The sequence below is a fragment of the Lithobates pipiens genome, unplaced genomic scaffold (genome assembly GCF_037356315.1).
Source record: "Lithobates pipiens isolate NorthernLeopardFrog02 unplaced genomic scaffold, aLitPip1_a1.2 Scaffold_19, whole genome shotgun sequence".
In the NCBI taxonomy this organism is placed as follows: Eukaryota; Metazoa; Chordata; class Amphibia; order Anura; family Ranidae; genus Lithobates; species Lithobates pipiens.
The window spans coordinates 65890633-65962721 of record NW_027507764.1 but is presented as its reverse complement, the minus strand read 5'-3'; the positions used below and the strand labels follow the sequence as shown (position 1 = coordinate 65962721).

The following is a 72089-nucleotide window of genomic DNA, read 5'->3' as shown; positions in this document are numbered from 1 at the left end:
CTTGCGATGTCCATGTTGCTGCTGCTGCTTGGGGCTCGATGTGTACAGTGAGTGGAGGTGGAGAGGTGATCAAGCTGTTTTATTATCTCTAATAGAGAAAAGTGGGGTCACCAAGCTGTGCAGTGTGAATGATAAGACCTTCTAAACACAGCTACTAATCCATTGGCAGGTAAGGCTGTTCACATATAAGCCTTCCACTTCAACTGTGTATTTAGCATTTTGCCGCCAGCTCAGCTTTAAAAATAGCGTATTTTTACCAATTACACTTCGGGACTAAAGTAAGGTTTCTGAAAGTGCCTGGAGTTCTTCCTTAAACATATATGCCAATATATTCCCGGTGTAAGATTCCTCGAGGCTTGACAGAAATTTTTAATTTGATGCAAAACCCCTGTCTGCAGAGAAGGTATTTTTGTTCTATCAAACTAATTCTTCATGACAGCAATCAGCAAGAACATTCAGATTTAAAGGAAATGCTCCCAAGGGAACCAGCCAATCCTCCTTCTCTTGATTTAGTAATGTAGCCAGTGTTTAATACACAGCACGGCAGATGCAAACTGCCCTATTTCCTACTGGCGGCAGAACGTAATCCACTAACTGTAAGACTGCAAGTTTTTTTTTTCCCGTGGATTAAAACGCAGTAGCGTACATCTACAAGAATGGCATTTGTTGAATCCTTTCCCTGTAAAAACATGGAAAAAGTTTAATACTATGACTTCTCTACAACAGAGAAAATATTACGAGATTAAATAGGGTTAAGTAAGCTTTTGTTACTTGGCATCTACCATGAAATTCAAATATAGTAGCAGGTGATAGATTTCTCATAACAAATATATACTATATACCAGTATATGTATTATAAGTACATATACAGTATATATTTATATACGCCACAGCTTGAGTTTTAATTCTGGAATATAGATAATAAATTTTGCCTGCGTTAATATTTTCTGTGGAATAATGGGGGGAGTATATTAAAGCTGGATACACACTATACATGTTTTTGTTCGATTTCCTTTAGAGTTACCTTCAACTTTGTAGTACAAGTGCCTGCGTGATTGCATACAAATTGAAAGTGTTTATGTTTGATCTCATATTAGATGGTCTTGGTAGATCTAAAGAAAGAAAATCAAAAAAAAAATTGTATAGTGTATATCCAGCTTTACTGTGCCCAGGTGTCCATAAGCGGTCCTTGCAGGGTTCGCGGCTGTCGGTCAGCTTGACATGGTACTACTCCCAGTTTTTAACATTGGCGTCTAGGGAAAATCTTGGCCAGCTTGACATGGCACTGCTCCTAGTTTTTAACATTGGCGTCTATGGAAAATCTTGGTCAGCTTGACATGGCACCGCTCCCGGTTTTTAACATTGGTGTCTATGGAAAATCTTGGTCAGCTTGACATGGCACTGCTCCCAAATCATACATGTCAGGCACATCAAACTTGGGGAGCACCAAGAGGGGACCCAGCACTACAACATACCTGATTTTGGGGTCAGCCAGCATGCTTAGGTAATCTACCATGTTGTAGTCCTTGGTCCCCTTAACGTGCTCCCCAAGTTTGGTGTCCCTTATGGTTCGGGAGCAGAGCCATGTCAAGCTGACCAAGATTTTCCATATACGTCAATGTTAAATGTTAAAAAAAAAAAAAAACGGGAGCAACGCCATGTCACTCTGACCAAGATTTCCCATAAAAGTCAATGTTAAATGTTAAGCGGGAGCAGTGCCATGTCAAGTTGACCACGATTTCCCACAGAGCTAGATTATTTACATACATTGAGAAGTGAAAAAAGGTATTGCTTCACTTTAAGTACATTTTCTTTTTACATACATGCTCTGGTCTCATTCTGTACTTAAAAGTGGGGTATGCCTGTATATATTCTTTACAAGGGGGGGAAAGCCTGGAGTGTGTTGTAGGGAAATCCGGGGAATATACAGGTGAAAAGGTCAGAGTAAAAACACTAAAGGGGATCTATTCTTTGGGAGAGCTGCTGCCCTGTCCTGCTCTTAAGGGGGGATCAATGGGGGACCCTGGCTTGCTTTAAAGGGGGTCATTTTTTTTTCTCGTATGCCTACCCCTGGCTGCATCGGAGAGTGGTGAGATAAGCTGGGAGATCTGCCCCCTGAACACATTAGGTGTATCCTAACGGATCCAGGAGCGAGATACCCTTGGATTATCTATAAAGCCCCATACACACTATCAGATTATCTGCTGAGTTTTTCCTTCAGATTTACCAAAACCATGTAGTAGAAGGGCCTGCCTGATTGCATACACATTGAAAGGTTTGTCCTCATATTATATGGTTTTGGTAAATCTGAAGGAAAAACTCAGCAGATAATCTGATAGTGTGTATGGGGCTTAACAGCTGAATATCAGATGCTTAGGATTATAACATCAGGGGAACCAACCCTCCTTACATGCGTTATACCCCTGCAGGGGTTACTGCAGCCGGTGAGTGGGGAATCACAAGGGGGAGCACTGAAAGTCACCTGGATATTTTCCTGTGTTCACTGCAATAGGAAGTCACTGAGCACTTTATAATCATCCAAGAGGTTTTGGTTTTGCTAGCATTGCATGGTTTTGGACATTATAATCTGGACTTGGTTCATTTATTTATCTCACATTTGCATATATTTTATAATTTATCTACTCATTTTTTATGAAATTTTTTTTATGCGGTTTGTTGGTGTTACTTCTGGCACTGTATGAATATCACGACTTACCGTATATACTCAAGTATAAGCCGAGATTTTCAGCCTCTTTTTTTAGGCTGAAAGTGCCCCCCTTCGGCTTATACTCGAGTCACCGCCGTCTGTCTACCCGATCAGCGTGTCGAGCAGACAGACGGCGGCCATTCCACTATTCAAAAGCCGCGCCTCCCTGTCTGTGATAGGTGGAACACTCAATTTCCCAGCAGTCAGTGGTCCGCCTATCACGGACATCCGCTCATCCTCATACTACGGACGAGGATGAGAGGAAGTCTGTGATAAGCGGAACACAGACTGCTGGGAAATTGAGTGTTCCGCCTATCACAGACGGAGGCGCGGCTTTTGAACAGTGGAATGGCCGCCGTCTGTCACAGACGAGAAGAGGTGCGGCGATCCTGGCATGGCCGCCGTATGTGCAGAAGGACACAGGCTCAGGACACAGGCTCAGGACACAGGTAGGCTGGACACACAGGGCTGGACACACAGGGCTGGACACACAGGGATGGACACACAGGGCTGGACACACAGGGCTGGACACACAGGGCTGGACACACAGGGATGGACACACAGGGATGGACACACAGGGATGGACACACAGGGATGGACACACAGGGATGGACACACAGGGATGGACACAGTGATGGACACAGGGATGGACAGGCATGTCTCACCCTCGGCTTATACACGAGTCAATAAGTTTTCCCATTTTTTTTGTGGTAAATTAGGGGCCTCGGCTTATATTCGGATCGACCTATACTCGAGTATATACGGTATTATCACATTAATATTTGGTATGTCACATGGTACACTTGTGACACATGTAGCCACTAAGGAGTTTAGCACTCTGTAAGGCGACTTCGTATTTTCTTTGTCGCTTTTCAGACTTTTTGTCTATCACATTTATTTGGTTTAGCCACATCACTATTTACTATATTTAATTGATAGGACTGTAATTTCTCACTATATAGGGAGCGCTGGATTACTCTTTTTTATACATATATTTTTTTACGCTCTAGTCTCTTTGGGGGGACCTAGCAGGGTAGGCTGCGTACCTATTGCCCTTTTTTGCCTAAGCGCGGTTGTTTTTATATATTCTTAAAGGGGGTCATGTTGGCTATATATATATATATATATATATATATATATATATATATATATATATATATAATTTTTTTTTTTTTTTTTTTTGCAGGGAGAGCCTGGAGTACCTTGTGGTGCAGGAAAACCCGGTAGCACAGGGAATATATGTAAAAATGTATGGCTAAAATGCGTGTCTGACATTTGGAAAATGTCAGCCACAGCCTTGGTTTCGTGCCTATCCCTGACTGTAACATGATGGAAAGTATAGTGAGTGAAGCTTTCTAGGTGTGTGTGTATGTATTAGTTAATGCAATTAAGCAGTCAAAGGATACAAATGGTGGGGGAGAACAATAGTGTGGCTAGTTTGTTTTAAAATCTATTAGCTGGCTTATTTGCTTAGTGTGATGGGTAATCAATTGCTTTCACAAGCAATGTGAAGTCTATTTAGACCCCCCGCCCCCTTCTGTCTTCATAATGGCTATTCCCATAAGGGCCAGTGTCGATGGGCCCTTCACAACTGCAAATCAGCTGCACTTACAATGAATTCTGAATGATCTCAGAAGCATCTCAAACAGTATTTGCCCATTACCTGGGCCAATAACTAGCTAAATAACACATCAATTCAATTCAATTCAATAAGAAAAAAAACAGTTCAAACCTAGTGCATACCCTCAGGGCAGCACTTAGGGTGGTGGGGGCCCCTGGGCTTGAGTCACTTTCGGGCTCTACCTTCTATACATTACTGTATTTATTGGCATATAACACGTTCCGGCATATAACACGCACCCCAAGTTTAGGAGGGAATTTTAAGGAAAAAAACTTACATTTAAATGCCCATCAATGCAGCCTTATCAGTGTCCATATGCAGCCTTGGCCATCCATCTGCAGCCTTGTCCAGTGTCATTTGCAGCCTTGTCAGTGGAGCCAAGTACTCGGCTATGTATCTCGGCGGGGCCCGTGGGGCCCCCTATTTGGTGGGGCCCATGGGCTTGAGCCCAGTCAAGCCCAATGGTAAGTTCGGCCCTGCATATCCTGTTCTCTAGGATTCTCTAAACAGACAAAGCCATTTGATGGTTACTATAAAGCCATGTGCAGTTTGAAACATACATACTTACACAGGCAGCAAGGCTCGGGATCGAGCCAGCAGTTGTGCCACGATAGGAAGCAAATTCCTGTGGAGAAGAGTACAGGCCAGGAGTGCCAGTAGGGAACCCTAGAAGAGAGCAGGTAAGTATAACATGTTTATTGTTTAAAAAAATACCCTTTACAAAAGGTTTAACTAATCCTAGGTGAAATAAAATCCTGATTGGTTGATATGTTTTGTACACTCTGCACATGTTTATTATTATCTTTCATAAAGATGCTATAGATTACATGCATTCTTTCTATTTCAGTTGATGAAGAATTGTTCCTCTGTATGAACTTCATGTTGCTCCATCTATTTGTTCTCTGGGGCAATACTTCCCAAACTTCATTGTAATGTCCTGGCTTCAAGATTTCCCTTGTTCGCCATGGAACCTGGCAGCACACATAAAGCCTGTTCAGTATTGATTTAAGCTTCTTATGGAGAGCATCCACACCCATGGGTGTACTAGCCAACTTCAAATTATTCCATTTATTACAAGTCATTGGTTTTAAAACACATACAGTATCTCACAAAAGTGAGTAAACCTCTCACATTTTTGTAAATATTTTATTCTATCTTTTCATGTGACAACACTGAAGAAATGACACTTTGCTACAATGTAAAGTAGTGAGTGTACAGCTTGTATAACAGTGTAAATTTGCTGTCCCCTCAAAATAACTCAACACACAGCCATTAATGTCTAAACCGCTGGCAAAAAAAGTGAGTACACCCCTAAGTGAAAATGCCCAAATTGGGACCTATTAGCCATTTTCCATCCCTGGTGTCATGTGACTCATTAGTGTTACCCGGTCTCAGATGTGAATGAAGAGCAGGTGTGTTAAATTTTGTGTTATCGCTCTCACTCTCTCATACTGGGCACTGGCAGTTCAACATGGCACCTCATAGCAAAGAACTCTCTGAGAATCTGAAAAAAAATTGTTGCTCTACATAAAGATGCCCTAGGCTATAAGAACATTGCCAAGACCCTGAAACTGAGCTGCAGCGGTTTAACAGGACAAGTCCCACTCAGTACAGGCCTCACCATGGTCGACCAAAGAAGCATGCACATGTTCAGCGTCATATCCAGAGGTTGTCTTTGGGAAATAGATGTATCAGTGCTGCCAGCATTGCTGCAGAGGTTGAAGGGGTGGGGGGGGGGGGGGGGTCTGCCTGTCAGTGCTCAGACCATATGCCACACACTGCATCAAATCCCCTCCTTTTCCTCCCCCTGCTTGCATGTTGGGGGCTGCAGTGCACTCTCAGGGAATTGTCCTGGGGCCTGCTGGTATCCGGGACTACATGTCCCATAATCCTTTAGTTGTTATTTTCCCAGCCATTGGCTGAATGTAGCCAATAGGAGCCGGCATTGCCAGGTGAATGAGAGCTGCTCAGTTCAAGGAGGAGAAGTCGGGGTGGAAATGCCCCGCAGCTGCGGCTCTGCCTGTGTCACTCCCTTCACAGTGCCTGTCAGTTTCTGCACCGCTGCCCTGTCCTGTGGCACTTTAATTGGGGGGGGGCACAGTAGAATGTCACCACTGGTGAGAGATGTCATCTCTCTGCTCACTCACCCGCTGAGTCACCTGCCAGCCTGCTCACTCACCCGCAGTCCGCTCAGCAGCCTGCCCGCTAAGTCACCGACAGCCTGCTCGCTATTTTCTAGGGGAGGAGCAATTGCCCTGTTGCCCCTCACCTGGATCCGCCCCTGTAATGAACAAGTGGCGGCACGGAACCTGTAACCTCAGCTGGTTTATATCTCACAGAACAAGGTGAGATATAGAACCTGCAAAATAACGCTCTCATTATATAAATCACATTTTATCATATTTATTAAAAGCAAACAAAAAAATTATCTTTATTGAACTTTTTTACAGGCGCGGCTGCCAACAAAAACTTGTATGAAAATTTATAAACACAAATCTGCAAGGCACATCGCTACTCAGAGAGGCTGATCAGTATGTATTAATCCTAATTTCATACAGCAGAGCACACAACAAATTTGTTTATTTGAAGACATTACCCTGAAAATGTCAGCCGCTATTAGTACTGCATGTTCTTTGTCTCGGAAAATCATAGTTTTAGAAAAAAAAATGTGAATTTCCGAAATTAGGCAATATGTCGGGAACACATGTTTTTCCTAAGGCCTCTAACAAAAAATCTACTGTAAAATGAGACTGGACGAGCAGCAGAGGCTAAAAGTTGGCACAGGAATGGGGCCGTGTGTTTAACCAGTAAGAGAGACCAGCCAGAGTCCAAGTTAAACTAACATTTCTAGTGGAAGGAAAAACTGAACAAATACCGGACTGAACAAATACTGATGAGATGAGGATTATGAAATGTTTTGCAAGAGCTGTCTTCTGCTCAGGGTCATCAGCTGTTCTCTTTTATGATACTGGGCCAAATTAACCAATGTCAAGCTTGTTTCGGAAGGTCAACACCAACAAAACCAATGTTCAAAGTGGAGATACACACTGTGGCAATGAAATGAATTTCTTGGAATTTCCAATATCAAAACATCTCTTCCTCTCTGCCTAAGTGGATGTGCTCCTAAGGACATGGGGTGGGCATGACACCATTTGTCTTTATTAAAGCGGTTGTATACCCGCTGATGTTTTTTTGTTTTTTTACTCACCTGCAAAGGAAAAGGCATAATGAGCTAGTATGCACCGCATACTAGCTCATTATGAAATACTTACCTTAGAACAAGGCCCCGACATCTGGCCCGATACACGCCAAGGGAGCTGACATGTTCCCTCTGCGTTTCTTCCGGGTATCGCGGTTTCGGTGCTGTGAGTGGCCGGAGCCATGATATCGTCACTCCCACGCATGCGAGCGGGAGAATTCTTCCTGGCAGGGTCCGGCGTCTGCCGGACTTTCAGCCGAGAATCCCCTGTGCGCATGCGCCGCTGCAGTCAGTGGCGCATTGCGAGGGGAATATCTCCTAAACCGTACAGGTTTAGGTGATTTTTTTTTTACCTACAGGTAAGCCTTATTATAGGCTTTCCTGTAGGTAAAAGTTCCAAAAATGACTATACAACCACTTTAAGGCTGTTTAGACAGGAATTTTGGGGGGACATCTTGTTAGTTTTCATTTCAATTTTATTTCAGTTCACAAAAGCACAATACCATATGGTATGAGTGTACAACCTGTGGCCCTCCAGCTGTTGTGGAACTATATGACCCATGATGTATTGCAAGGAAAGTCCCATGATTCATTGCAAGGCAGAGAGTTGCAAGCATGACTCCCAAAGGCAGAGGCATGATGGGACTTGTAGTTCTGCAACAGCTGGAGGGCCGCAGGTTGGACACCCATGCATGGTATATTTATTTACATGCATTTTTATCTATCTCTCTCTATCTATCTATCTATCTATCTATCTATCTATATATATATATATATATATATATATATATATATATATATATATATATATATATATATATATATATATATATATAGTGCCTTGCGAAAGTATTCGGCCCCCTTGAACTTTTCAACCTTTTGCCACATTTCAGGCTTCAAACATAAAGATATAAAATTTGTATTTTTTGTGAAGAATCACCAACAAGTGGGACACAATTGTGAAGTGGAATGAAATCTATTGGATATTTGAAACTTTTTTAACGAATAAAAAAATGAAAAGTGGGGTGTGCAAAATTATTCGGCCCCCTTGCGTTAATACTTTGTAGAGCCAACTTTTGCTGCGATTACAGCTGCAAGTCGCTTGGGGTATGTCTCTATCAGTTTTGCACATCGAGAGACAAAACAGCTTGAGCTCAGTGAGGTTGGATGGAGAGCGTTTGTGAACAGCAGTTTTCAGTTCTTTCCACAGATTCTCGATTGGATTTAGGTCTGGACTTTGACTTGGCCATTCTAACACCTGGATACATTTATTTGTGAACCATTCCTTTGTAGATTTTGCTGTATGTTTGGGATCATTGTCTTGTTGGAAGATAAATCTCCGTCCCAGTTTCAGGTCTTTTGCAGACTCCAACAGGTTTTCATCCAGAATGGTCCTGTATTTGGCTGCATCCATCTTCCCCTCAATTTTAACCATCTTCCCTGTCCCTGCTGAAGAAAAGCAGGCCCAAACCATGATGCTGCCACCACCATGTTTGACAGTGGGGATGGTGTGTTGAGGGTGATGAGCTGTGTTGCTTTTACGCCAAACATATCGTTTTACATTGTGGGTAAAAAGTTCGATTTTGGTTTCATCTGACCAGAGCACCTTCTTCCACATGTTTGGTGTGTCTCCCAAGTGGCTTGAGGCAAACTTTAGACGAGACTTTTTATGGATATCTTTGAGAAATGGCTTTCTTCTTGCCACTCTTCCATAAAGGCCAGATTTGTGCAGTGTACGACTGATTGTTGTCCTATGGACAGACTCTCCCACCTCAGCTGTAGTTCTCTGCAGTTCATCCAGAGTGATCATGGGCCTCTTGGCTGCATCTCTGATCAGTCTTCTCCTTGTCTGAGCTGAAAGTTTAGAGGGACGGCCAGGTCTTGGTAGATTTGCAGTGGTCTGATACTCCTTGCATTTCAAAATGATCGCTTGCACAGTGCTCCTTGGGATGTTTAAAGCTTGGGAAATCTTTTTGTATCCAAATCCGGCTTTAAACTTCTCCACAACAGTATTACGGACCTGCCTGGTGTGTTCCTTGGTCTTCATGATGCTCTCTGCACTTTCAACAGAACCCTGAGACTATCACAGAGCAGGTGCATTTATACAGAGACTTGATTACACACAGGTGGATTCTATTTATCACCATCAGTCATTTAGGACAACATTGGATCATTCAGAGATCCTCGCTGAACTTCTGGAGTGAGTTTGCTGCACTGAAAGTAAAGGGGCCGAATAATTTTGCACGCACCACTTTTCAGGTTTTTATTTGCTAAAAAAGTTTAAAATATCCAATAGATTTCGTTCCACTTCACAATTATATCTTTATGTTGGAAGCCTGAAATGTGGCAAAAGGTTGAAAAGTTCAAGGGAGCCGAATACTTTCGCAAGGCACTGTATATATATATATATATATATATATATATATATATATATATAGTTCCTAAATGTCCCCCTGTCCATTTTTTGGAACCAGATCCTTTTGTCCCTCTTTCCTCTTCAGTTGTCCTTACTTTGCATAACTTGACACAATTTTAAAGTGTGCCAGTGTACCCATAGCTCCCAACTGTCCCTGATTTCGAGGGACTGTCCCTGATTTGGAGCAATGTCCCTCTGTCCCTTGTTCGCCCTCATTTGTCCCTCATTTTGGTCTGATCCATATAGTTGTGTATATAAAATGCACTTTTTATCTTTCAAAAAGTGTTTCCCAGAGCTAAACCTTTCATCCAAATTCTAAATTGGTGCATATGTAAATTTTAAAAGCCAATATAAAGGAATAGTAGTGGTAAAAAAAAAAAAGCTCTTGTGGATTTAACCACTTGAGATCCGCGCTATAGTCAAATGACGGCTACAGCGCGGATCTCCTTTTTCTATTGACGTCGTCCCGTGCACGAGCGGCCTGCGCGCCCCCTGATCACCGATCCGTGCAAGGGGTCGATCCCGACCCCTTATCACGTGATCAGCTGTCAGCCAATGACAGCTGATCATGTGATATAACGGAGCCGCTGACAGCACGAGGAGAAAAAAGAAAAGCCGATCACGGCCAGCCCTGCTAGTGCCCACCTGCCCCCTGCCAGTGCCCACCTGCCCCCTGCAAGTGCCACATTAAAAAAAGTAAGTCCCCCCCATCAGTGCCACCCAGCAGTGCCCACAGTGCCACCCAGCAGTGCCCACAGTGCCACCCAGCAGTGCCACCCAGCAGTGCCCACAGTGCCACCCAGCAGTGCCCACAATCTGCCTTAACAAAGGTGCTGCACCCCAGTGCCACATATCCGTGCCCATCAGTGTCATCTACCAGTGCCCAGCAGTGCCGCCCATCAGTGCCCAGCAGTGCCACCTATCAGAGCCACCTATCAGTGCCACCTATCAGTGCCCATCAGTCCCATCTATCAGTGGTACCTATCAGTGCCCATCCGTGCCACCCATCCATGCCACCCATCTGTGCCACCCATCCATGCCATCTTATGTGCCCATCTTTGCCCATCAGTGCCGCCTTATCTGTGCCCATCGGTGCTGCCTTATCTTTGCCTATTTGTGCCGCCTTAACTATGCCTATCAGTGCCCACCAGTGCAGCCTATCAGTGCCCACCAGTGCAGCCCATCAGTGCCCACCAATGCAGCCCATCAGTGCCCACCAGTGCAGCCTATCAGTGCCGCCTCATCAGCGCACTTCAATGAAGGAAAAAAATGACCCGTCTGCAAAATTTTATAACAAACTATTAAACATGATTTTTTTTTTTTTTTGCATCTTTTTTTGTTTGTTTAGCAAAAAATAAAACTCCGAGCTGTAATTAAATACCACTAAAAGAAAGCTCTATTTGTGGGAAAAAAATGATAAAAATGTCATTTGGGTACAGTGTTGTATGCCCGCGCAATTGTCATTCAAAGTGCATCAGCGTTAAAAGCTGAAAATTGGTCTGGGACTGAGGGGGGTTTAAGTGCCCAGTAAGCAAGTGGTTAATTAACCTTTTGTTTTGGTTAATTCTCCTTTAAGAGGGTGTGGCAGGGGGTGTGTCCTATGCCTACATACATTTGCTAGTAGGTGTCCCTCATCCCCATCTCAAAAGGTCAGGAGGTATGGTGTACCCAACACCTGCAACCTTCCTGGACATGTCACACCTCCCAGGAGGCTGTGGGGCTAGTCACATGCAAGATGGTGGCATTGGAGAACTGAAGCTCAGTGAAGAATGGGCTCAGAGAAAGACACGGCTCCACAGGCATTGTAGCTGCTGACTTGTAACTTTTTAAAAAAAGTTCCTCTTTAACCACTTGTCGACCACCGCCTGTATATATACGCCAGCAGAATGGCACGGCTGGGCAAAGTAACGTACCTGTACACAGTGGGAGCAGGTGTGCGCAGGTGCGTGTGCCTTAGACCCGGAAGAAGCAAACAATGTACAGGTACGCTGTTTTGCGCAGCCGGGCTGCCCTGCCGCAGTATATGTGCGGTGGGTGGTCCGGAAGTAGTTAATCGTGTATTTATATCGTATCACAAGCAAACAAAAGATTTCCCAGCACACTTGCCAGCCAACCTGCAAAATATCTAAATTGGCCCTTCTAACAGTTTATGTTAAAAACAAGGGTTTTGTTTGCACACATTTGCAAATATATGTGTAAGCTGCAGGGCCCACGTCAAGGCTCCTCTGTATACTGCTGTCCTAATTTTACATTTTCAGAGCCTCCATAGCTAGATACATAGATACATAGTGTATACAGTGGGGTACACGCTATAAGAAAACCTGGCAAACGATCATCTGATTTTCCTCGTGGTTTCACAGCAAATCGGAGCTGAAGAACAAAAATTCATCCGAAAATTCTAGTAAGTCTTTTTTTTTTTTTGTTGTTTGTTGTTTCTGATCATGCGCAGTCTTTCTTTTCTGATTTTTCGGTACAAATTAAACTAAAATCATTCATTCTGTTCCCGTACAAGAAGAATTTTGGCGTCTGTCCCTTCGGGAATTTTTGTAGAAAACTTCGGAATCAGGTGTTGAAAGTTGTGTACACAAAATACGAAAATCTTATGAAAATTCTTTGGACGAAAATGTTTGCCCGATTTTCTTATAGTGTGTATGAGCCTTAAGGGCAGGTATGCCCGGAGGGAGCCCGCCCCTCTTTAAAGGCACAGGGGCGCACATGACACCCACAAAAGCACAATGGCAGAGAAGGCATCCCGTGCATCCCTGCACCCAACTGTACAAAAAAGTGGCAACCACCCCAACCTATAACTTGTCTGGAGTTTGGATCTTAGCCCTTGTACACATGGTCGGAGATTCTGACAACCAAATCCGTCGCATTTTGTCCGACGGATTTTGTCCGAAACTGTTGCATACACACGGTCGGACAAAGTTGTCGGAAAATCCGACGTGATTACGTTATTTTGTTACAACGGGACTACGTTCACGCTAGTAGCCAATAGCTTTGGTGTAGGAATTTGATCTGAGCATGCGTGGCACTTTGTCCGATCGGAATTCTCTACACATGATCGGAGTATGTCCGATCGGAGCATTTTGTCGGAAAATTTTACCGGCAAGTTGGAAAAGTTGGTCCGTCGGATACGCCGACAGAAACAGTCCGATGCAGACCACACACAGTCGGAATATTCGACAAAATGGTCTGATCGGACACATTCCGTCGGAATCTCCGACCGTGTGTACAAGGGCTAATATTACCCTGTTATATTACAGAACAGAAACTCCCTAAATACTGAGACAACCATAAGGCTACTTTCACACTAGCAGCATTGTTTACTGCCCCCCTGAAAAGCATTCTGGAGCTTTGCAGGCATTCAGTAGGCGATGCAGTTTCTTTTTTTGGCTTTTGTTACTGTTGGTCCGTTATCTTGCATTGTGAGACTGCGCCGCAACTGCAAGGTAAGCGTTTGGATTGTGGTTGCGGAGTGGTCCCATCCACTTACATGGCAGAGTTCGACAGGCAGTCCCACCTATTGTTGCTCCTCACTGAAAAGCATCACGGCGGCTTCAATGTGTACTCACCCAAGTGGCACCATGTCAGCTTGTAGGTGGGCAGCTGGGAGGCTTTAAAATTGCAAATAAACTTTTTGTATTTACCACCCCCTGGCTGCCCTTGTTCAAGGAGCCTAAGACTGATACTCCTCTGAAAAGTGATCCACACTCAGAGGCAATTGACAGGCAATATATTGGCACCTGCTTTAACCCTCTAAAATGCCACACTACCACACCGCGATGGTTGCAACACTGCCATAATCACTTGAATGGAGTGCGTTTGGTGGCTGTTAGTGCTCACGGAATGCGACAGGGGGTATAATTCCTGCCCTGCCCGCAAAGCATCATGGCCACGGAATATGTAGCCAATGCCTTTGCAGCTTAAAGTGGTAGTAAACTCTGCTACACCACTTATACCTATAGGTAAGCCTATAAGAAGGCTTACCTGTAGGTATTCTGAACAGTGGCGACCGGTGGTAATTTTTTTTTGGTGGGGGAGGCGGCAAACAGTGACAACACCATCCACCCCACCCCCCGTTGCTTGGTCGGGTCCGGAGCACTTACCCCATCTTTTGGCCGGCAGCGCTTTTCCGGTGGCTTCCCCTGCTCTCCGCGGGCATCATGGCAGTGGTAGTGGCGGCTTCCCCTTCCCCTGCTCTCCACGGCTTCCGTTTCCTCCCTCCTCCTCGGCGGCCAATCGAGACGCTTCTTTACTTTTTTTTGGCCAATCGGGAAATGGGTCTCATACCTGCTTCCTGATTTGTCGGGAGGAGGATCAGTGTTTCCGCATACCCGGAAGGAAGACCAGGTGAGGATGGAAGCCCTTTCAGTGGTGACGGCACAGCACTGGAAGGCTTTGTTCTAAGGTAAGTTTCTCATAATGTACTAGTATGCATACTAGCACATTATGACATTGCCTTGCAGGGACTTTTTTTTTTTTTTTTTTTTAACCAGTTGCGATTTACTACCGCTTAAAGGTTAAGCGGTTGGGAAAACTCTGTATTTTTACTGCCCCCTACACACACACACACACCAACCGCAATTGTAAATAAGCCCTGGAACCTGCACATTTAAAAATAATTCACAAATGATAGCTGTACATTTCTTCTATAATGGGTTCCTTTCAAGTCACCTTTTTCTGTTTGAATTCCTTTAAAGGTCTCAGAAAGCTAAAAAAAGAAAATGTTTATCTGCCAGGTGAGTTCACTCAGTTGATCGGACATGACTGCGTTATGCGGGTGAACGTCTTGTTATGCAATTTTTCTATCAATGGGATACATTTTAATCCAAGAAAAATATTTTTTTCTCTTACGAAAGCTTGGGGTTTTCCCGAAATAATCCTTCTCCAACTTCAAGTATGAAGGGAGTGGTTTGAAGTTGGCAGACCTTACTCAGTAATAAACTCAGATCTCCACAACCCCGGCCGAGGCTGCAGAAAATTATTTGGACAGAACTGAACGTCTTCGGTAAAGCTCCGGATTAAGTGACTTGTCCTTGCTCGTCCCTTAGACTGGGGAATAAGACACAGGGGTAAGTGCTCCTAGACCTTCTGAGAAAATACAATGTATATTAACGATAATATAGAAAAGAGGAACTGCTGTCTGCAGCTGCCTGGATTCCATTTCTTTTACCTCCTGGCTCATTTCTGATTGGTTGGTTTTGGTCCAACTTTAAAAAAAAAAGCCCCAATCTGCTCAGTTCAGCAGTCCCTGATGGAGATGGATTGGGGACTGTGGAAGAGGGGGTGGGGGGGAGGATTTACCCCTTAGGTTCCACAGTGAGTATAACAAGCATGTTCTACTGCATATACAGACTGATTTTACTGTTGTGGGTTTAGTAACACTTTAAGGGAGATTTATTAAAACTGGAGAGTGCAAAATTTGGTGCAGGTCTGCATAGAAACCAATCAGCTTCCAGGTTTCATTGTCAAAGCTTAAATGAAGAAGCTGAAATTAGAAGCTTATTGGCTACCACACACAACTGCACCAGATTCTGAGTGCTCCAGTTTTAGTAAATTTCCCACTAACTGCTGCTTCATTCCTCTGCTATATGCAGGAGTCATTTGTGACACGTTTTCCAAGAGAAAAAAAAAAGGTGATAGGGGAGGGATCTCCAGCACACAGCCTGTGATTGACCATCTCAGATCTGTTCCTGTAGGCTGTGTGAAGGGGTGTCCCTTCCCTCCAATCAGCTCTCGGAGCTCTCCTCACTGAGCTCAGCATAGTGTCATTTCAGCTCTCCACCCCCTTTTTTTCTGAAATCTCAGACAAGCTCATAGGCGTGCACACACGTTGTTCCAGGTGTGTACACAGGGTGCCAGGTGTGGCACACCCTAATCGCCCTGTGCTGTGCAGATTACCCCAGATGATTGGCAGCAGAGGAAGGGACTGGGGAATCTGTCTCCTCAGTCATTTTCTCAATAGTGAGACATTAGGGGTCTAGACCCCTGATGTTCACCAAAACCGCCCAACGGGGCTCCCAAAAAAATTGTAAAAAAATAAATAAATAAAAAAGATTGTAAAAAAAATATTGTAAAAAGATAAGTAATAAAAAATAAAGATAAACTACTGACATGGGTCAGTGCTCTACTGCTATATATATTGTATATACAGTATTTATACACACACGCATTTGTGTTTGAGGGTGCACACCCTAATGCACACACCTATGGACAAGCTTTATAATTTCTGAATTTCCATCAGATGTAGAAAAGAGAAGATTGCAGATAAACAAGTATAACTTATGTAGGAGGATTTGTTTCATTTACAACCACTTAAATGCATTCATTTTCTTTTTTTTAGCCCAGCTTCACACGGACTGCCGGTTAGAAATCATGCGGGTTCAGCTGAACTCACACGATTTCATACCATCATGTCAGTCCGGCCGAGAGCGATTTCAGAGACATCTGTGTGGATTCATGCACAGATGTTACAAATTGCCCACCAAAGTCACCAAAAGTAGGACAGGAAATACATTTGGGAATCTGTATCCGCAAAGTCAGCACCATCCCAATTCGGACAGTTCCATTGCCGGCAATAGCCTCAAATTTGGACATGTCAAATCGCATGCCAAATTGATCCAATGTAAACCTGGGCTTAAGCTTTTTTTTTCCCTTTACTTTCACCTGGTGAAAACACACTTCCTGTTTTAGGGTGTCTCCCCTCTGGATGGAGAATCAAAGGAGCCACCCATGGACAGCAGCATTGTCAAGCTGTGAAGAGGGTAGTAATAAGCTGGCCATTTGCTCTGCTGATAATTCGGCTGAAATTCGCTCACCGGGTAGCCCTTTCAGCAGTGGCAGCTGGTGGGTTTTATTTTGTTGGGGGGGTGAAGGTGGCACTCCCCCCCTCCCATTGTCTGCCGGTCAGTCCAGCATTTACCCTGTCTAGGTGGTTGGTGGCGAGCGGCGGCGCCAGTGTCCTCTGCTCCAGCACAGTAGACCCAATGCAGGTGGCGGGCGACGGCTCCAGTGTTATCTGCTCCAGCACGGTGGACCCGATGCAGGTGGCGGGTGGAGGCTCCAGTGTCCTCTTATCCAACACGGTGGACCCGATGCATGTGGCGGGCGGCGGCTCCAGTGTTATCTGCTCCAACACGGTGGACCCGATGCAGGTGGCGGCCGGAGGCTCCAGTATCCTCACCGCCCCCCCTAAGGGCTAGGCGTCCAATAGGATTTTGGCCAATCGGTAAACAGGTCTCATGACCAGCTTCCTGATTGGTGGGGGAGGAGATTTAGTGTGACAATAACGAATTAATGGGTCAATTGGGTGGGATCAGGGAGCAGGCTGGCCTTTTTTTAAGCCTATTAGAGCCTCTGGCTCTAATCACGTGCTTCAAAAAAACACCCCCTCCATTGGAATCCACAGTCCAGCGCCCTGTATGTAGATCGGGGGGCCGGAAGCATGGATGGGGAGTGGCACCTGTGCGCCCCTAATGGACGGGCCGCCACTGCTTTTTAGCCCATCCCACCCAACATCTTTCAATTGAAAATTGTCAGCCAAACAGTGGCTGCAACCAATCAGCCGACAGCTGGCAGCACAAGCTGTCAAACTGCAATAGCCACAACGGGAGATTTGTCCATCTGAGTAAATGGAGGAATTGTTAGATTTTGTTCCCTCAGCCCACAGGCTAAACCAAAAAATCTTTATGGGTATGGCCAGCCTTAGATGCACTAGCAGATATTCATCTTTTAGTCTTTTTAACTTTATTTTTAGCTGTTGATCCAGCCAATAACATACTTTCTGCCTTAGCCATTTGGCCTCTGGAAGGTTTTACCCACTTCAAGACCAAGCCATTTTTTGCTATTTAGCACTGCGTTACTTTAATTGCAAATCGCTTGGTCTTGTAACACTGTACCCAAAATAAATTTATATCATTTTTTTTTTTTTACACAAACGGAGCTTTCTTTTGGTGGTATTTGATTACCACAGTTTTTTTTATTTTTTATTATATAACTGGAAAAACTACAGAAAATGTTGAAAAAAATTTATTTAAAATTTCTGTTATAAAACATATCCAATACGGTCAAATTCCTTCATAAATTTAGGCCAAAATGTATTCTGCTACATGTCTTTGGTGAAAATCAAACTGCATTTTTGTGGGCACTATACTATTGGGGACACTAGTATAGTTCTGATCATGATCAAAATGCTGATCTGTACAGAAAAGTAATGGTGGCGATCATCGTCTTATAGTGTGACTGATAGTGTGGTGGACAATCTGGTTTAACAGACACTGGCTGGGAAGGACACTAATGTCCCTTAGGCCGGGTTCACACCGCTGCGATGCGGGAACGCCGCGAATCCGCGGCGTTTTCCCGCATCGCACACCTCCCGCCGGCAGTTCACACTGCCCTATGCGGACGGCTGGGAGTGTCAATGTTATGTTAATGACACCCCCAGATCCGTCGGCATATCGCAGTGCGATCTGCCGACTCGCACAGGAATCGGATCGCATGGTGTGAACACCAATGCGATCCGATTCTGTTGCGGACCCAAAAAAGGGTCCCGTGCGAGTTTGCTGCGGGAGCGCTGCGAATTCAGCCATACTATCTGTATGGCTGAACTCGCATTGCTACGGAGATCGGATGTGATTTGCTGTGCGAATCACATCCGGATCTCCCCCCGCAGCAGTGTGAACCCAGCCTAACACACGATCCAAAAATCGGACGAAAAATACCGCTTTTGATGGGATCGTATGATAATCGGGTCATTAGTACAAAGCTTTTTGAGGGCTGACCATGACAGTTCATCCGATATTATTCGATCAGACAAGCACAAAAATTTTCCTTGTACGATACCAGATTGTACGATTTATCGTTTAGTCAGTGCAGTTGTCATCCAAAAATATAATACAAATACATTACAACAGATGACATCACTTCCGATTTTTTTTTTCTGTCGTACGAGAATTTTTGCGACTAAAGCCGCGTACACACGGGCGGACTGTCTGTCCAACTTAGTCCGCCGAAACACATTTTAGCGGACAGTCCGCTCGTGTGTGGGCTTCAGCTGACTTTTTCAGCGTGCAGTCTGGCGGACTAAGTATTTCGGAATTTCCGTAATATTGTCCGTCCAACTTTGGTTTCAGCGGACAGTCCTCTCGTGAGTAGGCTAGTTGGACGGACTAAGTATGGCGCATGCTCAGAAAGGATTTACACGGCCGAAGGTTGCATTGCTGTGTATTGGACTTCCTATTTCTAGTCCCGTCGTACGTGCTGTACACGTCATCGCGCAAGCTGTCAACGGACTGTCTGTTCATCGTGTGTGGTCAAGTCCGTTCATTCAAAAGTAGGACGGACTGTCCGTCGGATTGTCTGACGGACTTAGTTGGCCAGACAGTCCGCCCGTGTGTACGCGGCTTTATCTATTCAATTTCTACTTGCGACTATTAAGCAAAATAAAAATCGTACGATCTGATGTCCGTTTTTTGGGTTGTGTGTACGGGCCATAACTGACTAATTGACACTGACATCACTAGTGACAGTAATACAGTTATCAGTGATAATACTATACACTGTACTAATGGCACTGGCTGGTATGCAGTGTTCATTTTGACATCAAATTTCAATTTAGTTTTAGTCATAGTCTTTTGACTAAAATGCCATTTTAGTTTTAGTCGTATTTTAGTCATCTGAGTTGTTTTAGTTTTAGTCGCATTTCAGTCAACTAAAATCTCCAGTACATTTTAGTTGACTAAAATTGAATGGGTTAGTTAAAGTTATTGTAAAGCTGTTTTTTTTGTTTGTTTCTTTCTTTCTTAAAATAACAAATATAACATACTTACCTCCTCTGTACCTTACCCCCAGCGGTGCTCCTGGCTCCTCCTCCACATGGGGTGCCCCCATGACTTCCCTCTTTCCAAGGAGGCACTCTTGCGGGTGTGCTCCTGGGTCCTGCTCTGTGCCCATTGACACAGACAGCAGGACTTGGCCCCACCCCCTGGTTCCCGTGTCACTGGATTTGACTGACACCAGCGGGAGCCAATGGCTGCAGCTGCTATCGATCTATCCAATGAGGACCCAAGACAGCGTCTGGAGCTGCTGGGCTTGTTCTAGTCGCTGGAAAAAACGGGATGAGGTAAGTAAAAGGGGGGCTCTGGGGGGCAGCTGCAGCACGGGAGGTTTATCACCTTAATGCATATGTTTTACAACCCCATTACATTTTAATGCATTATTTCTTTAGAATAACCAAACATTATATACTCCTGTAGTAAAAATCGAATAACATGTTATTTATGGTATTAGGGTTTGAACATGCACTATAGACACAGATTTAGCCATTGTGATATAAATTCAATTGAGTAATAGTCATAGTCTGTTGAAAAATGTAATTTTAGATTTAGTCGTATTTTAGTCATCTGAATTGTTTTAGTCGACGAAAATATTTTAGGCATCAAAATTAACACTGCTGGCATACTTCCCAACTTTTTGTGATCTGAATGAGGGACACCTATCAGCAAACGTATGCAGGCATAGGACACACCCCTTGCCACACCCCCTTAAAGGAGAATTGTACATAGGGTAGTGATAGTGGCAGATACGGGCTGCAGACAGCAGCACTCTTTCAGCCAATCAGTTTGCACCAGTAACACCAGTAAAAGATGAGTTTAGATTGGTCACTGAACCATACCTCCTCCTCATATTTTTGAGATGGGAATGAGGAACACCTATCAGCCAAAGTAAGCAGGTATAGGACACACCCCTTTGTCATGCCCCCTTAAAGGAGAATTGTACAAAAAAAAAACAAGATTGGTTAAACCCACAAGTGCTTTTTTTTTACCACTACTGTTCCTTTATATTGGCTTTTGGTATTTACAAATGCAGCAATTTAGAAATCAGATGAAAGGTTTAGCACTGGGAAACACTTTTTGATAGATAAAAAGTACATTTTATATACATCTATATAGATCAGACCAAAATATGAAACAAATGAGGAGGAATGAGGGACAGAGTGACATTGCTCCAAATCAGGGACAGTCCCTCAAAATCAGGGACAGTTGGGAGCTATGCCTGCTGGTACGGGGTTAACATCAAGTGGCAATTAAGGGGTTACCTTTGTTCCTAACAAGTGTATTGTATTGTGTGCTGCTTTTACCAAGAGATTTGTCTGTGGTTTCTCCCTAAACTCAGAGTTGATTTCAGGTAGAAAAAAACAGCCAGATCGCTGCTCTGTGTTCAGAGGTCTGTGTGTTTGCAAACACAGAATTCTGTGCTGTGATTGGTCATAGCCAATCAGCGGGTGTACATCCATAATCAATGGCTGTAACCTTGTATAAAAGAGAGAAAAATCAGCGCTCAAAATCTTTCACAGCAGAAGAAATTGTTTAACCACTTGCTTGCTGGGCACTTAAACCCCCCTCCTGCCCAGACCAATTTTCAGCTTTCAGTGCTGATGCACTTTGTAAGACAATTGCGCGGTCATACAACACTGTACTCAAATTACATTTTGTTAAAAAAATTGAAAAAGACAGAATTTAAAAAAATAATTTTTTTTTTTAGATTTTGTCATGACATTTTGCAAACAGGTAATTTTTGTCCTTCATTGCTGTATGCTGATGAGGCGGCAGTGATGGGCACCGATAGGTGGCAGTGATGGGCAGTGATGGGCACTGATGGGTGGCAATAATGGGCACTGATTGCTTACACTGATAGGTGGCACTGATTGGCACCACTGGTGAGCATTGGTAGGTGTCACTTATGGGCATTGATAGGTGGCACTGGTGGGCACTGGCAGGTGGCAATAACAGGTGGCACTGGCAGGGGGTACTGATTGGCACAGATGAGGTGCCTGTGTTCCTTCTTCTTCGGGACCGATGTCCCTTTAATATAAGCCGCTGATCAGCTGTCAGCATGAGGAGGGAAAAAAAATGATTACCGAGCATTTGTTTACATCATGTGATCAGCCGTCATTGGCTGACAGCTGATCACATGGTAAGGGGCCGGGTGGGATCGGTTATCATCCGAGTCTCAGTGACTCAGTGATCACAGCACGCTCCCCTCCCGGAAATTGAGGTCTGCGCTGTAGCCGTCATTCGGCTATGACCCGGACTTGAAGTGGTTAAACAAAGATGAAAATGAAAATACAAGATATAACTGTCATGTCAGTGGTAGCCCATCCCCCCCCCACAGTTAGAATCACTCTCTAGGACACTTAACCTCTTGATCACCCCCTAGTATTTAACCCCTTCCTTGCCAGTGTCATTTATACAGTAATCAATGCATTATTATAGCACTGACCACTGTATAAATGACAATGGTCCCAAAATAGTGTTAAAAGTGTCCGACGTGTCCACCATAATGTCACAGTCAAGATAAAAATCAGGATAAAACAGATCGCCACCATTATTAATAAAAAAAAAATAATAATAATAATAATAATAAAAATGCCATAAATCTATCCCCTATTTTGTATACCAAGATCAGTGAACCAATCAGGGGAGAGAGGGGGTGGGGCCGAGTCGGGGCTCTGTGTTGGAATGGACACACAGAGTTGTGACTCGGCTCAGGTGCCCCAATAGGAAGCTGCTGACTGTGGGGGCACTTGATAGGAGGGAGGGGCCAGGAGCAGCAAAGGGGGACCCGAGAAGAGGAGGATCTGGGCTGCTCTGTGGAAAACCAACTGTACAGAAGAGGTAAGTAGAACATGTTTGTTTGTTTGTTTTTTTAAACAAGACTTTACAATCACGTTAACTTGTCACTTCACTATTACAGTAAAAAAATGTAATTGATAGAACACAGTGGTATGTTATTTTTGCAACCATTTTTTCTACCATTTAGTTTCCAGCTTGCTTAGTGTACTTGGCTGTGCATCCCCCGCTGTGCCCAGACCGTGGGTTCTCTCTGCTGGTAATTTAAAACGAACAGCGCACATAAGATTTTATGCGGCTCAGTTTGAGTCCACTGAAGTGGGTTGGGGAGAGGCGGAGTTACCAAAGACAGCGCTACGTTTCCCGGATACTTTTCAGGGAACATAAAGCTGTTTGGCTTTAAAGGTAATGTCCTCTTAGAAAACGAATATGTCGGAAATGTGTTACACATACACTTTAGGAAAACGCAAACTTTCTCAGAAAACACAACCTACCTGGCCATTTTATACCTTGGCGTTCATTGTGTGCAGCTGGCAGTTGTGCTGGATAAATTATAGTGTTAACTTCAGGATTTCGTTAAAAAAAACGAAAAAAACTAAAACAAGCTGGTATGTTCTGTGGTTCTGACACCACCTTCTCCTGAGCCAGCCTCACCCACACACATTGGACACAGAAGAGAGAAAAAGGTTGCACAGATTAGACAAAAGCATGCAACTCGGAAGTCCTGTATAATGCAGGCCATACACGGTTCGAATTTCGAAAGAATTTTCTTTCGAAAATTGTATCAAAGAATTTTCGTACGAATTTCGCACCATTAGTGGGCTGCAGCAACAGCCGATTTTCGTGCGGCCATCAAACTTGAGGAATCGAGCATGTTGGAAATGTTTTGAAAAGCAAACGATTTTCTAATCAATGATGGGAGAATCGTGCGAGAAATGTAATAAGAAAAAAGATTCCCGGCCACGAAAATTATTTTCTGTAGCAACATGAGGTGAAATTGAAGGCTCGGTTGGCCGAATTTTGAAAATCAATGGTGACAAAAAAAAACCAACTTTCTGATTTTGAAAAGAAAATTTGTTTGAAATTCGACCATGTATGGCTTGCATAAAGCCAGCTTAAACATTTGCCTACTGGGAACTTTCACCCCCAGGGCCCAGGCCAATTTTCGGCGTTCAGTGCTGTTGCACTTCGAGGGCAGGTTCGCATATGTCCCGAATTGGATGCGGTTTTCACCACATCTTGTAAAACAACCCATTCAATTTCAATTAGAAATGAAAGGCAAAACATTTATGTATAGATAGGTAAAAAAAAAAAAAAAAAAAAACAACAACAAACAAAAAAAAAAAACATTATAAGAGACGTGTAACGTGTAACATAAAAACGTTTATATCCTTTATTTCAACCGGTACAAATACACGCACACTTATGTTCGGTTACAATCATGCATACAGATGTTTTTTCAGCACTCGAGAAAGTAACCAGATTTTGCATTCTTTGCATTCCATCCGCAGGTTGTAGAGGGAAGCTGAAATAATTTCCAAAGCCGGATCTTATGGGTTTTTTGTTTTGTTATTGTAGAATTTTTTCAGTAAAGTTGCCTTATAAAATTATACAGCCTCCAAATTCAAGGTTGGTGCATTAACCACTTCAGCCCCGGAAGATTTTACCCCCTCTGTGACCAGAGCATTTTTGCGATTCAGCACTGCATCAATTTAACTGACAATTGCGCGGTCGTGCGACATTGTACCCAAACAAAATTGACGTCCTTTTTTCCCCAAAAATAGAGCTTTCTTTTGGTGGGATTTGATCACCTCTGAGGTTTTTATTTTTTGCGCTATAAACCAAGAAATAACGACAATTTAAAAAAAAAATCTTTTTTACTTTTTGCTATAATAAATGTCCCCCAAAAATATATTAAAAAATGTATTTTTTCCTCAGTTTATGCTGATATGTATACTTCTACATATTTTTGGTAAAAAAAAAATCGCAATAAGCATATGTTGATTGGTTTGTGCAAAATTTATAGCATCTACAAAATAGGGGATAGAGTTATACAATTTTTATTCTTTTTTTTATTATTAGTAATGGCGGCAATCTGCAATTTTTATCATGACTGCGACATTAGTGTGGACAGATCGGACACTTTTGACACTATTTTGGGACCATTGTCATTTATACATTGATCAGCGCTATAAAAATGCACTGATTACTTAGTAAATGACACTGGCAGTGAAGGGGTTAACCACTAGGGGGCAATGAAGGGGTTAGGTGTGTCCTAGGGAGTGATTCTAACTGTGGGGGGGGCTACACCTCACATGACAATGTGATGAGAGCAGAGAGCAGTGATCTCTGCCCTGTCACTAGGCAGAACAGGGAAATGTTTTGTTTACAAAAGCATCTCCCTGTTCTACCTCTCCGCGACACGATCGTGGACACGCATGGGCAACACCGCTTCTTAAAGGGGACGTACCTATACACCCTTTTGCCTACCAGTGCCATTCTGCCAACGTAAATCAGCATGCGCTTGTCAGCAAGCCATTAAGTATACAGGGCAATTCTAGTGACAGGATCTCTTAAATAACCTGCCCACTGATTTTCACTTTTGCTGCTTTGTTGCTCCAGTGGAACTCTTCAGGAATGCTCAGTACTTCCAGATATGGGGGATCATGTGACCTCTCCCCCTTCCTCTTAGACCTAGCCCTGAGCAGTCAATCCTGTGAAAAGTGAAAATCATTTACAGCTCCAATGGGACATACACGGGCTTGGATTTCCTGATCCAATGTAGGCACGTTGTGGTGGAGAGTACAGTGAAGGTGTGTACTAGTGGGAGGTTATTTCTTGCTAAAAGCTCAACTCTGGGCAATACTGGTGTAGCACCATCTAGTGTGCTAGATGTAACTAGGTTCAGCTGTTAGTGTAGGTAGATTGACTTGGCTGAGAGCCAGGCCTGGGTTGAATCTTGGTCAGGGCTGAGTGACTCAGGGAGGCTGGATGATGCAGCAAACAGCATCTCTGGTGACTCCCCCTGCTTTCTGGAACCTTGGAGAAGCTTCCAGAAGTAGAACGCGGAATCTAGGAGGAGCTTCTTGGAGTATTGATGAATGGGCTGGCAGGGGTCAGGTCACCTCATAAATACTCATGAATCATGCCAGCAGGGGCAGTTGGGTGGAAGATGGAGATGGAGTGCTGAGGAGGCTATCAGTGACCCATTAGGGTACCCACTAGTCTGGGGTGGTGACCTCGGGCCTGAGGCTTGGGTGCTGGTGGGACCCTCTACAACACACTGAGGAATCCTTCTTGAAGGCACGGGTGGTCTGGTGAATGATCAGTCTGGGCATACCTCCCAACTTTTGAACTTCAGAACGAGGGACACTTGAGAGAGGAAGTGACCTGCAGTGCGCATAGCATGGCAAAATGGGTGTATGGGTGTGGCCAAATGCTTAAGAGTGGGGGGCTATAGGGGCGTGGTTATAAAAAAAAACTTGCTTCCTTGTACTTATAAAAAGGCTTTGATTGCTGTGCCACAAGCTGGTGTCTCAAGGACACAAATCCCAGTACGGTCATTTAAAAAAAATTATAATAGCTGCTATTATAAATGTTTTTACACAAACTGTGGAAGAGACCATTACGATAAGGGTGGAACGATTCAGGAGTGCGTTTAATACAGAGTGCAAGGTTCAGGAATGCGTTACGTACAAGGTGTAGGGTTCAGGAGTGCGTTGTGCAGGTTTCAGGAGTGTGTTGTACAGAGTGCAGGGTTCAGGAGTGCATTGTACAGAGTGAAGGTTTCGGGAGTGCATTGTGCAGAGTGCAAGATTCAGGAGTGCATTGTACAGAGTGCAGGGTTCAAGAGTGCGTTGCACAGAGTGCAGTGTTCAGGAGTGCATTGTACAGAGTGCAGGGTTCAGGAGTGCATTGTACAGAGTGCAGGGTTCAGGAGTACATTGTACAGAGTGCAGGGTTCAGGAGTACATTGTACAGAGTGCAGGGTTCAGGAGTACATTGTACAGAGTGCAGGGTTCTGGAGTGTGTTGTACAGAGTGCAGGGTTCAGGAGTGCGTTGTACAGATTGCAAGGTTTAGGAATGCATTGTACAGAGTACAAGGTTTAGGCGTGTGTTGTACAGATTGCAAGGTTTAGGAATGCATTGTACAGAGTACAAGGTTTAGGCGTGTGTTGTACAGATTGCAAGGTTTAGGAATGCATTGTACAGAGTGCAGGGTTCAGCAGTGCGTTGTACAGAGTGCAAGGTTTAGGAGTGCGTTGTACAGTGTGCAAGGTTTAGGAATGCATTGTACAGAGTGCAGGGTTCAGCAGTGCGTTGTACAGAGTGCAAGGTCCATGACCAGTGTAGTCTAGATATTCCCCCTTTACCTAGCTGTTTTACCACTTATACCACCCATCACTTACCCTCTATATATAATGAGACTTAGCTGGAGTATAAATGGCCATAACAGCCTTTTATTAAAAACTTTAAATAAATAACTCCAATATATATATATATATGTTTAATCCATATATATAACCGAATATAACAACTGTAGACCAACAATGCTTTAACTCCAGTCTGTTGGTCACTGACGGTGCCCCATATTCCATCACATATACCACCATACACTGCGGGATCTTTCCAACATGATAGGCCTCCAGCTGTACTGCTCAGAGACAAACCCCATACCGCAGTGCAACCATTACCGTATTCCAGCTAACCTTTCACTGGAATACACCGGAGGGGCACATACTACCGATGAGCCCCCCACCCCTTTTTAACACCTCCGTTTACTGCCACCATCAATGACCAACAGAAAACACTGCCTTCTCTGCTTGCTGTTATGACGACCTTCTTCCGCACTCCTAAAAAGAAAGAAAACATGTAAACACACAACAACAACAACATATAAAAAAGGGGAGGGAGGGTGGCAAAAGCTGCCTCCTCCTGTTCTCTCACGCACGCTGTCCCACTTCCGGCCCTGCCCCCTCCTATATACGGCCGCTCCCCTCTGCTCGAGCTCTGCTCCTCCTCTCAATCTTTTTAACCCTGCGTGCCACTGTCCACACCGTCATGCCAGGCCCTCCACTAGCCTGCATTGCATTCCCGACGTTCCGGGCCTCACTGGAGTTAAACTGCAAAGACACCATTGAATTAAACATAGCACACTTATCTTCTAAAATCTTGATTACCAGCATACAGGAGCCGAGGCAAGAATGGCGGCATCAGATGGATAACAAATGATCGCAGCCTAGCAGGATAGTGTTAAAGTGGTGTTGCCACCAAAAAAAAAATAAAAAATAGCTTAAAATTCATTAAAAAAATTAAAATAAAAAATAATTGGAAAAAATTTTTTTTTACTCACCTCGAAATGCCTGTTGCTAGGGGGTCCCTCGTAGTCTGCCTTCTTCAATGCCTGGGCTGGTGACATCAGTTCCCCTCGCGCCGCACAGTCATCTGGAACCTGTCACGTGTCCCAGATGACTGTGTGGCGTATCACGGCGCCGCTCGCGCATGCGCAGTGGGTGCCGACCTGTGAAGCCACAGCCTGATGCCCACAGTAAGAATGGCGGCGTCATGAGTGGAGAATGAGAGGGGGCTTTGTTCCCCTGCATCGCTGGACTGTGGGACAGGTAAGTGTCCGATTATTAAAAGTCAGCAGCTACAGTATTTGTAGCTGCTGACTTTTACATTTTTTTTTTTAGGGGGCACCCCACTTTAACATCTATCCAGCACAGTCAGGGATTGGTGTGGCCGCAATGAGAGTGAGTGCAGCTTTCAAATCGAAGTTCTAATGTCCGGGATGGGGGGCCGATATGCACTCACTCTCATTGTGGCTGTACCCTTGCCAGCTTGCCCACCAATCCCTGGCTATGTTGGATGGATGTTCACACTGTTGCGTGTCCTGCTATGCTGTCAGCAATGAAGTAATGCGGGATAAGGTCCCTGAACACCGGGACCCGGGACAAAGTTTAAAATGTGGGAAAGTCCCGCTCAATCTGGGACTGTTAAGAAACAGTCTTTAGAAACAAAGGTCTTTAGTAAAAAGCAGCACACATTAAACATTGTTAGACACACATTTAACTCCTTGATTGCCCCTAGATGTTAACCCTTTCCCAGCCAGTGTCTTTAGTACAGTGTCAGTGTATAGTATTATCAGTGATCACTGTATTAACCCCCCTAGCACCAGTTATTGTCAGATTGCAGTCACATTATACTTTGCTGATTACTGCCATTAGTAGTATAATATAACAAAAAAAAAAATCCACTATAAATACAATGGTTTGTAGAAGCTATAGCTTTCACTAAAACCAATCAATATGCTCCTTATTGTAACAGAATACATTTGTATTGTAGCACAATACATTTTGGCCAACATTCAGGCTGGGTTCACACTGCTGCGGGTGGGAGATCCGGATGTGATTCGCACCGCACTGCAGTGCAAATCACATCCGATCTCTGTAGCGATGCGAGTTCAGCCATACAGATAGTATGGCTGAACTCGCATCGCACCCGCCGCAAACTCGCACGGGACCCATTTTTTGGTCCGCAGCAGAATCGGATCGCATGGGTGTTCACACCATGCGATCCGATTCCTGTGCGAGTGTGCAGATCGCACTGCGATATGCGGACGGATCTGGGGGTGTCATTAACATTTCATTGACACTCCCAGCAGTCCGCATAGGGCAGTGTGAACTGCCGGCGGGAGGCATGCGATGCGGGAAAACGCCGCGGATTCGTGGCGTTCCCGCGGCGTTCCCGCATCGCTATGGTGTGAACCTAGCCTTATAAAGAAATTCAAATTTTTTTTGACATGATTTATAGCAGAAAGTAAACAATATTGTTGTTTTTGTTTTTCAAATTTTCAGTCTTTTTTAAATTCATATAATAAAAAAAAAAAAAAAAACAGTGGTGATCAAATGCCACCAAAGAAAAGCTCTATTTATGTGAAAAAATGGAATTGGTGTACAGTGTTTATTACCAGTTAACATAATACAGTGCCGTACTACAAAAAATGGCCGGTCATGAAGGGGATAAAACCTTCCGGAGCTGAGGTCGGTAAACAGTCTAGGAGATGTCTTTTTAGATTTCTATCTTGTAAAGCTTTAACAGGTGGACAATGGGGTTTGAGATACTCCAAAAATTCAAAGCACTATTATCCAAGGACATTCTTCAAAGTAACACAGCAAAGTAACCCATTCTATCTCTCACAGCTGGGGACCATAAGGTAGTTTAGCAGACTAAAGCAGTCTAATAGCTCACCGCTGAGGACTATGAGATAGTTTGAATACCAGTGAAGTCGTTTTTCAGATTGAAGCTTTATGGCTGGGGACCATACAATAGTTTGCAGCATAGATAAAGGCTCTTATTAAAAAATCCTGAAGCATGATAAGTCCATAGGTTCAGTCAATCGGAGAACAGTCCAGCCTCCAGCCCAAAAATTGCCTCGGGCAAACAGCCCCCTGAGGCTGGGTTTATTCAGGCTGTGCATGCATTTGAATTTTCCTGCCCTAATCTCTAGAACAGGGATCTCAAACTATGGGCCTCCAGCTGTTGTGGAACTATATGTCCCATAGTGCATTGTAAAACTCTACTTTCACAGACATAACTAGGCATGATGGGAATTGTAGTTTGGAGACGCTTGCTCCAGAACAGTGATTCTCAACCAGGGTTCCTCCAGAGGTTGCTGGGGGTTCCTTCAGCATTGGGCATTTTCTGCCTCTCAGATAAGTTTCCACTGTTCCCAAGATCCCATTGATCTTTTTAGCTGTCTATATGGAGGTAATTCTTCCAAATGACCACAAGTGTAAGGGCCATTCTTCCCACTGACCATCACGTTAATGTGTCATGAATTGTAGAATTCTCATTTTTAGCAGGGGTTCCCCGAGACCGGAGAACTATTTCAAGGGTTCCTCTGTGTTGAAAAGGTTGAGAAAGGCTGCTCCAGAGGATTCTTACAGAGGCAGGAGGAAACCATCAAAGTTTCAGCCTGTGAAACCATGAGCAGACCTAAGCAATCAATTACTGCTCCTCTTATTAAAGAGCAGACCAAAATATATTTGCCTAGCATCCTATACTAAGAGGGTGCTACAACCACAAATAAATTGGTTGTAAACCCTGGGGAAAACAAAAAAAAAAAAAAAAAAAAAAAAAAACCTGTAAGACAAAGGCATAATGTGCTAATATGCATCGCATATAACTCGTTATGAAATACTTACCATAGAATTAAGCCCTCCAGCAGTGCCGCTGAGATGGCTGACATCTTCCCCAGTGTTTCTTCTGGGTTCATGGGCTCTGTCGCTGTGAGAGGCCGGACCCCTGATGACGTCACTCCCACCCAGGTGCGCGGGTGCCGCCGTTTACAGCATGGGCTCTGAAGGTCCAGCACAGTAAGCCGGATCTTCAGAGAGCATGCGCCGATGATATCATTGGCTCATGCACTCTGAATATCTCCTAAACTGTGCACGTTTAGGAGATATTCACAGTACTTACTTGGAAGACTGATTATAGGCTTACCTGTAGGTACAAGTAAAAAATAAGACTTTACTTCCACTTTAACTACCTAACATCCGCGGTATGGCCGAATGACAGCCACAGAGCGGATTTGAATTCCCGGAAGTCCGTCATATGACGGCCTCCCCTGTGCATGCTCCCTGTGCGCTCTACAGGGTGCTGTGATCACAGAATCACCGACTATGTGCCTTACCAGCCCCTTACCATGTGATCAGCTGTCAGCCAATGACAGCTGATCACATGATGTAAACAAAAGCTCAGTGATCTTTTTTTTTTTCTCCTCACGCTGACAGTGGAGGAGAAAAAAAAAGCCAATCACCGGCTCACCTTAAAGGGACATCGGTCCCTAAGAGGAAGAGGTCTCATTTATACCAACCAACAGTGCCCACAAGTGCCACCTATTGCTACTGTGGCCCCCCTGTATGCCTGGTTAGGAGGGCGGCGGGGTCGGGGAGGTGGCATGTAGAGGAACTGATTCCTCCATGTAGCCGCTGAATGCCTGCTTCTCATCCTCTCCCTCCTGCAGGCATTCAGTTGTTACAGGAGAGAAATAAAGGGCATCAGTTCCTCCACCTGCCACTCTCACCAACTCCCTATCCCTGTCCTGGTTCCCTAGGCCCCTGTGTGCCTCCCTGAAACCCCCACCTGCGCTGCTGGCCTTCCTCCCTCCCTCCGGTTGCTGCGGGGGGATCGGTCAGGATGGAGATTGGTGAAGGGGTCAGTAAATGACACATTCCTTGTCTTAATGAATAGAGTCAGTAATTGGTACCAATCACTGACTGAATTTTTTTTCTTCATTCATTCATAGCTGAGACATACTAAACTGTGTTTACTATGCCTCAGTTTATGAATGAATAGAAAGCTCTGTACAGAGCTATTCCTGTTCATTCATTCTGTGCAGCTTAGGCTGCAGAGAAGGGGACTGGTGAATCTGTCCTCAGTCCCTTTCTCAGTCTCAAAAGTGAGACATCAGGGGTCTGTTTAGACCCCTGATATTTCACCAAAGCCCCCCAACGTTGGTCCTAAAAAAATACTAACACCAGTGGCGGAACTACCAGGGTCACAAAGGTTGCACTTGCAACTAGACTCTGGCATCTGGGGGACCCCAAGATAGCAGGAAGGTGGCCCACTGCAGGACCATAATAAAGGGTCCCACGATGGGAGTAAAGAGCCACAGAATCAGTGGGAAGGGCCCCAGTGGGGGGGGGGCCTTCATAGTTTCTTGCACTGAGGCCTTGAAGGTTCCAGTTACACCTCTGGACCTATACATAACCTTTACTGGCTGTAACAGGTTGGTGTATGATAAGAATGGGCCTTTGGCCAGTAGAACAATAAACAAATATATTTCAACCTCAATTAGTTTTTTCTTTAACACTTCATTTTAAAGTGGAAGTAAACCCATTGATTTAAATAGTAAAAAAAAAGGCATGCCGGGAATGCTAACTGCACATTGGCTGTGCTCTCAGCCAAACTATCAAACCATCCAATGTGCAGCACCATAGCAGTTGAAGATTAAACAGAGGCAAAGATGGCAGCTTCCTTGGCTGAAACCGATAGGGGAGTTTACTTCCACTTTAAAAAGTGGGTCTGATGCGTGCCTGCTTGCAATTGGCAGTTCTTGTTTGATTGGTAATTGGAATACAACTGCAAAATGTACTGCTATAGACATATATTGCTACAAAGCAACCTGTGCCTTTTGTTTTTCAGGAGATGGATGAATCCTTGAACAACATTCCTCTTCAAGTGCATTCAGATCCAACCAAACGTGGAGCCGTTTGTATATTTGGCACTGGAGATTTTGGACGATCTCTGGGGTATAAGTTACTCCAGTGTGGTTATGTGGTTGTCTTTGGAAGCAGAAACCCAAATTTCAATTCCAACCTCATTCCAAGAGGAGCCGAGGTTCTCAGCCATGCCGAGGCCGCGATGAAGTCCTCCGTCATTATAGTTGCCGTTCACAGGGAGCACTATGACTTTCTAAAGCCATTTTCTGACATATTGAAGGGAAAAGTCTTAGTAGATGTCAGTAACAACTTGAAAATCAATCAGTACCCGCAATCCAATGCTGAGCACCTCGCCAGTCTGATACCAGGTGCTAAAGTGGTCAAAGCATTTAATACAGTGTCTGCCTGGGCTCTACAATCAGGAACATTGGATGCCAGCAGACAGGTAAGAGATACACAATCCATCGTGCTAAATCAATAATTTTTGTTTTATACAAATAGGGCCATGTCACCAGGGGCGGGCTGACCATCCGGGCACTGCCCGAGGGCTCCATGCCACTAAGGGGTCCCATCAGGGTTGCCAGGCTCAATAAAATCAGGGACAGTATGTAAAAATCTGTGTTTTTAAAAAACTCCCAAGATTATAGTTGCCCCGCCTCTCCAGTAACCTTTCAGTGTGTGTATGTGTATTCTGTGTGTGTATACTGTGTGTGTATATTGTGTGTAGGTGTGTGTATACTGTATGTGTGTATACTGTGTGGCCCCATAATCTATTGCCTGGGGGGCCCCATAATCTCCTATTGCCCGGGGGCCCCATAATCTCAGATTGCCTGGGGCCCCATGAGTTGTCAGTCCGCCCCTGCATGTCACTAATAGCTATTTTATCACAACAGACAATTGGCAAAAGCATTAAGCAATAAGGCTCCATTTTCCCTTGAACATAACAAATTTAGGAGATTTTCAAGACTTTTTTGGTTGTTTTAGAAGCAATGTACTATACAGGACTTTCTTTGGGGCAAGACTACATGTTTTTGGTCCCATAGACATTTATTATGGAAGCGCCTAATAAACGCATTGTATTTTCATGTTTTTTTTTTTCAGTCTATGGGGCAAAAATGCCACAATCTGCATAAAAAGTGTACTTTTTTGAGCTACAGGTACCTTTTTCAGGGGCAGACTTGATGCATTTCTTTATTGCATGTTTTAGCACATTTGCCGCAGGTTTTGTCACAATTCAAAATATGCATTTCCTTGCTGCTCTATTAAGAAACACTGGCACCAGTGTTAAAGTGGTTGAAAAACCCTTTACAACCACTTTAAACTATAATTAGGCTGACCTGTAGCTGCACTGGATATCTCCTAAACCTGCACGGTTTAGGAGATATCCCTGTATTTGCATGTGCCAACGTCATCGGCACATGCGCACTTAAGCCAACTGAAGCAGCGGCATGTACGTGCCGCTGCTTCACTTGTACTGTGCCATTCCCGGCAGCTCCCACGTGCATGCATCATCGCGACTCCAGCCAATCTCAGCGTCGGAGCCGCGATACCCAGAAGTAACCCCCAGGAGAGATGTTGCCGGCCAGAGGGGGAGACGAGGGTGGCTGCATGGGCTTTGTTCTCGGGTAAGTAATTCATAATGAGCTAGTATGCTATGCCTACTAGCTCATTATGCCTTTACCTTGCAGGTTTCTTTTTTTTTGCTATTGTTAAAGAAGGTTTACAACCACTTTAAAGTGGTTCTAAAGTAAGAAGGTTTTTTATTTTCATTCATTTTATGCATGAAGATAAACATTCCGTGTGCAGCAGCCCCCCTAATACTTACCTGAGCCCCATCTCGATCCAGTGACGTTGCACAAGAGTCTCGGCTGTCTGTCTCTCCCTCCTCATTGGCTGAAATAGCAGCAGGATGCCATTGGTTCCCGCTGCTGTCAATCAAAGTCTGTGAGCCAATGAGAAGAGAGCGGGGCAGGGCCTGAGACACGGGTCTGTGTCTGAATGGACACACGGAGCAGTGGCTCGGCTCAGGTGCCGCCATAGCAAGCTGCTTGCTGTGGGGGCACTCGGCAAGAGGGAGGGGCCAGGAGCGAGGGACATGAGAAGAGGAGGATCAGGGGTTACTCTGTGCAAAACCACTGCCCAGAGCAGGTAAGTATAACATGTTTGTTATTTTTAAATGAAAAGAATAGACTTTAGTATCACTTTCATTTTTATGTCAAATTTCGATTGAGTTTTTGCCAAAAATGCCATTTTAGTTTTAGTCGTATTTTAGTTGACTAAAATAGTGTCAATTTCATCAACAAAAGCATAGCACATTTGTTACGAACTTTAAGACATGCTGCCCTGATGCTGCCCCCATTAGATTTTAGTTGACCAAAATCGAATGGGTTTAGTTAAATTGTAATGCATTATTTAAGCATTTCTCAGAATTTCCAAAACTCATTATTCATTATATACGCCTTGAGTAAAAATCTAATAACATGTTATTATTTATGGAATTAAGGTTTAAACATGCGCTACAGACACAGATTGAGCCCTGGTTCACATTGGTACGATTTGACATGTCAAATCGCATGTCAAATCTGCGGCAATTGCCGGCAATGGCACAGACCTATTCGGTGCGACGCTGCGTTTGTGGCGCCGCACCGATTTCAAAAAGTAGTTTCTGTACTACTTTTTGCAATTTCGGGCTGCGATTTACATTGACATCTGCACAGATGTCTTTGAAATCGCGGCTGAAATTAGGACTAGCAAGAGCTGAACTCGCACGGTTTCATTCCCGCAGCTCAGTGTGAACCTGGGCTTAGTCTTTGTGATATATAAAAAGTGTTAATTTTGATGTCAAATTTTGATTTAGTTTTAGTCATAGTCTTTTGACTAAAATGCCATTTTATTTTTATTTTTGTTTTAGTCGTCTGAATTGTTTTAGTTTCAGTCGTATTTTAGTAGACTAAAATAGTGTTATGTTCACAAGCGAGTAGCACATTTGTTGTGCCCTTTAAAGCGGGAGTTCCGCCGTTTTTTTTTTGTTTTTTTAAATACAGCAGCTACAAATACTGCAGCTGCTGACTTTTAAAATAAGGACACTTACCTGCCCAACGCGCCCGCGGTGACGGCACCCGAAGCCGATCTCTCGATCGTCTCTCGGGTGCTGCCGCCGCCATCTTGGGTATGGGAATCAGTAAGTGGAGCCTTGCGGCTTCATTTCCCGGTTCCCTACTGCGCATGCGCGAGTCGTGCTGCGCAATAAGGACGGTCCTCTCTGTCTCTGGGATCCGTGTGTTTCCCAGCAGACAGCGGGGGACCTGCGGAAAGGGGCGTAGATTCTGCGGAAAGGGGCGTAGATTCTGCAGATATCTATGCTGGAAGTGGGTGCAGATACCTGTACTGTACAGGTACCTGCACCCCCCTCCCCCCTGAAAGGTGCCAATTGTGGCGCCGGAGGGGGGGGAGGGTTCCAATGAGTGAAAGCTCCACTTTAGGGTGGAGCTCCGCTTTAAGTCATGCTGCCCTGTTGTGCAAAAAAAAATGGCACTTTCCTGCTCCAGTAGATTAACCACTTGCGGACCTGCTCACAGTAAACATATGGCAAGGCACAGCAATGTATCTTGCTGACTTTTTTCCGGGTTTGGGGCACTCGTGCACGTGCCCCCTGTTGACCCCTGCTGTTTGGATGCCAGCAGGTTTCAGCAAATTATTTCAGCTGAAACCTGCTGATCAGCTGTGTCCAATTACAGCACAGAGTTCTGTGTTTACAAACAGACAAAGAACACCAATCTGGCTGTTTCTTCTCCCTGAATAGCAGAAAGAAAAATCAGACAGATCTGTGAGTAAGGCCTGATTCACACCTATGCATTTTTAGTGCTTTTTGCATTTTGCAGATTTGCACTACAGTCCATTTAACATGGTTCCCTATGGACCACGTTCTGTAGTGCAAATCTGCAAAATGCAAAAATCACAAAAAATGCATAGGTGTGTATCAGGCCTAAAAGCAGCACACATTACACTTGTTGGGCCCACAGTTAACCCCTTGATTGTACCTTTATGTTAACTTCTTCCCAGCTAGTGTGATTAGTTCAGGGTACAGTATTATATCTGATCACCCTATTAGTGTCACTAGCAACGTCCATGTCAGTTAGTGTCCCATCCAGTCAGTGTCTGTTAGCGCCAGATTGCCCACCATACTTTTAGAGTCCCACTATAAATTGCTGATCACTATCATTACCAGTATAGTGCCTATAGCTACATGAATTCTAGCATACAGTATATACCAAGGTTTCTAGATGCTATAACTTTGACACAAACCAACCACTTGCCGACCATCAAATGCCGCTATACGTCATTAATTTGAGGACGGATATTGTTATTATGGCAGTAGCTAGCTGCCATAACCCCAGTATCCTCGTGTTTGACTGGCGGGTGCCTACAAGATAAAAGTGGTCTCTGGGACGGATTTGCAGTGAGATCACTTTTAATGGCGGCGGGAGAGGGCCTCCCCTCTCCCACCGCTCTCCGGTGCCCTCCGCCAGTTACCGTAGCCGTCAGTCTAGCCTTTTCCTGGCTAGACATGGAGACAAGTGAGAGGAAGATTACCCCCAGGCGTCTCCATGACATTGCAGGGCGGAAGCAACGTCAAAACGTCACTTCCGCCCCCAGCTCTTAAAAGGACATTTTTTTAAAATTATATTTAAAAAAAAAAAATTAAAAAAAAATTGTTATTGCATTTTAGTGTATATATGAGATCAAAGGTCTTTTTGACCCCACATCTCATATTTTAGAGGTCCTGTCATGCTTTTTTTCTATTACAAGAGATATTTACATTCTTTATAATAGGAGTAAAAGTTTTTATTTTAAAACAGTGTAAAAATAAAAGGTAAAATAAATAAGAAAAAAAAATAACATTTTTAAACGGGCCCCGACCACCCGAGCTGGCGTGCAGTAGCGCCCGCATATGAAAACAGTGTTCAAACCACACATGTAAGGTATCGCCGCAGTCAGTAGAGCGAGAGCAATAATTCTAGCCCTAGATCTCCTCTGTAACTCAAAACATGCAACCTGTAGAATTTTTTAAACATCGCCTATGGAGATTTTTAAGGGTAAAAGTTTCTCACCATTCCACGAGCGGGCGCAATTTTGAAGTGTGACATGTTGGGTATCAATTTACTCGGCGTAACATTATCTTTCATAATATAAGAAAAAAGTGGCCTAACTTTACTGTTGTCTTATTTTTTTATTAAAAAAGGTTTATTTTTTCCAAAAAAAGTGTGCTTGTAAGACCGCTGCGCAAATACGATGTGACAAAAAGTATTGCAATGACCGCCGTTTTATTATCTAGGGTATTCAAAAAAAAATTGGGGGTTCTAAGTAATTTTCTAGCAAAAAAAATGTTTTTAACTTGTAAAACACACATCCAAAAAAGAGGCCTGGCCTTTAAGTGGTTAAATATATACTTATTATGATTTCAGTTTTACCAAAGACATGTAGCAGAATACATTTGGCCTAAATTTATGAAGAAACTTGATTTTTTTTTATTGGCTATGTTGTATAACAAAGTAGAAAATATTGTGGTTTTCTTTTTCAAAATGTTCTGTCTTTTTTGGTTTCTATAATAAAAAATAAAAAACCTAGTGGCGATCAAATACCACCAAAAGAAAACTGTATTTATGTGAAAAAAAATATATAAATTTAAAATTGCATACAGTGTTGCATGACTGCGTACATAGCAGTTAAAGTAGTACAGTGCAGAATAGCAAAAAATGCTCTGATCATGAAGGGGCTAAAGTGGTAATTCCTGGTAGCAAAATCCTTCAGTAGTGAAAGCAAAAGTGATGGTAAAGAATTGAAATTTGTGTGTCCCCTGCGCAGCTGATAAGGGCTGAGATAATCATATGCTGTGAGCAGCTGGTCAGGGATTAACTTCATCAATTGTTTTGAACAGCTGCCGAGGGCTGAGCATCATAATGTAGTGGCCTAGCTATGCAGAAAATATAAATCCCTTCCTGACTATAGCCTCGTACACATGATCGGATTTTCTTCAGGGAACTGTGTGATGACATACTGTTTGCCGAAAATCCGACCATTAAAACTCTCCATCAGACAATTGTTGTCCAACTTTCCGCCAACAAATGTTGGATGGCAGGCTACTAAATTTTCGGTGGACAACGGTCTGTTGTCAGATTTTCATCCATCCATCGTCCATCACACAAAAGTCCAAAGTACAAACACACATGCTCGGAATCAATGCTCACCAAACACGACATTAGCAGAAGGTGCCCAAAGGGTGGCGCTCAAGAGCTGAAATTCCACATAGTACGTCACTACATTCGTGTTTGTTGGCCAACAATTGTGTATCGTTTGTATACAAGACAAGTTCCCGGAACACGCCCTTTGGCAAAGTCTAACGTTTTGTTGGCCAATAATCCAATCGTGTGTATGAGGCTTTAGGGTCAATAAAATGCAGAAAAATGAGTTATGATCTAAGGTAATTTCCCAATATTGCTACAGTAGGTGTTAAGCACTGCTGTTTTTTTTTCTCTTCAGGGAGCCATGGGCATATTGCAACCAATTGTAATAAAAAAAATCCCGCATATGTAGAAGATTGTTGTTTTTAGGCACACTGGTGGCAAGGGTCCAGGGCTTGCTTTCCGTAGAGAAGCGCTGGAGCTGGAGTGAGTACAGTAAAAAAATATTTTGCAGTTGAGTAGAATAGGATGCCAAGACAGAATATGAAAAACAACAATAATAATAAAAGTACAGATAATAATCATGGTAGTATTGGCAGGTTCGATATGTATTAATTGCAATACTGTAATGACTGTTTTACTTTTATGATAATGCAACACTCAAACCCATTTTTATACCCGAACAGGTTTTCCTTTGTGGAGATGATGCAAAAGCCAAGGAAGTGGTTATGGATATTGTTCGATCTCTTGGACTGACACCATTGGACCAAGGATCTCTGCTGGCAGCCAAAGAGATTGAGAATTACCCACTGCAGTTATTCCCAATGTGGAGACTTCCCTTTTATATTTGCTCTGGATTCACCATATTGGTCTTCCTTTATTGTCTCATCTTTGAGGTGTTCCATCCCCTTGCCACAAATAAGGAGGACACTTCCTACCTCATCATGATTTCCATTGCCAACCGAGTGTTCCCCATCGTCTCTCTCATACTGCTGGCCTTAGTCTATCTCCCAGGAATCTTTGCAGCCATCATCCAGTTATACCGAGGCACCAAATATAGCAGGTTTCCAGGCTGGTTGGACAAATGGATGCTCTGCCGGAAACAGCTTGGGCTGGTAGCATTGGCCTATGCCTTTCTACATGCCATCTACACACTGGTGATGCCCATACGTTACTATGTGAGGTGGTGGGTGGAATACTACATAAAGGCACAGGTAATTATTTTAACTTCAGAAATAATAAATTAAACTAAATTAATATAAACTGAAAAATCATGGAAAACGAAGTACATCTAAAGCCAAAACCTCTTTCCTTAATTTTGATATTTTAGAGTTGTCTGAAGAATAAGATTGTGGCAGGTATGGTATAAGTCCATTAAGTCTTAAATGAACACAACGGGTGGAAAGTTCAGAGAAGGGTAACCAAACTGACAAGGCAAGGAGCTGTGAGGAAAGATTAGCTGAACTAAGACCCCTTTCACACTGGGGCGGTTTTCAGGCGCTTTAGCGCTAGGAATAGCCTCTGCAAAGCTCCTGGAAACCGCCTCCCATTCATTCCAGTGTGTCTTCCTACACTGGGGCGGTGCGCTTGTGGGACATTCAGAAAAGTCCTGCAAACAGCATCTTTGGGGCGGGTTTCGGAGTGCTGTATTTAGCATTCCCAAAATGCCCTGCCCATTGAAATGAAAGGACAGCGCTTTCAAAGTGCCTTGAAAGCGCTTTTAAACCGCTGCAAAATGGGAGTTTATGACCCTTTTTAGGCCCCTTTCACACGGGACGGATCAGTAATGATCCACCTCATGATGATCCGCTTGCTCAGCGGGGATCGCTCCGTTGTCCCCGCTGAGCCGGCGGATAACAGGGCGGTCCCGGCACACTGTGCAGGGACTGCCCTGTCAGCTATCCGCTCTCCTCTACGGGGGATTGGATGAACACGGACCGTCTGTCCGTGTTCATCCGATCCGCTCTGCAGACGGATAGAAAAATAGGATTTTCCTCCGTCTGCAGAATCGAACAATAGCGGAGGAGGACGATAGCGGGTGTCTGCGGATGTTTATCCGCAGACAACCGTTATCCCATAGGGATGCATGTATGTCCGTATTTCATCCGCAAACGAATGGATGAAATACGGACATAATGTCCGCATGTGTGAAAGGGGCCTTACTGTACATCTCCTTGTCGGTTATGACTGCACACCAGTGCACAGAGCAAGGTCCATAAAGACATGGATGAGTGAGTTTGAGGTGGAGGAACTTGACTGGCCTGCACAGAGTCCTGACCTCAACCTTCTTTGGGATGAATTAGAGTGGGCACTGCGAGCCAGGCCTTCTCGTCCACACCAGTGCCTGATCTCACAGATGCACTTCTGGAAGAATGGTCAAACATTCCCATAGACACACTTCTAAACCTTGTGGACAGCCTTCCCAGAGGAGCTGAAGCTGTTATAGCTGCAAAGGGTGGGCCAACTAAATATTGGACCCTATGGACTAACACTGGGATGCCATTAAAGTGTATATAATAGGACAAGAAGATAGATAGGAAGGTGTTCTGTAGCCCACAGAGAAAGCTGGGAACAATGTAACTTATGCAGCACCGTTTACTGTACACAGTGCATCCAAAAAGTATTCACAGCGCTTCACATTTGCTTTGTTCCACATTTTATGTTACAGCCTTATTACAAAATGGATTCAATTCATTATTTTCCTCAAAATTTCACAACCCATACCCCATTATGACAATGTGGAAGAAGATTGTTTGTAGAATATTGAGGAAAATAATTCATTTAATCCATTTTGGAATATGGCTGTAACATAACAAAATGTGGAAAAAGTGAAGCGCTGTGAATACATTCCGGATGCACTGTACTGCTCATAAATGAATTGCCTGTTATTGGATTACTCCCCATATTTTAACTAAGAAGCAATGGGTGGAACAGATGAATAATATGCTCACACAGGAAAAACTAACATACCAACACAGAAAAATATTCCTTTATGTGGCAACCATGGCAAGATGTTCTGAGCCTTGCACTACACCAACTGGTGGTGAATAGACTCCGCCAGGGTTGAGGTCCTGTAGGGAATTTATGATTAATTATTGCTTATTTCTTTGAGGACACTCTCTTCTTTAGCACGTTGGATGGTATATACTCTAGTCTATCCATTTTATTTTGTATTGTTTGTTTGAATTATTCATGGATTTTACTATACATGTCCTTGTCGGTTTATTTTTTACTCCAACTAAGATCATTTTGTAAATCTCTGCTAATCGGACGCTGTTTTATACTTTTCGTTCCACTTGTATCTTCAAGTTCATTCTAAGTGCATGCGAAATGCCTTTTTTTTTATTTTGGTTTTGGTGTTTGTATACCTGCTGTGATGTACTGGCTGTTTTTTCTAAAATAAATGTTTTTTTCTGGTAAAAAAAAAAAAAAATGTATGCAGCACAGGAACTAATCAGCACCCTAGATTTATGGCAGGATCAACATATGCTGTTGCACCAAACATATATAATAAAATGCTTTCAATGGCATATTAAATAGACCAAAAGGGAGCAGAAGAGAAGTTCCCTACTAGAGTTTAATTACATTACAAAGCAACACATTTTATTTTTTATTTTTTATTAGTCTCATGCATTTTTTCAGGTTTAATTTTTTTTCTGGATTTTAAAAGAAGCCTTTATTTATATTAGATTGTTGGTCTGCAATGGATATCCTGAGTACAACAGGAAGTGGTGTTATTACTACGCCTATATTAAAAAAATCTCTGTTTATTTACAGTTGGCTTAGAAAACCTTTTAAAATGAATTAGAACCTATGGAAATAAAATCAGCTACAGTCTTAGCTTGCAGGAAATAAATAAAGGCAAAATATACAAAGGAAGTTCCAAAGAGGCTTAAAATGATTTATCTTATTAGGCAAATACTGGAGACACAGGCACCCGGCAATGCTGCATTGGTGGGATATAAATTGAATCTAAATATAATCGAATGTAAACACAGTTTATTGTTATTAATAGAGACAAATGGAAAAAAAAAAGTTACTTTGTGTTTGGTTTGCAGATTAAATCCAATACCACGTATCCCTTCCTGAACTACTATGCCTGGCTCTCTGACTCCTATGTGGCACTGGGTATACTGGGATTCTTCTTCTATGTGCTACTGGGCATCACTTCTCTACCATCAGTCAGCAATGCCGTTAACTGGCGGGAATTCCGCTTCGTACAGGTGAGTGTAAAGTATATACAATGCTTTCTACCAAATCAGACAGTTCAGACTTTTTTTATAATAAATTTATACATTATATACAACAGTATGTGTGTGTTTTGTGTATGTGTGTGTGTATGTATGTGTGTGTGTGTATATATATATATATATATATATATATATATATATATATATATATATATATATACACACACACACAGTATCTCACAAAAGTGAGTACACCCCTCACATTTTTGTAAATATGTTATTATTGATCTGAGATACTGTGTGTGTGTGTGTGTATATATATCTATATATATCTATATATATATATATATATATACACACATTTGATCCCCAAGCAAAACATGACTTAGCACTTGGTGGAGAAACCCTTGTTGGCAAGCACAGAAGTCAGACGTTTCTTGTAGTTGGTGACCAGATTAGCACAAATCTCAGGAGGGATTTTGGTCCACTCTTCTTTACAGATCTTCTCTAAATCCTTAAAGCAGTAGTAAAAAATACTGAAAAACCTGCAAGACAATGGCATAATGGGCTAGTATGCAGCGCATACTAGCACATTATGAAATACCTTAGAACAAAGCCCGTTCACCGTTGAGAGGGCTGACATCTTCTCCCGTCCTTTCTTCCGGGATCTGGAGCTCCGGTGCTGTGAGTGGCCGGAGTAACGATGATGTCACATGTGCGCAGGAGCCCTCGGTTCCGGCAAGAAACTCTTCATCTTATCTCTGTGCTTGCCAGCAAGGGTTTCTCCACCAAGTACAAAGTCATGTTTTGCTTATGGGTCAAATACTTATTTTACTCACTGGACTGCAACTCAAATTTATAACATTCGTACCATGAGGGTTTTTTTTCTGGATTTTTGGTTGATATTCTGTCTCTATTATTTAGGATACACTCATGATAACAATTATAGACCCTTCATTTCTTTGTTAGTGGGCCAACTTACAAAATCTATAGGGGATCAAAAAATTGCTTTCCCCGATCGATTATATATATATATATATATATATATATATATATATATATATATATATATATATATATATATATATATATAGTATATACCAGAGTATAAGCCGACATTTTCAGCACACTTTTTATGCTAAAAAAGCCCCCCTCGGCTTATACTCAAGTGAGGTTCTCCCGCCGTGTCATGCAGTCTTAACTGTTTGGCGGGCCATCCACTGTAACAAAGCCCCGCCTCCTCCTCCTCCATGATAGTCGGAACACTAAACACTGATACAATGCTGGGAAACTCAATCAGTGTCTATCACAAACGAGGAGGGGGCAGGGCTTTGTTACATTGGACGGCCGCCGAACAGTTTAGACTGCAGTTGCATGACACAGCGAGAGACACTCACTGTTTGTAATCAAATGTACAGGTGGGCACAGTGAGGCTGCAGATGGGCACTGATGATACAGGTGGGCACAGTGAGGCTGCAGATGGGCAGTGATGATACAGGTGGGCACAGTGAGGCTGCAGATGGGCACTGATGATACAGGTGGGCACAGTGAGGCTGCAGATGGGCACTGATGACACAGATGGACACAGTGAGGATGCAAATGGGGACTGATGATACAGGTTGGCACAGTGAGGCTGCAGATGGGCACTGATGATACAGGTGGGCACAGTGAGGCTGCATTTGGGCACAGCGAGGCTGCAGATGGACACTGATGATACAGGTGGGCATAGTGAGGCTGCATTTGGGCACAGTGTGGCTGCAGATGGGCACTGATGATACAGGTGGGCATAGTGAGGCTACATTTGGGCACAGCGAGGCTGCAGATGGGCACTAATGTTACAGGTGGGCATAGTGAGGCTGCATTTGGGCACAGTGAGGCTGCAGATGGGCACTGATGATACAGATGGGCATAGTGAGGCTACATTTGGGCACAGTGAGGCTGAAAATGGGCACTGATGATACAGGTGGGCATAGTGAGGCTGCATTTGGGCACAATAAGGCTGCAGATGGGCACTGATGATACAGATGGGCACAGTGAGGCTGCAGATGGGTACATTGAGGCTGCAGATGGGCATTGATGATACAGGTGGGCACAGTGAGGCTGCAGATGGGCACAGTGAGGGTGCAGATGGGCATTGATGATACAGGTGGGCACGGTGAGGCTGCAGATGGGCACAGTGAGGCCGCAGATGGGTATTGTTTACCAGTAGCTGCTGCATTTCCCACCCTAGGCTTATACTTGAGTCAATACATTTTCCCATTTTTTTGTGGTAAAATTAGGTGCCTCGACTTATATTCGGGTCGGCTTATACTCGAGTATATACAGTATATAATTTAAGTTTAAGAATATCTATGTTAACCGCTCATTTTTGTTACATCCCCTAAGAGACTTAATGATACATCTTCGCCTGGCCTCTTCCTTTGTCCGCATGCATAAACGCAAATGTAAAATACAATTACACAGACTACTAAACCAGGGAAGGGACACACTCACCAATTCTCACCAAGTCTACAAACCAAGTGTCAACAATAATTAGTAAAAATAAAGATTTTATACAAATGAATTAAAACTATAAAACTTACATTTATAAAAAAAACATATAGAGCAAAATAATATTAACCAAGTTTTATAATTTTCCTTTAAAAAGACTATAATCCCCTTTAAATGGAGAAGTTACAAGTTTGTAGCAATACACGGCTCTTGCTCAGTGTAGTCTCAAATGAATATTGTATAACAAATGATGCAGCATTTTTTAATTCAATTAGGAACTTTAACCTAATTAAAAAGTACAATAACATTTTAAAATAGGGTCTTCTGGAACTGGCGAGTTTCTGCTGGATCTTTTTGAAATTACTAATACAACTAATTAACACTTTAATTTCCTTTCCTGGTGATAGAATAATAACTAATTTAAAGAGCAGCAACTTTTATAACCTTTTGCGCCCCTCTATGTTCCAAAACATTTTGTGCGAATGTCTTAAAGCCAAACTCCAGACAAATAAAAAACGATCCCTTGCAGTGGGGGCTGTGCCTGCACTGCAAAATTGAATTGCTTCTTTAACTACTTGCCTACTGGGCACTTTTACCCCCTTCCTGCCCAGGCCAATTTTCAGCTTTCAGCACTGTCGTACTTGCACTGACAATTGCACGGTCATGCAACTTTGTACTCAAATGACATTTTTATCTTTTTTTAATTTATTTTTTAAGGCAGATTTTTGTTGGTGGCATTTAATTACCACTGAGTTTTATTTTTTTCTGTTTAAAATTTTGTAAATAAGTAATTTTTCTCCTTCACTGATGTGCGTAGTGAGGCAGCAATGATGGTCTCTGATTAGATGGCACTAATATGCAGCACTGATGGGCACTGCTACTGATAGGTGGAACTCTCAGATAACTTGCCAAAAATTTGTGGAAGTGTTGAATTGTAAGTCTGTTAACTTGCTGCCAGGGCCGTCTTTAAGGCAGGGCAAAAGGGGCAGCTGCCCTGGGCCCTGTCATTGTTGTGGGGCCCAAAGCAGCTGCCTCATACTTGCCAACTATCCCAGTTTAAATTCCCTTATCCCTTAAAATTTTAGTCCTGTGTGTGTCCTCATATCTCAGTGCAAAGTGCTGGCACTAATGCTGCCCAGCTCTGCCCTATTGATGTGTACAGATGACTCACCTGCAGACCCTGTGTTTACATGGACATAACCATCATTCATTTGTAAATAACAACATCATTCATATGTAAATAGCTGAGGCCGGTGGCATTAATATGTAAATAAAGGCAGCATTCATATGTATATCATGCCCCCCTGCAGTGAGGAGGATGTACTGTAACCTACAAGCAGAAATCATATGTTATAACCTCTAGCAACTAAACATTGAGCCTGAATGTGTGCTGTAACCTCTAGCAACCAGTCAATAAGTGGTAATGATATGCTGTAACCTCTGGCAACCGATCACAATCGCTGCCTGATCTGATACAGTAAACTGATTTTAAGTCTAGCTGCTATTTATTTTATGTCTCAGAGTAGGTGGAGAGCGAAATTGCATTGGGGGGGGGGGCAAGAAATTATTTGCCCAGGGTCCAATCATTATTAAAGACGGCCCTGCTTGCTGCACATTTTCACTGGCAGTTGTACACATACAGAGCACTTGAAGCATAAGTTCTATTTGACATATTTCCAATTTTGCAGCAAATTTGCATGGCACGTCTCTAGCAAGAGCAAAGTTGCAGTGGTAAGTCTACAGCAAGAGCTCTGCAGGTCTACAGCATGAAAATTCAGCCATAGTGTCCCTTGTGGTGGGAGGACTATTGTACAACATAACGGAACCAGAACTTGCAGCAGACTTGCAGAATGTGTGCAAAGAATGTTGATCTGGAGACATGCAATGCAGACTTGTTGCAATTGTGCGACAAACTTGTGAAGCCTGGCAAGTCTAGCAATAGCTTAGAAAGTCATTTTGAAACTTGCAGCAGAATTGCTTGCTATCTGGAACTGATATGCAGCACTGATGGGCACCGACAGGCAGCACTGATATACAGCACTGATAGGTAACACTGATGGGCACTGATTCATATGTCGTCATCCCAGAACATTAGAACCACCTCGTCACCATCATTTACCTATATGCCATGCGGTTATATTTAGGGGAACAAGAAAAGGACATATGCTTACCCAATCCTGCGGTCCTTCCCGCAGCTAGGCTGGTCTCCGCAGTGCCTGCACCCCCTGCACTGGACAAACATGCAGGTAGGTTAATTGGCTTCTGTCCAAAATTGGCCCTAGTATATGAATGGGGACCTTGGATTGTGGGCTCATTGAGTGTAGGGACCAATGTACGGGGATAGGGACAATTGTAGACACTCACTCAGGTTGAACTGGATGGACTGGTGTCTTTATTCAACCTTACTAACTATGAAACTATGAAACTATGGACATGAGGACGCCGAGGGACAGTCCACGACTGGATTGTGGGGGAGTGAAATTGTTTCTCCTCTTCCCTAGACAAAACAAGCTTTTTATTTGCCGCAACTTAAATCACTATAACTTGGATCTTGCTGTGGGTATCGCTATTGGCTTTCAGTGGAAGGGTGATATGCTCTCACTGCGTGTCTATCCCACTTGATCCTTAAGACTTAGGACCTGGAATTAAACTAACACTGCTCATACACTAACCACAAGTCATTACAATATCATGGGCATGGGTGGAAAAACAACCGTGTATGCTCCTGCTTGATTGAGTCTACACCACTAATGGATGACTAAATGATGATAACCATAGACAATTATACTGTATAATTATGATCTTGCAGAGCACTCGTCATTATGACATAATTGTCTTTTTTTGGATTATAAAGTAGGACTTAGTCTAATTAATGGTAATTATGTCCTGATGATGTGACACGTTGCTTTTTTTATATAATTTCACCCATTGACCAATTCACACTCTGACCACACATTCACTAAGGTGAACAGTAAACTGCAGAAGGAATCCACTCATGATGAAGGTGAGCTGTTGAGATGCAGTTTCCAAATGTATGTCTTCCCTATAGGTTACCTACCTTGGATAAATGAGATATCATCAGATGTAACCTTAGAACTTGACTTTTTCCATTCTTTGTAGACTATTATGTATATAACCCTGGTTTGACAACTATACTTCTGGTATTTGTTTAAAACTGTGAATGTCTAATGCCTTGTAATCTATACTAGCCTTGTCAAGTCAAAATAGGCACACGCATAGGGTGTGCCGAATGTGCCTGGGCACACCCTAATCCAGGGGTCGGCAGTGCCTCGTTCGTGATCTACCTGTCAGTTGTGGAAAGGTGACGGCTAGACTGCTATCCTTCCTACCGACCACTGGTACCAATCACTCACTGTGTTCATTCACAACTGAAGAATAGTAAACTGTGTTTACTATTCTTCAGTTTGTGAATGAACAGGACGCTGCTCAGTACAGAGCACTTTCTATTCATTCGACCAGTGCAGCTGAGGCTGCAGAGAAAGGGACTGGGGAATCTCTGTCCTCAGTCCCTTTCCTTTGTTCCAAATGTGAGACATCAGGGGTCTGTTTAGACCCCTGGTATTTCACCAAAGCCCCCCAAGGGAATATCGGAATATACAATGAAAATCTTCTGTCTGACTTTTTCTGGTGGACATTCCGCTCGTGTGTACACGGAATAACAAATTGAAGCCAAACTCCAGCTCACACTTTATAAGCAGTTATAGCGTTTTTTGCTTTTTTTTTTCCTTTTGGAATAAAGGTTTTACATAAATAAATAAACACTGATACACTATATTGCCAAAGGTATTGGGACACCTACCTTTACACACAGTAGTAGCAAAATCGGGTTGCATCACAATGGCACCCTACACCCCTTCACCTTTGTCACCGCTTATTGACGCCCAGGAGTTTCCTTCTAGTCTGTCGGGGAGGAGGTTCAGGGAATTTCTCTTGACCAACAAATATAGATTTTAAGACTTTCTTCAAGAGGGTCGATGGTGCACTATTGAGGAAATTCAAGCAATGCTGTCGCCCCCTCTAGATAGATGGCGAGCAACACAGTTTAGACACTTTCTCATCTCCTCGCATTTCATGTCCTCCTCTAGTTACTCCGCATCTGATTTAAGAAGCTCTATCTAGACCCTGCCCCTCTTTGCCATCTACTGTCATTAAGGTATGGGATACTGATTTAACCCCAGGACAGCTTTATACCTCCCTTTCTACTGAAATGGGAAAACGACCTGAGTCGGGCCTTCTCAAAAGTTCAGAGAGAGCGTATTTTGTATTTTGCACACCGCTCCTCAATTGCAAGAAGGTTTCAGGAGGTGGGGTGTAAGATCCTGACCCGCTGGTATAGAGTACCCGTGCTCCTACATAAGCTCTACCCTTCAGTTCCCTCCACCTGCTGGCGATATCAACAACCGGGTGGTTCACTACTGCACGTATTCTGGACATGCTCACCTGTCCGCCCCTTCTGGGACGCTATTCGGAGTATGATTTTTAGACTGACAGACATTTCACTGGCAGACGACCCTGCGCAGTGCTTACTTCGCCTTACTCCGATGTTAAGGCGTCGATATAAGAAGTCCCTCTTGATCCACCTTCTTAATGCCGCTAAAATATGTATTCCACAAAAATGAAAATGTTCAGATTCCCCTTCAATTGGTCAGTGGATAGCTGTGACGAATGAAATTAACCTGATGGAACAATTGACGGCCGCATTACACCGAAAGGAGGAACAATTCAATAAAACCTGGTTTCCGGTTCTCTCAAGATTATAACACTTTTGTGACCCCCTCAGTAGAGCAACTGTAACAAACAACTGTGCATGGATCCCTAACCAATCTTCTCTCCCCCCAACCCTCCCTCCTCTTCCCCTAAGTCTTTACCCTAATTTTCCTATGATTTCTATGGAGTCTGCTCTGGTTCTTTTTTCTGCTTACCTTTACCTTCCTGTTCTAATTTCCGAGATGTAGTGTCTTCTTCATCATATTTGAAAATTTGTTTGGCCAACTCAGAGAAGAAGATGTACAAAATAAATGATATACCATTATTAGATTAACCACTTGCTTACTGGGCACTTAAACCCCCCTCAGTCCCAGACCAATTTTCAGCTTTCAGCGCTGATGCACTTTGAATGACAATTGCGCGGTCATACAACACTGTACCCAAATGAAATTTTTATCATTTTTTTCCCACAAATAGAGCTTTCTTTTGGTGGTATTTAGTTACAGCTCGGAGTTTTATTTTTTGCTAAACAAACAAAAAAAGATGCAAAAAAAAAAAATCATGTTTTAATAGTTTGTTATAAAATTTTGCAAACGGGTCATTTTTCTCCTTCATTGAAGTGCGCTGATTAGGCGGCACTGATAGGCTGCATTGGTGGGCACTGATGGGCTGCATTGGTGGGCACTGATAGGCTGCATTGGTGGGCACTGATAGGCTGCACTGGTGGGCACTGATAGGCATAGTTAAGGCGGCACTAATAGGCACAGATAAGGCGGCACCGATGGGCACAGATAAGGCGGCACTGATGGGCAAAGATGGGCACAGATAAGATGGCACGGATGAGTAGCACGGATAAGTGGCACGGATGGGTGGCACGGATGGGCACTGATAGGTACCACTGATAGATGGGACTGATGGGCACTGATAGGTGGCACTGATAGGTGGCTCTGATAGGTGGCACTGCTGGGCACTGATGGGCGGCACTGCTGGGCACTGATGGGCGGCACTGGGGTGCAGCACCTTTGAGCCAGATTGTGGGCACTGTGGGTGGCACTGTTGGTGGCACTGCTGGATGGCACTGTGGGTGGCACTGTGGGTGGCACTGTGGGCACTATAGGCACTGCTGGGTGGCACTGATGGGGGGCACTTACTTTAATTCAGGATGGCACTGCGGTGGGCAGGTGGGCACTGGCAGGGGGCAGGTGGTCCCTTGTACTGCTGGCCGTGATCGGGACTGATGTCCCGATCACGGCCGCCGGTGATCGGCTTTTTTTTTTTCTCCTCGCGCTGTCAGCGCGAGGAGGAATAATAGCCGATTACCGGCTCCGTTCTATCACATGATCAGCTGTCATTGGCTGACAGCTGATCACGTGATAAGGGGTCGGGATCGACCCCTTGCACGGATCGGTGATCAGGCGAGTCTCATGGACTCACCGATCACAGGGCGCGCAGATTTTATATAAATTTCAGATGTTGCCTATAGCACTACCTCGAGCGCATTTCATAGAGATAAAAACCATAATAACGAAATTTGTATGGAAAAATAAAAAAACCTAGAGTATCTTTTTCAATAATAAAACAAGTTAAAAAACGGGGTGGACTTGCGGTCCCAGATGTCCAAAAATATTATAATGCTGTTGTACTGTCGAGAATTGTCGAATGGGTAAAGAAAACTAGCACTGAAAACAGGTGGGTAAATTTAGAATATGCGTGTTGTGAGGCGCAGCTAGGGAAGATAATATGGAACCCCCCACATAAGAGGACACTAGTTTTATATGGTAATGCACTAACACAAAATGCACTCAAAATTTGGGATAGGGTATATAAACAATTGAATAGGCAATACAATTTGCCTTTAATAGCACTAAAAGAAAATTAATATTTTCCACCAGGGAGTAAGGAAATAGGAGGTAATTGGGTGAAAGACGAGGCACAGTTAAGAGATATAATCACAAAAGGGAAAATAGTTTCTTATCAGGAAATACGGCACAAGACAGATTTGATGGTGACTGATGAATGGAGATATTCCCAGTTGTCCCACTTTGTTAAAAAGTTACCTCAACCTAATAGATCAGGGGGAGAGCTGACCCCATTGGAACAGCTATGTACAACGGATAACACCAAAGGGATTATATCAAGGTTATACAAAGTGCTGTTAATAGCGGATGAGCTGGAGATCCCTCCATTTATTAAAAAATGGGAAAGGGAACTGGGAACGCAGAAAGATAAAATAACGATAGGTAAAATATTGAAATGAATCCATAGTTCAGCATCAGATGTTAAAACCGCGGAGATGAACTACAAATGTTTAACTAGATGGTACGCCACCCCCCGATAAGATTAGCAAATTTCAACCTGGAGGAACGGCGGAGTGTTGGCGTGGGTGTAAAGAGGTGGGAACAATGGCCCACCTATGGTAGGGTTGCCCAAAAATCTAAGAATATTGGAAAAAGATTTTATATTATATTAAAGAAATCACTATAATATCTGTAGTAGAAGATCTGTGGATAGTATTATTCCATGGTATAGAGGGAGGAATTAAAAAATATAAGGAGACATTAGTTCCACACTTATTAAATGCAGCAAAAAGGCTGATCCCTAAGCCCTTGTACATATGGTCGGAAATTCCGACCACAAAATCACAAAAGATTTTTGTCCGAAACCGGTGTTGCATACACACGGTCGGACAAAGTTGTCGGAAAATCCGATCATTCAGAACGTGATGATGTTCGTACGTAACGACCGGACTACGTTTAGGCTAGTAGCCAATAGCTTTGGTCTCGTAATTTGACCTGAGCATGCATGGCACTTTGTCCGATCGGAATTCTCTACAAATGATCGGACAAAGTCCGATCGGATCATGTTGTTAGAAAATTTTATATCCAGCTCTCAAACTTTGTTGGTCGGACATTCCAAAGGAAAAAGTCCGATGGAGCCCACACACGGTCGGATTATCCGACAACGCGGTCCGATCGGACATTTTCCGTCGGAATGTCCGACCGTGTGTACAAGGGCTAAGAAATCGCAGGAGGTAGAATGGCCATTAATCTGGGAGTGGATTGACGCGGTGGAAGATACCCATACCATGGAGAGTTTAAATTGTAGTCTTGAGGAAAGAAGTAAAAATATAAAAGATAAATGGAAAGGCTGGAAGGAATTTAAAAAAACATGGAGCTATGTAGAAAGATTAAGAGCTTAGCCCTACGCGGGGGAGGAGTAGGTAGTGAGAGAATCCATCAAAAGGTAAACTGCAGGGTAGCAGGTAGGAGGGGAGGCGAGGGAGGGAAGGTGTGGGTAGGGAAGAATTGGGGGTAAGATTAGTGATCAACGTTTATGGTTTTGTGTTAGGCTTTTTGATACCATTTGTTAAATTATGAAATAAACAAAGAGATTTTAAAAAAATCAAAAAAGGAAAAGAAAATGGGAGAAAAATAAATAACCACAATGATGTGAAAAGGAGAAGGGACGGGAATGAGCGGTAAAGCTGATTCTGGTCTTTCTAAGGAATTCACTAAAGTGGCAAAAAAAAAAAAAAATAATAATTTGTTTGGGTACACCTGACCTGGGGCAATATTAATGTTTTATACTGCTGCATCTTAACTCAGTCCAATATAGGTGAGTTGGTGCTATGTCAACAGCCACCAATCCGCTATCTCCCTATTAGATGCTGCCGCTTTCTTATTAGTTTATGTATCAGCCTATTCTTACTGTACAAAGTTTGTTGTTGGACTTGTTCTGCCCTGTCTGATGTACTCAATAAAAAAATGTAAATGAAATAAAATAAAAAAGTTCATGTGCATGTAAAGGCAGGCATCCCAATACCTTTGGCTATATAGTGTACATTCTGCTGGAGAGCTTGCTCTTTTGAAAAACAACAGACTTACTGGCCAGATCACCAGATGAAAATAGGGAAAGAAAGTTTAAAAAGTAAAAAAAATAAAGCAGCCATCACTTCCAAGAATAAGTAGTAGCTGTAGTATAATGAATGTTTGGTGTTGGATTTGAAACTGCTCTAGGCCCTACATTTTACAAGGGAATGACAGCTCACAATGGTCATATCTTCATCGGCTCTCTTTGCAGTTTTGCTAAATGCTTATTTTTTTTGTATTATCTTTGCAGTCCAAACTGGGTTACCTGACGCTGGTCCTCTGCACAGCACACACCTTGGTCTATGGTGGAGACAGATTCATCTATGGTGCCTTCTATCGGTGGTACCTCCCCCCGGCGTTTGTCATCTCTTTGATCATCCCATGTGCCGTGCTGGCCATGAAATTCATCCTCATCATTCCTTGCATCGATCAAAGAATCACCAGAATCCGGCAGGGTTGGGAAAGCAAAGCCAAGGATTAATGGGACCCAGATCCCAAAGACAATGATAAAAATGATTCAGCCATCCGCTGGCCAACTTCCAGGACGAAGGACAAGCTTATGCCTACTAATAACGCCTTGTCTTTTTTAGGAAGAGCTGTCCAGATAACGATGTTGAGTTATTCAGTAAAGCAATGCAAAAAAAATAGAGGCTGTGCAAAGCTTTGAAGCCTACTACAGCCAATCATATACCAACTTTTAACAGATCTGACCCCCGATTGGCTACTATGGGTTATGCCTTTTATACAAGGTTATTGGATTTTTTTACCATTTTGTTAAAGAACAAGTGTACATTTATGTTAAAAAAATAACTGCTAAGTTGTTCCTGACCATTAGGCAGCCAGTTGATCCAATGGGGTTGATTCAGGGCCGCCATTAGAAATCATTGGGGCCCATACAGCCTACCCGACAGGCCCCGATGGGGGAAAAGCAAGGGGCAGGGTCGGCACAAGTCTGATGGATGGCACCGCTGACCAATCAGACTCATCTTGGTCCCCAGCCAAACCTGGGTCCCCCTACTAACCCACTGAGACCTGGGCCCAGTACAGGAGGGCTGGCTTACTTGGGTGGATTTAATAAAGGCAAGTAGGTTGCTTATGTTGCAAGGGTGCAGTTGCACTTTGCAATGGAATTTTCCTCAGAGCTAAGTGCATTTGGTAAAGTCTCATTTTGCAAGGAATATCCAATCATGTGCAAGGAAAATAAACAAACTGTATTTTGTTTGCACATGATTGGATGATGGAAGTCACCTCATTCACTGTGCTCTGGCCTTTAGTAAATCAACCCCAGTGGCAGCAACCCTAAAATCATCAGTCCTGCACAGCACATGCCTCAGTGAAATACTGGTGGCTATGTCTGTGATGGTTCTCAGTTATGCCAGTCATGGTATATCTGGCAGTAGTTGGTGACATTCAGGTGAACTTGTTTTATAATGTTGAAGATGTTTTTGCAAATCATATAAACCACTTCTTGTCAGTTCTAATGAGTGTACAGTAGTATCCTACAATACTTATCGCCATCTAGTGGCCAACTGCAATATGTTCTGTTTTAAATGAATAGACAATATTCAGTCAGCACAGGAAAAATTGTAAACCCTCACCTTGTAAAACAACCCATTCAGTTTAAAATAGAAATGAAAGGCAAAACATTTGTGTATAGATATATAACATATTATAAATACCCTTTTACACTTTTTTTTTATAAATGATAACATTCCTTCTGTGCTCAGCTGCATAAGAGCTGGGGGAGGAGGAGTGAATGGCTGTGCAGCAGGGAGCATGTCAGCACAAGTCTGATCATTAGAGTAGAGCAGGCTGAGATCCCAGCACAGTTATAGAACTGACCACTGTGTACTCGTCTGCCTAGTGTGGTCAGTTTTTAGTAGGAAAGCAGAGGGACTGGCAGGAAGACTAGGGATTTCAAACAAAGTAAGAAATACAAAGAGAACAGGATGCATTTTCTTACAAATACATGGTACAGTTGGCACATATCAAGAATATGAAAGGTTGGGTTTACATACTATAACATTAATTTTTCTTTGCACCATTTACACCATTCACATCTATTATACTTTCACTGCATTGAGCTTTTTTTTATAAATACACGCCAAAGTGTTAGGCTGGGTTCACACTAGCTGCAGCCGCGGCTTACAGCATGCAGTGCGGTGCGTGTCTGTTCACCATTTCAGGTGTGAACTAGATCCACATTTTTTGGCTGAATGTGCAGCTGAATCGGACCAGAAGATGCACAGGACTTCTTCTCCAATCCAGACTGCAATTGCCCCGGAGCTGTGTGAACCGACTCCATTGAGAGCCGGGCACACTGTCCTCTGTCATGCGAATTGGATGCGGTGAAAACCGCATCCAATTGGCATCAATGTGAGCCCAGCCTTAGTGTGTGGGATATTCATTTTAGAAAAGAAAATGGAGCAAACACAAGAACACTCTGGGGTTGATTTACTAAAGGCAAATCCGCTTTGCACTACAAGTACACTTGGAAGTGCAGTCGCTGTTGATTTAAAGGGGAAGATCCAAAATGAAGGGAAGCTCTGCTGATTTTATCATCAAATCATGTGCAAGTTAAAATACTGTTTTTTTTTATTTCCCTTGCATGTCCCCCTCGGATCTACAGCGACTGCACTTCCGAGTGCACTTGTAGTGCAAAGGGGATTTGCCTTTAGTAAATAACCCCCCATGTTTTACATAGTATTTAATTTCATTATTTGTCTTTATATGGAGGATTGCATTAGAGCTTCGTAAAATGGTGCACTTAGATACTTCAGATTTGTTTTGACATTTCTTAATAGATTTTAGTGATTGGGTTTACTTCTACTTTAAAGTAAAAAGTTCCTGTAAAAGTGCACTTATTCTTTATCTAAGCCAATGTATTTTCTGCAGTAATTTATATTGTATTATTTTTTATGGAGTCAATTTAGATACAAATGAAACAATGAGAACAAAATCAGTCGATTGAATAACCTTTTGAAGCCTCATATCATATCATATCATATCAGTGTGGGACTCTCACCAATCAAATGTCCTTTTTGACTCCCCCTCATTGTAAAACTCTTGAAGACTCCAGCAGCATCCAACGGCGATATTGCTAGCAGGGGCGGACTGACAACTCATGGAGCCTCTGGGCAATAGGAGATTATGGGGCCCCCAGGCAATAGGAGATTACTGGGCCCCCAGGCAATCAGAGATTATGAGGCTGGCAACCTTTTTTTTTTCAAGTGATATCAAGAATAATAATAATAATAATAATAACATCGCTAAATGAAAAACGCAAAAAAGAAAAGCGTGAATCAACACTCACCAAACTTCTACTAACTCGAAATTAGCAGAAGGAGCCCAAAGGGTGGCGCTAAAGACACGTAGTACGTCTTGTACGTCACTATGTTCGTAATTGTTGGCCAACATTTGTGTGACCATGTGTAAGCAAGACAAGTTGGAGCCAACCTTTGAACAAAATTCCACAGTTTTGTTGTCGGAAAGTCCAATCGTGTGTACAGGGCATAACTGTTTTCCACGCTATCCAAAAAAAAAGTTATATATATATATATATATATATATATATATATATATATATATATATATATATATATATACTGTATATCATATTAGAGTATTAGATACATATTACGCAAACGAATATCCACCAAAAAATGAAATATGAAGAACACTTATTATGTATTTATATTTTATTCATGAAACAAGTAATATATTCATACTTACACAGTGCATTACATTTAATGCATCATCCCCCACATAAATGCAGACTGGGTTAAGGAAATTATCGCTTTGTAATGTGATTCTCGGCTGGTGGTTTTCTGTATCTGGTAGTGAAATCAGTATAGACCAGCGGTGTCAAACTCAATTTCATGGTGGACTACATCAGCATTATAGTTGCCCTCAAAGGGCTAGTTGCATCTATAAGACTATATCAATTTATCCAGGGTTTTGTTCTCTGGGAATAGGTGCAGGAACTCCACCCCATCTCCACCAAACCGCAACAAATGGTGGGTGTGGCTAAATTGCATTAAAGAGGAAGTAAGTCTTCCTTTTTAATTGTACCTACAGGTAAGCATGTAATAAGGCTTACCTGTAAGTACTGTAACAATCTCCTTAACTTGCACCATTTAGGAGATATTTACTATATACGCCAATGTTGTCGTCATCGACACATACACTCGGAAGAAACAGCCGCAGTCCCGTTTCTTCAGGGACGTGTGCCATGACCGGAGGCTCCCGCGCGAGTTACGTAACTGCAGCTCCAGCCAATTACAGCACCGGAGCCCGCGATCCTGGAAGAAACTCCAGGGAAAATGTCAGCTGCCTCAGCGGTGTGCCATTACTGGTGAGAGAGCTTTGTTCTAAGGTAAGGATCTCATAGAGAACTAGTATGCAATGCATACTAGCTCATTATGCCTTTGTCTTACAGGTTTTTTTTTTTCTTTAACAGTGCAAGGATCTCAAAGTGGCACTAAATGCCAGGAGAACCGCCAAGAGGAAAGCTGTCCTAGTAAACACAGAAGGCCTCTCAAATGACAGTCATTAGTGGAGAGCAGAGGGCGAGAGCCAGACGTGGTGGAATGGAGTTCTGCTACGTTCTGGCTGAAAATAAGCCCTGGGTGCGAGGGCCACATGAAATGGCCTGGCGTGCTGGATTCAGCCCAGGGGCCTTGTGTTTGACAAATGTGCTATACAGTGGCAGCTGATGCTAAACTTTTTTGGGGGGTGGGGCGGCAAACAAACCCCTTCCCAGGTCCACATTTACACCTCCCCTGCCATGGCTTCCCAGGTGTTCTATCAGATTACCACTACCCGTCAGATCATGAAGTGTTTGGAACGCATAGCGCCATGAAACGCATTTTGGAACGGATAGCGCATGCACAGTAAGTATTGTTTGGTTGGAACATCACATCTGTTACGTGATCTGACGGGTAGCGGTAATCTGATAGAACACTGTCTAAAAAAACAAACACATTTATGGAAACCTATGAGTCCGGCGCCCCGCATGCATCCTTGGATGCATCCCCTCATGCAAACAAGGGGGGTGGCACCCTTGTGCCCCTTATGGACCAGCCACTCCTGGTGCTATAGATGCTGAATAGCTTCTGTGAGAATATCAATCAGACATCTATGTGGACTTCTGCGCTTACCTTAGCTGTTAAAATGAACACCATGTCCTTAGACCAGACACTTCCAGGCACATTTTCCGAAACAAGCCAGAACTTGCGACATGACACTGTGAGCTTCTATTATGTGTTGGCCGATGAGAATGGGTCAGAGTTGTCTTTAAAGGACTATGGAATTTAATCTGCACTCTGTAATGAACAATAATCCTTATGTACACAATCATTCCATGGTATTAAAGAGTAGAATTTACATAACCCCAACTGGTTATTTTTTTTGGGCTTTAAGATTTACATTTTTTTTGACCGCATGAAGACAATGCTAAAGGTCCAAGAGGTTTAAAACAGCAATTCCAACCAATAAGAAAACTAGTGTTGCATTCCAGCAAACATTGCAACATTCACTCCAATTATCTGTTTGTATTTTTTATTCATGATTGTGAAAAACTTAAAAATGTATTTTTCCATTTTCTTTGTGCATTACATATTGCATATTTCATTCATTGCATTTCATATCTACAGCTACAGCCAACAGGTACACTCTAGACCGGTGGGCCACATCACCATTATAAATACTCTCAAAAGGCTGGTTGTATCTTTAAAACTAGATTCTAGAGCACCCCACCCGCCCCCTTATTTCAGATGTTAAGAGCCCCCCCCCCCACCATCAAAGGTCAAGAGCCCCCACCCTCTGTTACATCATAGTGCACCCCCCCTTACCTTGTGCTGCTGGAAGGAAGCTGGGAAACAGAAAGTCTGGAGAAGGACCACAGGAGGGTTGGAGTCAGCTGCTGGAGTTTGCTAAATGATGAGACCCGGGGAGATGGAGACGAGGGGGTGCTGTGTCTGCACAGAGAGGCACAGGATGTGTAGGGGGAATTCTGTCCACCTATCTGCTGAGAGGAAGGGCGGGCGGGCAGAGATGAGCCTCTCTGTAGCTGCATGGGGAAGAGCAGAATCTGGCGGAGGAGTTTTGTCCTCCTCTCTGCTGCTGATTTCTGAGGGTGGGGGTGAAGATGGAATGGCTTGGTGGGCCGGATTCGGTTCTCCTCAACTTCTGTTGTGTCATTTACTGCTGTGTTATCAGCGGCTAGAATAGCCTGCAGTTTGATCTTCATGTATGAGTCAAAGGAAGGACACGCTTCTTATATTATACAGAGCTGTAAACCAGAACGTGCTGGGCTTTCTTATTAGAAAGCACAGTATGCACTGCAAACAAAGAATGTAGGGGAGATATTCATGAACATGCCTGTGGCAGCTCTTTTATATATCTTTTAAATATTTATATTGAGACGTTCAGTTCATCTTAAATAGACTCCTACTAACTAAAAAAAATTGAAGACAAAAGCAAAGAAAAAATAAAAGGTTTTTAAACTCTTACTTGTAGTGTTTTTATTTTCTTTAAAGTGGAGTTCCACCCAAAAATGGAACTTCTGCTTTTCGGAATCCTCCCCCCCTCCGGTGTCACATTTTGCACCTGTCAGCACCTCCTCCATCCCCCCCGCTGCCTTCTGTGAGACACACAGATCCCAAAAGACAGCAGGGACCTGTGGGATAGCGCAGTGTGACTTGCGCATGCACAGTAGGGAACCAGGCTGTGAAGGAGCAAGGCTTCACTTCCTGATTCCTTCACTGAAGATGGCGGCGCCTCCACCCAAGAGCCGAGAGACAGATCGGCTTCGGGTACCGACATCGCAGGCGTCCTGGACTGGTAAGTGTCCCTATTTTAAAAGTCAGCAGCTGCAGTATTTGTAGCTGCTGACTTTAAAAAAAAAAAAAATAATTGGTGGAACTCCGCTTTAAAGCGGCGTTCCACCCATATGAAAGTCAGCACCTACAAAAAGTGTGAAAACAGAAAAGAGAGGGTGCACCAGCCTTGTGCACTATCCTTTGATACATTTATTAGGAAAAGTATTATTAAAAACTACTGACAAAGGTAGAAAGAAAATCACGCTTGTAACAGTCTTTGACAGTCCTTCCACCGATAGCAGTCTCTAGGTTCTTAAGAGAGGACGTGCGAACCGCTGCTGGCTGATGCGTTTCAAAGGTTTTACCTTCTTCCTCAGTGCCTAGCAGTGTTTATCTCTTGAAGCTACTTATACATGTGTTCATCTGGGAGGCACATCCCAGAATAGCTCCGGTGCCCCTTCCCCATTTGTGGGCAGTCCAGTGAAAAGCAGACCTTGCTGTATTGCTACAAAAAAGTGTAGCTGCTGACTTTTAATAATCAGACACACTCCCCTGTCCCACGGTCCAGCAATGCTGGTGAACGGAGCCCTGCTCCTCTCCCCCTCCTCTCCATGGCGCCGGCATTCTGACTGTGGGCCCCACGGCTGTGGCTTCACAGCCGGTAACGCACTGCACATGTGCGTTGTGATTGGTCGGGCAATCTTCTGGGACCTGTGACGAGCCCCAGGAGGAATTGGGAGCTGGATACCTCTAAAAAGAGGGTATAAACTCCCCCCCCCAAAAAAAATAACATGCCAAATGTGGCATGTTAGGGGGTCACCTTCACTTAAAGCGGAAGCTCCATTTTTGGGTGGAACTCCCTTCTTTTCCCATCTTGCAAACTCAACAGGAAGTGAAGGGGTATTTTTAAAATGTGAGGGAAATTTCCCTATATACTTGTGCTGGTGGAAACTCATTGGATTTACCTTTAGTGATGGCCGAACGGTTCGCCCGGCGGTCGTTTCGCGGCGAATTTCGGCTGTTCGCGGTCTGCCTGTTCGGCGGACTATTGGCGCCGTTCGCCCGGCGGACTTCCGTGTTTTTACTGTGTAAAAGAACTTTGACCTGATGACACATCCATCATGGGGTACAGGACAGCCAATTGAGACATTACAGCACATGGACACTTGGACATTCCCCCTAACCTATAAATACACCCGATCCGGCGGCCATTTTACATTCTTTCTTCTGTCACTATAGGGAAAGGTTGCTGTGTGGAGCAGGGAGAGATAAATCGCTAGCTATTCATTACACAAAAGTTCTTTTCAGGACTGGTATAGGTGTTAGGTGTATATAGGTTTGCTGTGCTACTGATTGTTGCAGCAGCCTGAGTGTCTTTTGTCAGTTTAGAGAAAGGGACAGAACGCTGTGTGCTGCTGTAGGGACAGCCAGATTAGTCATCATCATTAGCTGTTACTATCAGGTCCACAAAAGTGCTATTCCAGTAACCAGTTATTGTTCCAGCAGCCTCTGTTTTGCCAGTTTATATAGGGTCAGGCAGGAAGCAGTGTGTCAGGCAGTGAGGGTCAGTTTAAACAGTAGCTGTTACTATTTGTTCCACAAAGGTTCTTTTCAGGACTGGTATCAGTGGTATGGTAATAGGCTTGTACACGTATAATATTCTTTCTTCCAAATATAGAAAGAATATTATACTTGACTGCTGCCCTTCTGCTGCAGTCTGCTAATCATTCACAACTCACTTGTTCCACAAAGCTCTTTATCAGGACTGGTAACTTGGTCTGTCTAGGGTGCTACAGTACATAGGGTTGAGTGAGGTACAGTCTGCTATTCTATAAGGACTGTTATCGGTCCACAATACATAGGGTTGGGGTGCACTACTGCTGACTGCTGCCCTATACTGCAGCAGTCCTTCATTGGTATAGGGACTGACGTACAGTCTGCTAATCACTCACACACAACCTACTTGGTCCACAAAAGTCCTTATAAGGACTGGTAACTTGGTCTAGGGTGCTACAGTACATAGGGTTGAGTGAGGTACAGTCTGCTATTCTATAAGGACTGGTATCGGTCCACAATACATAGGGTTGAGGTGCACTACTGCTGACCGCTGCCCTATACTGCAGCAGTCCTTCATTGGTATAGGGACTGACGTACAGTCTGCTAATCACTCACACACAACCTACTTGGTCCACAAAAGTCCTTATAAGGACTGGTAACTTGGTCTAGGGTGCTACAGTACATAGGGTTGAGTGAGGTACAGTCTGCTATTCTATAAGGACTGTTATTGGTCCACAATACATAGGGTTGAGGTACACTACTGCTGACCGCTGCCCTATACTGCAGCAGTCCTTCATTGGTACAGGGACTGACGTACAGTCTGCTAATCACTCACACACAACCTACTTGGTCCACAAAAGTCCTTATAAGGACTGGTAACTTGGTCTAGGGTGCTACAGTACATAGGGTTGAGTTAGGTACAGTCTGCTATTCTATAAGGACTGGTATCGGTCCACAATACATAGGGTTGAGGTGCACTACTGCTGACCGCTGCCCTATACTGCAGCAGTTCTTCATTGGTATAGGGACTGAGAGCTTTGTCACAGGGTCATTTAAAAAATGACAGGCAGAGGAAGAGGCAGGCCCTTCCGCAGGGGTGGTAGGGGTAGGGCAGGAGCAACAGGCTTGAGCCAAAGTGGGAAGTTGCAGAAGGTGCGTTCAATAACTTTAAAGGACGCACCAGACTTGGTTGAATGGCTCGCTCAGCCTTACTCTTCTGCACCCTCCTCATCCTCTCGATCTGCACCCTCTTCTTCACTCTCTGCTATGTGCACCCCCAAAGACACTACCACCAACAACACCACCACCACATACCTTCCGCTTGAGTCACAGGAATTATTTTCCGATCCATATCAAGAGGACATTTCTGATGCGCAGCCACTCTTGGTATTGGATCAAGAAGAGGAGGTAGCAACAACCGCTACTCAGCAGTCTGACGACAGTACCCAGATCAGCCCAAGGAGGAGGTTGGTCCCCGGTGTTGCTGCCTACTCCAAGATCTCTACGTATAGCGGTGGGGAAGGTGGCATTGATGATGACGTGTCTAGTGATGTCACGTGGGTGCCCACAAGAGAGGAAGAGGAGGGGAGTTCAGAGGGAGATATGGACCAGCAGATAGGGAGGAGAAGCAGGAATAACTTACATTGCACAGGAGGGACAAAGCAGACTGCAAATGTATCAGGAGCGAGTCATCGACCATGTACAGTCTCATCTGGCGCTCCCAGGACACCGGCACATGGCTCCGCAGTGTGGGCTTTTTTTAACGTGTCCGCTGCTGACAATAGCGTTGCCATCTGCAATCTTTGCAGTCAACGCGTTAGTCGCGGTAAGCCCAACACTCACCTAGGGATGACCGCCTTAAGAAGGCACATGGGCAGCCATCACCGAGCCGAGTGGGAGCAACGGAACACACAAAGCCACACTGCAGGCTCTCACCGCCCAGCCTCGTCTTCTACTTCTCCTTCTCCTCTCTCCTCACAATTGTCCTCCACTCCACCTTCCATCATGCCAAGCTCACGTTTTTCTGCAAAAAGGCAGGCTTCCGTGGGCCTAATGTTCGAGCGTAAAAAAATGATGACGCCGGATAACTCTCTTGCCCAACGGTTGACGGCTGGCTTGTCAGAACTCATAGCCCACCAACTACTGCCATATAAACTGGTAGACTCGGAGGCCTTTCGCAAATTTGTGGCCATTGGAATACCACAATGGAAGGTCCCAGGAAGGAAGTATTTCTCAGAGAAGGGCATCCCAGAGCTATATGGCCATGTTCAGCGGCAAGTGAATGTATCTCTGGCACACAGTGTCGGTGCCAAGATACATCTGACCACAGACACATGGTCTAGCAAACACGGGCAGGGAAGGTATATCACTTTTACTGCCCACTGGGTGAACCTTCTGACGGCCGTCAAGCATGTAACCCGTGGCACCCGTGTAGATTTGGTTTTACCGCCACGGATTGCATGCAGGCCTGACTCTTCTTCTCCTCCTCCTCCTACTCCATCCTCCTCCCTCTCCTCCTCAGCTGACTCCTCCTTTTCCGCTGCTAGCGTCTCTTCCGCTGCACCGCCCAAGCTCCCCAGAACCTATTCGACATGCCAGGTGAGACGTTGCCATGCCGTGCTGCGTCTGTTGTGCCTGGAAGCCAAGAGCCACACTGGCCCGGCACTCCTTTCAGCTTTGAGTTCACAGGCAGATCAGTGGCTAACACCGCTCAATTTGACAGTTGGAAAAGTGGTGTGTGACAACGGTGCATATCTGCTTAGCGCATTGAAACAGGGCAAAATCACGCACGTGCCATGCATGGCACACGTCTTAAACTTGGTCGTGCAGCGATTCGTTGTCAAATACCCTGGGGTCCAGGACATCTTGCGGCAGGCAAGGAAAATCTCGGCCCATTTCAGAAGATCTTACACGGCCATGGCTCGCCTTGCTGACATTCAGCGGCGACACAATCTGCCGGTCAGACGTCTTATTTGCGATTGCCCGACGCGATGGAACTCAACCTTCTATATGCTTGATAGACTGCTCCAGCAGAAACGTGCAGTTAACGTCTACCTGTATGAACTCTGCGGCAGAACCGGTTCTGGGGAGCTGGTTTTTTTTTCACTGCGCCAGTGGCTGCTCATGCGCGACGCATGCAGACTTCTGCGCCCATTTGAGGAGATCATCAAACTGGTCAGTCGCAGCCATGGCGCCATCAGTGACATGGTACCTTATGCCTTCTTTATGGAGCGTGCATTGCGTTGTGTCATTGATCAAGCTGTGGAGGAGCAGGAGCGGGAAGATGAGGAAGTCGCAATGCTGGATGAATTCCCAGGGGGGCTACTCTATCTGAGACAAGTCAACAACAGGAGTCTGAAGAGGAGTCAGAGAAGGATGGTGCCGGGGCGGATGAGGAGGAGCAAGAAGAGCATGCTTTAAACCTTTCTGGGATCCCTGTTGTGCGTGGATGGGGAGAGGAGATTGAAGAGGACGACATTATCCTGGATGATGAGCAGGAGCCAGGCCACCACACCGCTTCCACTTTAGTGCAAATGGGGGCCTTCATGCTCCAATGTTTTAATAGGGACCCCCGTATAAAAAGCATAAGGGTCAAGGACCAGTACTGGGTGGCAACGTACTTAGACCCCCGGTACAAACACAAAATGGCGGAAATGTTACCGCCGTTGCAGAGGGCTGTCAGAATGCAGCACTTCCAGGCCTTGCTTCGAGAAATGCTGCATTCTGCTTTTGCGTGCGCTGGCAGAGGAGCAATTCCCACTCCCAGAGAAGGAGTTGCGGGTACCAATCCAACAGCGCCTGCAAGAAGAGGCCGGTTTGAAGATGTGTTGGTGACTTCAGATATGAGGTCATTCTTTCAGCCAACCCATCGACAGGTGTCATCCGGATCCAGCATCAGGGAACGCCTAGACCGTCAGGTGTCCGACTACATCGGGTTAACGGCCGATGTGGACGCTCTGAGGAGTGATGAACCCCTGGACTACTGGGTGGGCAGGCTTGACCTCTGGCCAGAGCTTGCCCAATTTGCAATGGAACTGTTGGCTTGCCCCTCATCCAGTGTCCTGTCCGAAAGGACATTCAGCGCAGCAGGGGGGATCGTGACCGATAAGCGTACTCGCCTAGCTCACGACAGTGTTATCTACCTCACATTTCTAAAAATGAATGAGGCATGGATCTTGGAGGAATTCAACACATGTGACCAGTAGACCATGTATATGTCTATAAACAATTTTTTTAATCGAGCACACAGACCTTCTTTCTTAATTTGGCTCACTTCCTTGTCCAAAAAAAGCACACCGTACTATATGCCCGTACCCTCCTCTTTGAAGAGGTTGAGCGGTGTCATATTTCTACTGGGGCTGCTTATTATGAGGGGCTCCCACCATCCCTGTGCTGTGCTGACATCCTCCTGGGGCTGTACCTCTGCTGTGCATATTATGAGGGGCTCCCACCATCCCTGTGCTGTGCTGACTTCCTCCTGGGGCTGTACCTCTGCTGTGCATATTTTGAGGTGCTCCCACCATCCCTGTGCTATGCTCATTATGAGGGGCTCCCACCATCCCTGTGCTGTGCTGACTTCCTCCTGGGGCTGTACCTCTGCTGTGCATATTTTGAGGTGCTCCCACCATCCCTGTGCTATGCTCATTATGAGGGGCTCCCACCATCCCTGTGCTATGCTGACTTCCTCCTGGGGCTGCTCACGGTGCTGATGTCAGTGCTCTTTGTCACGGTGCTGCTGTCAGTGCTGTATATCACGGTGCTGGTGTGAGTGCTTTATGTCACGGTGCTGATCTCAGTGCTCTCTATCACGGTGCTGCTGTCAGTGCTGTATATCACGGTGCTGGTGTGAGTGCTTTATGTCACACTGCTGATGTCAGTGCTCTCTATCACGGTGCGGCTGTCAGTGCTGTATATCACGGTGCTGGTGTGAGTGCTTTATGTCACGCTGCTGATGTCAGTGCTCTCTATCACGGTGCTGCTGTCAGTGCTGTATATCACGGTGCTGGTGTGAGTGCTTTATGTCACGCTGCTGATGTCAGTGCTCTCTATCACGGTGCTGCTGTCAGTGCTGTATATCACGGTGCTGGTGTGAGTGCTTTATGTCACGCTGCTGATGTCAGTGCTCTCTATCACGGTGCTGTTGTCAGATGACTCTATCACGGTGCAGGTGTCTTTGCTGTATGTCACGCTGCTGATGTCAGTGCTCTGTATCACGGTGCTGCTGTCAGATGACTCTATCACGGTGCAGGTGTCATTGCTGTATTTGACGCTGCTGGTGATCATCTCCTGCACCCTCTTCTTTGCCTACCCTGGTCCCTGACCTTCCCTCTCCTCCATTGCCTTCATGTGCTCCACAGTCCTGAATTGTCAGAACAATTTCCCATATAAAAAAAGAATGCTTGTAGTTGTCGATCCCAGATTCACCTCATACATGTGTTATGTCATTGGCCATGTGGTGGGACTATGTTTGCACAGCTAATAATTATCTTGTGGCTGCAAATTTGACCTATAGGTTTGCGAAGTTCGCCTCCCATTGAAGTCAATGGGGCCCGCCGCGAACGTTCCGGTTCGCGAACTATTGTCACTGATAGGTAGCAGTAGGGTAGGGTTTCCCTTACTTTGATCCTGTATTCACACAGGAATAGACAGCTGCCAGAGGGCTTAACAGTTGTTCGGTCCCAACTCCAGTAGGGAGCAGTGCAGTGCACAATCAGCTTCCACAGCTCCCCTTTTTGTTTTTTGAGCAAACTTTATTTGAAGTGTACAGGTGTACACTTTATTTTTGTTGCTGCACAGCAGGGCTTCAATTGGGTAGCATATTCAGATACATATAAGACCTAATCCAGACCTCACACGCAGCTGTACAGCAACAGATCACATCTAAAGCCTCATGCACATGGGCAGTTTGAGGTATCCAGCATAAATTGAAGACATTTTTCTGGACACAGGAGACACTACCTGTTTTGTTGTATCTTTTAGGTTACTTTGCAGTAAAGCAAGGAGGCACAAATCCTTATAGTATATTAATGTGCCTTTATGAAACAAGAACACTGTACATACCAACTATTTACAATTGTAGGAAAACAATATACAACATACAGAGTATAACAAACATGCATACAACACACATGCACATGCTACCTAAACTTCCAAGAGCAAATGAGCATTGACAATGATCCATAACAAAAAGGATTGCAGGTTCTACTCAAGTGATTGCAGTAAACTAGGAAACTATGTGCTATTGTTGTGTAGATTTAGTGTCATATCCAGATGAAGTTCCTTCTTTGGTCTTGTGAAGTCCCCTCTGGTCAGACCTTCCTTGGTGTTATGGAGCCCCCTTCCTTCTACCAACGTTTTCTTCTTATTATGGTGTCCATTGCTTCTACCCAGGTCTTCTTCCAGACTTCCCCCCTTGTGTTCAGCACATGGCTGTGTTATTTAATTTCTTGCCTCCCACCATTTCATGCAAACTGTACTTTGTGTTTACCTAGCTTTTACGAACCAGTTAGACAAGTTAATTAGCATTTGAACAGCCCAGTTTCTAAATTCTGGATGGTAGCTAAAATGTATTATTATATTGTATCCATGAACAGTATTTATGCTGTAAAAAAAATCACTAAAATAGACAATACACAGCCTCCCATAGTATTAAATGGCTATACCCAGGTATACGTCCTGTTTGTGTGAACTCATAAATGCTTACCGGCAAAAATATCAGAAGGCACGATGACAGATGCCTCAGACTGCCTGTGTGCATGAGGTCTACAGTGATCCATCACTGGCTGATTACTATAGTAGTGATCTACTGCTGCAAGGAGTCCTTGTGCCTTTTGAAGACAGCTCAAATGCTTAAAATAACCTGGAGTTTTGCTTAAAACAATGCATTTGCTTTGGTTTTCTTGACATTATTAGTCACATAGATGGACAACCATGGAAAAAAAACATGTCACACCTCCCTGCATGCACTGCTTCTGTCTTGAGGTTCTTGTAGGCTGCAATGTGTTGCACTATACACAACCGGCAATCAGTAAAAGTAGACAAGACCAAAGAAGGACGAATAGGGAAAGCGCGTAATTAAGTGTAACTGGAGCAATAAAGGATGTTGCGCAAATAAGTTACAAGTGTAAGGTGTTAGAAATGAAAGCTTACAAATGAAGAACTATATAATCAGACACCTGTATTACTCCAGCTGTATAGGATACCTTTCACAGGAGAGCAGAATTAATGGGCGTTGATGGATTTAACGAACAGCCCTGAAAGAGAAACCTGTTTTATCTCAAGTGCCACATTGCATAACCAATGAAGACAGAGGCTGTTAATACAGACATAATCCATGCACGGAACAGATTGGCAGCGCTCCCAAGTATCTGCTGTGCCCTCCAATGCTTCTTTGTACTGTCCTGCCAAACAGATAATACCAGTGACAGGTATGTCAGGCAAGCAGATAATGATATCATAGTTACCTATCTAACAGGGCCTATAATAAGTAGGATAAAGGAAAATACAAGAGCCCTCTTTATTAAAACTGAATTCCAGGCAGATGTAAAACCCTCACTGGATGACATATTTTTTGATAAAGCAATGTATATCATATCAAACAAGAAAAAGAGAGCGCAACCCGCCCTAGTGTAATCCAGTTTATTGGAAGTGGCTAAAAAACCCATAACCAAATACACTAATATGGTTCTATAAAAGTAAAGCATGTCTCTATAATTGACTTCCATCCTCAATGGCCACTCTAGGATCCAGGTGGTAAACACCTCCAATGAGGCCAGCTGACAGCTCAGATTCCCTGGAAGTCACTAAAGCCGGTCCTCAGCATGCAGACGCTACTGAGCATGTGCCCGGTCCAGTCGGCACTGCACTCTGTTGTCAAAAGACCATAACATGAGGACAGGCAGACAGGAGGAAACTCATGATGGACTTGTTGCGGTTGCCATGTTTCGGAGGTGTGGCCTTCTTTGTCAAGTCAAATCATTGCACGGTATTTCGGCGAGGAAAAAAGCATCCAAAAGGCACTGGGATATGAATCTTAGTTCATGCAAGGTAGTGGGAGGGAAAAAATATTTAGAGAGCTCACTGGCTCTCTTTTTGCTATAATAAATATCCCCAAAAAAATAAAAATGTCTTCATCAGTTTAGGCCAATACATATTTTTGGTAAAAAAAAAAAAAAGTTGTGATAAACTGGTGAATGGGTGGATTGTTGAAGACCCATGAATGTCCTGAGGAGACCGTTTTGATGGTCCAGTAGTAGGGTGCCCACGTGTCCCGGATTGCCCGGGATTGTCCCGCAATGGACATCTCTGTCCCTGGTCCCGGGCACCTTCATTCCGGGACAATACAGTGTCCCGGAATGAAGTAGTGAACACAGCCAGTTCAGCCACCCTATTAACTTCATTTGCGGAACTGGTTGCTAGGGCTGGCCCCGCCTGGCGTCTAGTAACCAGTGACGTCAGCACAGTAACGTCGGGAGCGACGCCTGCGCCTAATGCTGCCCTGTTCTTTCCACCCATCTCGGCAGTCAGCAACTCTTCCTTCTCTGGCACCATGCAGCAGGGAGTCAGAACAGTGTCTCCGGAGTCCCTGACCAGCCCACCTGCTGTGTGTCAGCCTGCCCCACTGCTGCTACTGATGGGGTGGCAGGCGGTGGGTCTGGTTACCAGTGATGACAGTGCCAGGAAGCAGGAGTGGCAGAGGCTGCCAGGCTAACCCCAGAGGAGCACAAAGTATCCAGACTCCGTTACGGAACTCCTCCTCCCTGCACTTCACAGCAAAGACTGAGAGCAAGTGGCACCGACAAGGAGCTGCAGTAAGCCACACAGGCAGGGGCAGTACAAGGGGGGGGGGGGGGTAGAAGGGGCACCTGCCCTTGGTGGTTTTCCAATATGCAGTGAGGTGGGTGCATTGGGAGCTTCCATGGTTCTCTTGTCTCATTGCCAGGAGTGACTGTTCTCCCTCATTCTCTGCACTGTAACGATCCTCTCTTATCTCTCAGGCTCTTATCTGTGCAGTTATAAATCTGTCTCCTGTAGCCTGTGCCATGCCCACTGTGCGCTTCTACACTGCACATGGAGGAATGCCACCCTAGCTGAGCTCTCCTGGGGTCCTGAGCAGTGAATAGTGATTACAGAGAACCAATCTTTTAGCAGCAGCGGACAGAGACAAGAACAGCTGAAACATCCATTCCCTGTAATCACTATTCACTGCCTAAGATAGGGCTCTGAAATTCTGAACACCTCTGTGCTCCCCCTTCTCCCTCCAGTTATTGGATACTAAGTCCACTGTGGGGTCCTAACCCCCAGCTCCCAGAGGAGGACAGAACTTCCCATGTTACACACTTGCTCCTCATCCAATCTCCCACTGTGAGCTACAGCCATGCTGCTTAAGGTAGAGGGCACACTAATGTAAAGGGGAAGGAGGGGGGCGCTCTTATGCAAGGAGGGGGCGCT

The 72089-nt window shown here is 44.1% G+C and overlaps 1 protein-coding gene across 1 annotated transcript; it reads left to right on the top strand.

Annotated features, from left to right (window-relative positions):
* The first annotated feature begins 14869 nt into the window (after positions 1-14869).
* Positions 14870-60773, top strand: LOC143996039 (metalloreductase STEAP4-like). The gene is made up of 5 exons (XM_077490843.1): positions 14870-15018; positions 32786-33247; positions 39671-40198; positions 43043-43207; positions 54512-60773. Exons 2-5 carry the CDS (start codon positions 32789-32791, stop codon positions 54740-54742), a joined length of 1383 nt encoding a protein of 460 aa, XP_077346969.1. The 5' UTR covers positions 14870-15018; positions 32786-32788; the 3' UTR covers positions 54743-60773.
* The last annotated feature ends 11316 nt before the right edge of the window (positions 60774-72089 follow it).

Excerpts from the sequence above, each read along its gene's own strand:
- LOC143996039 (XM_077490843.1), top strand. The coding sequence starts at position 32,789 with ATGGATGAATCCTTGAACAACATTCCTCTTCAAGTGCATTCAGATCCA. Across the intron at positions 40,199-43,042 it reads AATACTACATAAAGGCACAG|ATTAAATCCAATACCACGTA; the intron begins GTAATTATTTTA and ends TTTGGTTTGCAG. Across the intron at positions 43,208-54,511 it reads GGGAATTCCGCTTCGTACAG|TCCAAACTGGGTTACCTGAC; the intron begins GTGAGTGTAAAG and ends TTATCTTTGCAG.